A 71,490-nucleotide genomic window follows, 5' to 3' on the forward strand; every position below is an offset into this window, starting at 1 on the left:
TTTGCATGGTCAGGGCCTATGTGTGAGTAGTATGTGGAACAACTGTAGCTGTTTGATAAGAGAGGGGATCTGATTCCAACACAAAGAGAGGAGTGGGTCACACTGTGTTTGTGTGTGTGTTAATTTCAGAGAAACATGATGTGGACTGATCTAGCTTTGCCCAGCAGCATAGAAAATGCATCTAAAAGAGTCTGACCACAGTGGGTGCTGTAACCACTACCTTTTAGACTTAATAGTGTCGTATTTTAGATTGGATACCGAAGGGGGAAAAAGCACCACTGTTAATATACTAATCAACCCCCTCTGCCCCCAAAGGGAACCTAATTACAAACACAAGGCCCTGATGAGCCCTTTAAACTTCAACAGGAATCCTCAATGTTATGCAAATATGCCAAGTACGTACAGGCAGCAGGAACAGGGCACAGGACTCAGGGCTGCTCAAGGACGAGACACACCTGCTTTTTCTGGTCTAAACCAGCTGTGCAACCTGTAAACTAGGTGCTTTACAAGGCAGATTGCTCCAGCAAGTACAGGTGTCTCCGTGCCTGGATTGGTCTAAACGGAATGAGGCCAGCCACGTCACTCAGGCACCCTAAATAAAACCAACATGGTGGATTTGGTTTAATAATCCTGGTTAGGACAGACTTCGGTTGGTTTTTAAAAATTCTCTCTTCTTCTAAATACAGTAAGCCCTCACTCATTCACGCACTCACACTAAAGTCCAGGAGACGCACTGTGGATTTCTGAATTAGAGAAAACGTGATCAGGAATTCAGTGATCCAGCCGCACACGCTGTGGCTCATTAACTAGTCGGGGAAAGTGTCATTTCCTTTTTGTACCATGAGGCCTCATTGCAGCACTTGGGTATTCACCTTTACTGAGAAGTAAGGGGGAGGTTGCTGGGTTTTTTGTTTGTGTTTTGGTGGGCATGACTGGGTTTGTGGAATAGCTCGTTGAGAGTTAATGAAGCTCTGATTTAAGTACTTATGTGTTTACTTAGAACTTTAAGAATGTAATTATCTATTAATCAAAGGGTAGGTTATTCACAGGACAGATCCTACTCTGGGTGCTTAGATACGCACTAGACAGCTTACAGCTGTCCATATTTATCTTACATTGTCCACAGTGAGGAGAGTCTTGCAGCTGAGGCACCGGACTGGGACTGGTCTCTGGTCAGACTTGGGCTGTACCACACACTCCCTGTGTGAACACAGTGAAGGCCCTTAAGGTACGTCAACATTGCTCCCTGCCTGGGTCGACAGACTGTCGGTAGTGGGGCTCCTGCTAGCACGCTCAGAATAGCTGCAGGGATGTTACAGTACAGACTAGCCACCTGAGCTCAGACACAGGGGGTAGGCTGGGCTTGAGCTCAGCGGTCTAGCCCAAGCCTCTGCCAGTGCCTCAGTGTCCACACCACTCTTTTTAGTGCACTAGTGCGAGCCTTGCTAGCATGAGTCTGTCTGTGTGGGCTGGGAGGCTCATTCACAGCTGCCGTTAGACATTCCCTTTGGCCCAGACCCTCAGTGATATTTACACTCCTAACTTCCATTGGTTTCAACGGAAATTAGGAATCTAAATAGCGATGAAGATCTGGGCCTTCATCTCTCTGTACCCCAGTTCCCCACTGGTAAAACAGGGATGATCATACTTCCTTCTCCCCACCATTTGTCTGGTCTGTTTAGACGGTAAACTTTTCTGGGCAAGGACTGTTTCTCCTTGTCTAGCGTCTAACACAAAGGCTCTTTGATCACAGTGAGGGTTTCTCAGTGCTACTATAATAATAATAACAAGCCTTGCTGAAGCTGGATGCAAACATCTCCCTTATTTCTCTGACTCCCTTGCAGGCTGAAACAGAATGGCTTCGATTTAATAGAGGAACCACAGAACCCTGCTATCATATATCTCAGCTCTGGTGCACTTTGGTACACACTACAAGTGTGTCTGAAAGGGCAACGTTTGATTGTGGGTTGTTTGATTTGATTGTTGATTCTCTTGTGACAGTTCATGCACAAAGCACTCCACGTTAATTAGCTCTGACGGCTTTTGTTTCGCAGAGGGACTCAATCACTCTCTTTCTTTGTCAGTGGAATATCTGGCACAGTCACACATTTTTAAAACTTATTTTCCTTTTTTGTCTATCAAGTTCCTGTCTTTCCTAGGAGCGTGTGGACTTGCCGCAAACTAGCAAACATTGTTCTGTGTCTCTAGCTACCTGCCGGCGAATATGTTCTAGGTTAGCGTATCTCTAGTACAAGCTGAGCTCACCACCTAAAGCAGAGCAGGGAGCTGCAGTGTTTGCATTGCTTGATGAATAGAAGTTTCGTGCAGAAATAGGTCTGCCACTGTGAGGTGCTGAGCATGGGAGCTGAGGACGTTTAACACCGTGTAGAGCCCTTAAGGAGACCTCTACCTGTAGCAGGTGAAGCACAGAATGAGCTCAGGCCTTGGCAAGTGCATGAAAGGAGAAATGCATATTCAGCTACATGGTTTCAAAACAGCTTCTCATGTTCAGCCCTTTATATGGATACAATGTGAATATGTAATAAAGGAAAACCATAACGCTTTCAAAGGTCTGCCTCCAGCAGCCAGGATCCCCAGAACTTCACTGTCCTTCCCTACAGCTATAGCTAGTCTGGTATCAGATGCCTTTATACCAGTATAACTGCATTCATACTGGTGGGACTGTACCCCTTTTACCATAGGGCTCTAGTTAAAGCAGTACAACTTGTGTATGTAGACAAGGCCTTAGAGACTGAAGCTCCATCCCAGAGCCATTCTATCCTTCCTAGAAAAGATGTGGCCTGATCCCGAGGCCAGTAAAGTCAGAGGGAGACTTTTCATCAACTTCAGCAGGCTTTGGATCAGGCCCATGGTTCCTTTGAAAGGATTCCAGGTGAACAAATCTCAGACCAGCTTGGACTCAGAAATCAATTTAAGTCAGTTTCAGTTATTTAGCATAAGTGGCACTTTCAGGCTCTCAAGGGGGGCCATGTTTGGGATGCAAGCACCACATTTGTACTGGGTTTAGGCCTTGTGAAAACAGGGTGTTTACAAAAATAAATGTTGAGCCAAATCTGAGTGACAGTCTCCCTTGAGATGGTGTATGAAACACATTCACTCAAACCGTGTTTCACTGCAACCCAGTTCAATGGGGTTTTATTTTCAACCCAGAACTCCAGGGCTAGCTGAGGGTTCAACTTTGCCATCTTTACTCATGTCAGGTCGTACCTTATTCCATGAGCAGTACCAGTGGCAATGACAAGGAATACCCCTGGCACAGAAAACTTGCCCTGCCCCTAGGGCATAGTAAGCAAGGGGCAGAAGGAACTGTGATTCGAGTATTCTTATGCTCAACTATTTCCCAGCTGCTGCAAGGTCCAAAAGGGCCATGGCAGTTGGAGCACAGGTTAGGAAAGCCCCCAGGTGAGCCATAAGAACGGTCAGACCAATGGTCCATCCAGCCCAATATCCTGTATTCCGCCAAGGGCCAGTGCTTCAGAGGGAATGAACAGAACAGTCAATAATAGTGATCCATCCTCTGTAGTCCTCTCCCAGCTTCTGGCAACCAGAGGCTAGGGACACTTAGAGCATGGGGTTGTGTCCCTGACCATCCTGGCTAATAGCCATTGATGGACCTATCCTCCATGAACTTATCTAGTTCTTTTTTAGAATCCTGTTTTGGCCTTCACGACATCCTCTGGCAATGAGTTCCATGGGGTGACTGTGAAAAAGTACTTCCTTTTGTGTGTTTTAAACCTGCTGCCTATTCATTTCATTGGGTGACCTCTAGTTTGTGTGTTATGTGCAGGAGTAAATGACATTTCCTTATTCACTTTCTGCATCGCAGTCAAGATTTTATAGACCTCTATTATATTCCCTCTTAGTCATCTCTTCTCCAAGGTGAAAAGTCCATCTTTTTAATCTCTCTCACATGGAAGTTGTTCCATACCCCTAATAATTTTTGTTGCCCTTCTTTGTACCTTTTCTAATTCTAATATATCTTCTTTGAGAAGGGGTGACTAGATCTGCAGTGTGTCTGAACTAGCCCCAGGTCACTTCAAGATAGGCTCCCCTCTCCCTGTGCAGGGATGATCCAAGGGCATTCAATGGGATGACTTGCAGAGTAAGGTAGTACTCAGCCACAGTAAGGGAGGTATAGTGAAGCCCTCGTGATGTCAGTGAGATTACTCACAAGAGAAAGCTCTGAGCGCTGTGAGCGTCATTACGCAACATTCTTGTTCATGTCAAACAATCTGACCTTAACTGTTTGACATGAACAAGAATGTTGCCTAACGAAGCCCGGCAGTTGTGGAATGAGAGTGTAAACATAACAGCAATATGCAGGTGGTTTTGACATACCCAATTTGCTGAGTGAGCTGCGTGAGTTTATGAGTATTGTGCTTGCCTGTTGTTTCTATGCTCTGCATCAGTGCAAACAATTACAGCTGGGAAGTAACATGGTGCCAAACACCCAGAACAACTCCTCTACTGCTGGGGGCCTGGGGCGTGTCTACGTAGCTACACAAACTTATGAGCAATCATGGGGTGGGTTTCAGGGTGATGAAACAAAGGTTTGCTTTTCACTTCTCCCCCTTCTCTTCCCTGAACCAGGGGGCTTGGTTCAGACAAGTCACTGGTTTGACCTCCCAGCAATTCCCAGTCAGGATGTGAGTGACTAAATTACTGAGATGGGTCCAAACTGCAAAGCGTGATCCTACATCCAAACTTCCCCAAAGCTGAGGGTTTAGGCTGCTCTTTCACCACTTCTAGGGAGTCCTTGGCTCTTTTAGTCTGTCCAACTGGGTTTTACTTTGCCAGGCGCGCCTCGTCTTGCTTTGACAATCACAATAACATAGAGCAGCAAAGGTGAAAGAACATTTTTAAACATCCAGATCAATACCATTTTTGACTGCTTGTGGTTTGTAACTTTTTTCCATTCATTTGCTCAGTTGCATTTGTTCCTGGCCATTGCTGATCCCTAGTCTAACAGCAAGAGCAAAGTAGAAAGACGAAAAAAGAAAAGGTGTGAAAATCTGACATGAAATCTTAAGTCCTCTGCTTCAAAGCCCTTTTTTAATCAAGATGGTTTGAAATCTAGTTTACTGAAGATGTATCAAAATGCTGACCGTTTCAAATACAAATTTGCTGAATTGATAAAATCAGTTGTGTGAATACTGTACAAATAAGGGCAGCAGCTGGGGGCCCGGGTCAGATACTAAAGTGAGGAGAGCTGTATGAATGCGAAGAAGGATTCCTAACACATTCGCTGGCAACAGCTTTAACTCAGGAGAGACAGATGGTTTGAGGCCTGATCCAAAGCCTAAGGAAGTCAGTGGGAGTCTTTCCATTGGGTTCAGTGGGCTTTGGATCAGGCCCTCCGTGGGCTACGCTGCAGGTGTGGCATAGATAAGCTCCCTGGTTCAAAGTCCAAGAAGGCTGAATCAGCACTTCATCCTCCCAGGGTAGGAACATGGAGTGCCAGGAGGTGTGCTGTGTGGAAGGGCTCGTTTCGAAAAGCCTTTTAAATCCAAAGTCCTGTCAGCACGGACTTTAAAGATCTTTGGACTCTTATAAGAGTTAAGATTTTCCCAGGGTACATCTACACTGTGATAACCTCCCCTTCCCAGGGGGTCTCAGACAGAGCCCGGGCTCCAGCCTGAGCCCAAAGGTCTGCACTGCAATTTTATAGCCCCACAGCCCGAGCCCCCCCCCGCAGGCCCCAGTCAGCTGACCTGGGTCAGCCACAGCCATGCCGCAGGTCTTTTATTGCAGTGCAAACATACCCTGTGTCTTTGTTAAAGAAATTTCCCTTTCCATGGCACTGTTGTGCAATGCGCTTCCTACTAGTATCTCCTCCAGAGGCTGTGTTTCAGTGATGAAGATGTACGCTGTATAGTATACCCATCACTTAGACCTGGACTGAACACTCTTGAATATTGGGAAAGTTCAGAGTTGGATTGGCACTTTGCAACTGGCCCAAATCTCTATAATGGGCCAAACCAAAACCCAGGGCCCAAACACCCTGCATTTTGGAAAAGTTTGGATTTGAACTTCACAATACAAGCATATTGCTAGTATAAAAGTGAAACACTTTGGGATCCTAGGGGCAGTGTAAAGGTCAAGCAATTTTAGCTGAAATCAGATCAGTAGATTATTTCCAGAGGATGAATGCTCTTGTGGATTGGGATTTAGGAGATGTTGGTTCAATTCCCAGCTCTGCCACAGACTCCCTGTGTGACCTTGGTCAAGACACAAGCTCTGTGCCTCAGTTCCCCTTCTGTAAAACAAGGATAATAATCCTTCCTTTCTCCCACTCTTTTTCTGATTTGTCTATTTAGGCAGGAAACTCTTCAGTTTAGGGACCGTGCTTTTGTACAGCCCCTAGCACAATGGGGCAATGATCTTGGGTGTTACATTTAGGCACTGCTAGAATACTAGTTAATCACTCCAGCATTAGCAACCTGGAGAAATGGTCTGCAGCCTTCCAAAGACAATCACCAATTGAAACATTATGATTGGGCCTCATCCCTACTACAAAGCTGCCTGTGATAGGAGGCTGCTTATCTTTGCTGCCAATGTGATTGTATCCCAGGCTAAATAACCTTCCTGCCACCTGCAAAAGTAAAGACCTTGTAAGGGACTATTAAAGAGCAGCCTGCTATGCACACGCACGTGTTGGCTACTCTCCAACTTTCAGAATAAGGCAGTGAACTCCCGGAACTGGAAAGTTCAGTCCTATTTGCTTCTCAGACGACGTCTCCTCATATGTAGCAGCACCTGCCAGTGACTCTGAGGGGGGGAATGTAGAGACTGACCTCAGTCTGTGGGCTGGGCTCTTATGAAATGTGGCAGCTCACCCCAAATGCAGAGAGGGGGTTGCGGCACTGAGATTAGGGGCCTGCTACCACACAATTCATTCCATGTTACGGCATTGTCAGTTCAGTTACATGGGGCTGGATTCCCTTTGCCAATTAGTGTCTTTACTTAGTGGCCTAAGCGCACTCACAATTACACTTCGTTCAGTCTTTACAAAGGGACAAGAACTGGCTTTCATGGAGATGGAGCGTTCTAGCCCTCAGGAAAGTGAGGAGCTGGCAGAATGTACTAGATACATTGCACTACGCAAGCTGCCTTGTATTCCTGAGCCCCTAAGCAGACACTGCCGATCACTCTAATTTCCAGAGTATCCACAGGGATCCAGACTGTGACCATGACATCCATTTAATTACAGCTGAGGCCTGCTTGTGGAATCTGAAAAGAGAGTCTCTGTAGTTACTGTGGCACCTGGCCTCATCAGTCTAATTCATGCCTGTTGCTAGGAATGAGACTTTGGGCAACTCAGTTCCCCTCATTAGTAGGGGGAATAATACCCCCCCAACTAGTGCACAGAGATGGTATGCATACCACTTTGAGCTGAATGGAGCTGCAAAGCTGGAATTGGTTTTCAAACTTCCCCAAATCCAGTGTGCTAAAGTCAAGGCCAAGTGCAAAGTTTGGATCAGTCCATTCCCATTCTTCGGGGAACGTTTGGATCCAGAGTCATGGTTCGGGCTCTTATAGAAAGAGGGGCCAGTTGCACAGAGGTCAGGTGCAGTTTTGGTCTTGAATCATTTCTCTCTTTTGGTTACTATTTGTAAAGTGCTTAGAAAGGTCCCAAGCAGGCAGTGCTAGCCCACTGGGGGCCCTAAACAGGAATATTTTTGCCCTGCCTCCAACACACACTGAAAAAGCAAATATCTCCTCGCCCCTTCCCTTGAGCTGCTCAGGGCCCTAAGCAGTTGCTTAGTCTGTTTATGCCTAGCACTGGCTGTGATCCCCAACCAGAGCACTAGATCCAGCCCATCCCCTGGCATCTGGGGGACTTTGGCCCTGACTCTGAACTTTGTGACTAAGGCCCATCTCCTGTGATCATGCTGGCAATGCACTGCCCCTTGCATTCCTACACCCTTCTGCTAGATGGACTTCAGACTAGCATGCCTGACATGACACAGGTGTGGGGCGGGCAACACTTGGTTGAATGAGAAAGTAAAGTCCAGCCACGCTGACCTAGCACTGGAGGTGATGATGCCTGTGCTAGCTTGGCTCTTACGGGAGGAAGACGAGAGCTGACTGAAGTCTTAGGAAGGGCTGGCTCTCCTTTAGCTCACAGCTATTCCAAGCATTTAGCACCACTATCAGCCTCCCAGAGCCACGGGCAAATACTGAATATGAGCCTGTGTGTAGCCTTTCTGTGTCAACAGGTCTTTAGCAGAGGATTTACAGCGGCTGGGCTGCCAGGAGGTTGTCACCGTGCCAGTGAGGAGGATGTTGAGAGCCTTAGCTCTGCCTAGGGTGACCAGACAGCAAGTGTAAAAAATCGGGACAGGGGGTGTGGGGGTAATAGGAGACTATATAAGAAAAACATACAAAAAACAGGACTGTCCCTATAAAATCAGGACATCTGGTCACCCTAGCTCTGCCTAAGATCTTATTTGTACAGTAACTGTTTGAGTGGCAATGTGCTCAGGGAATCATTAATGTCAATCAGCAGCTGAGCCTGGACCAGACAGAGCCCCCACAGACATGAGATCGTCAATATGCCGGAGGAGGTTTTATGTAAAAACCACCATCATAACAGACACCCTTTAGGTAGCGTGCTTTAGGGCATCAGCCTGGGACCCAGGAAACGTGGTTCAAATCCTGACTCCTCCACTAGGTTGCTGGGCCACCTTGGGCAAGTCTTTTCCCTTCCCCAGGGGTCTGTTTTCCCAATAATGACACTGACCTCCTCCGTAGCATGCTTGAGATCTCTTGCTGAAAGTGCTTGCCAAGAGCTAAGTATTACTAACACCTAATTCATTTCAGCAAAGAGGTCAATGACTGGAGACTGAATTCCCTCTCAGAAAGGATTCTCCCTCCCCGCTCAGGTTGAAGTATATGGGGAGAATGATGTAAGGAAACTTGCCATACGACTGCCTGTGCTTTCTATTGGTGAGTAAAGAGAACATTTACATTGTTAATGACAGGTTTCAGAATAGCAGCCGTGTTAGTCTGTATTCGCAAAAAGAAAAGGAGGACTTGTGGCACCTTAGAGACTAACAAATTTATTTGAGCATGAGCTTTCGTGAGCTACAGCTCACTTCATCGGATGCATCCACTGAATGTATCCGATGAAGTGAGCTGTAGCTCACGAAAGCTCATGCTCAAATAAATTTGTTAGTCTCTAAGGTGCCACAAGTCCTCCTTTTCTTATTGTTAATATGGGCCATGTTCCACTGGGCGCCAACACTTGGAAAAAGGCATGTTACAGAAATGCCATGAAGTACTCACAATGATGTCTATCATGTACCAAATGCTTTTAACTGGTGTTCTTGAGTTTTCTTAGCTTGATTAAATCTCTCCCCCCTCCCCGACAGAACCCATTGCGTGGAATGGATTGCTCCACACTGGAATGGTTTGTGAAAGTGGAATGTGAGAGCAAAAAAATAAAAGGATCAAATTCTCTTCTCCATTACACTGGTTCAACCCTACCAGATAATGGCCCATTCACTGCCACTAGATGAAGACTCCATGGCAAATGTACCAACATTCTGATTTTTACAGACCGCATTTCTTAGGACTCAGCTCCTCTTGAGCCTAGCCTGTATGGTGGAGCCTAGTACAAGTCAGAGTCTAAGCACCATCCTGCTGTACTCAAACCAGGCCCACCAGCAGGTCTCCCGCAGCACCAGCACTTGCAAAAGTAGATTCAGTACTCACCCTCATCCTAAGTCTACGCAGCCGTGATTTCACAGCCTCATGTTTCCACTTCACGCTACAGGGGGCTAGTGGGAGGAGAGAAGTTCCAGTGGCATGGACCACGTAAGCCACGTGCCAACAGGAAGCCCCCAAACAGCAGCATTTCAGGAAACCCCTTGCAATTCAGTAACATCTAGCAACCAGCCCCTAATTACTGAATCCATGTGTGTGGCACACAAGGGTTCTCCACCCAAATAGCTGACCTAGAGCTGCCTGATTGGGATGAAGCATTAACGTATGTTGAGGGAAAGGGAAGTGCTCTCTCTCAGAGTAACTCATACCCCTAGCAGCTGCTTGACTTTTAAATACCAGGCCACAATAAGCACAAGTTGCTGAGTTACTCTGCTCCTGTGTGTGGACTGGTTTGTAAATGACCTTCACCTGTTATATACAGGTTGGGAGGGAGAGGGTCATAGTGAAAGAATAGAAAGGCCATGTGTGGAAAAAAAAAACAAACAAGTCACATAGCAAAGGCTCTTGGGTAGGTAATCTGGGGAATGCAGAGATGCCTGCTCCATTTAGTTCCCTGGTGGCATTGTATAGTCAATTACCTAAAGTTCATGCTCTATCACATTCTTGAAAAAAGAAAAGGAGTACTTGTGGCACCTTAGAGACTAACATTTATTTGAGCATAAGCTTTCGTGAGCTACAGCTCACTTCATCGGATGCATTCAGTAGCTCACGAAAGCTTATGCTCAAATAAATTTGTTAGTCTCTAAGGTGCCACAAGTCCTCCTTTTCTTTTTGCGGATATAGACTAACACGGCTGCTACTCTGAAACCTATCACATTCTTGGACATCCAACTGATCTTGTTGGATTAGAAGCAAAATGTTCTGCACCTTCACACTGCCACTCACAGAAGCATTACCTGAGGCTGGAAGCCCTGGCAAGCAATAGCAGGCTGGTAGGAGACAATATTCCAAGTAGGAATTCAGAGTGCCAATCATGCATAGCCAAATAGTGCCTGCCCTTAAATTACTGCTGTAATTAATGAGGTTGTGCCCTCTAATTCAGAATTAATTTTCAACAGTAAAAATGACTCTTAGCACTGTGTAAGGCAGCTGTAGGGCTGTTTGTTTGAGTCACACCACTCCATTTTGATCTGATTGGAAAAATGGCTCTAACTGAGTTAGAGACTGAGGCTAAGAAGGGTGGTTTAGGAAAGGGCCTGGAGTGACCTTCCCTCCTTGAAGTCAGATTTAGGGATGGGAGGGATGCATTTGACCAGGATAGATGCACCAAGTATCCCATTGCCCTATATTAATGTAAGCTACATCTGCACATCTAAGTGGGGCAATACCCTAGCTGCATTTCCTTCGGGGGTTGAAGGGATAAGGTAGAGGTTATGTAGTACCAAGCAAGGTCCAGTGGCTGTTGATTTTTAGGTAGGCTATGTAACCCAAAGAAAGCAAGCTCATGTTTAATAGGGCTGGTCTTCATTGCAGTTAACCCAGGCTCTGATCCAGCTCCCCTCCATGCACAAAAACCACTACCCCATATGGGGTAGTGTTTTCTACCCAAGCACATTGCTCACACTTGGGCTAGTGATTCCCCCCCGCCCAACCCCCTTCTGTGGGCATTGCTCCCTGTTGCCTTCCCATAACTCCGCCTGGTTGCTTACGTTCTCCCCCACTTCACAGGGAATAAGAGTGGCTCCATTTACTGCAGCACTAAGCAGAGGATAGTCCCCCCCACAAGTCCTAGTGCCTCACCTGAGCCTGGATACACTTCAGGGGACATGCTTGGGTAAGGCCTTGCCGAGTAGCTGCTCACAGCTGGACAAGACCATCCTGGGTGCTCACAATCAAGCGTGAATCACTCAAGCTAACTCTGCAGGGAAGACAGGACATACCCATACCTGACTGGTTTTGCTCTTAAATATGGAGTCAGTAATTTCAGCCACTTCCTTGAAATTCTTACGCTGAGAGACTCGTTTTCCAAGTGAGTTAATCCATCGCTCCCTTGCATACCTTTCACTGGGAATTCTGGCTACATCAGACATGGGTTAAACCATTTCTGGCTCCTTATCTGCCTAGAGCGTGGCTAGTTTTAATCTCAAGCTTTCGCTAGCACCCGTAGGCAGGGGGGCACTGCTGGCCTCTTATCACTTAACAGCTACCTTATCTATACAGGCACCGAGCTCCATGGAGATTTGCATTACGATACCAGTGCAGACAAGGCCTGTACATACTGGGAATTGTTTGAGATTGGGGCTTTAAAGGAAAAACAGTCAGTCAGTTAGGTAGTATCCCTTTCTTCTCCCCATCAAGAGGGTACATGAAAAGAAATACAGCCTGTTTGTGGATTAGCCAGTTATTCAAACACTTTCCTATTAGCACAAGCATTAGAAACTTAGGTTTACCTGGACTATGCCATCTCCTTAGACCACCCCCCCCTTCCCTCGAGTGCTACTAGGAGTTTCTCTACTTCTTCCAGCATTTTCCCTACTGCAGCTGCTGGTGGAGTGAGGCAGAGTTTACCGAAAAGAGGTAAAGCAAGTACAACACTAGTAGAGTCGGTTCTGGATGTTTTTTTTTTATTATTATTTCCTCAGACTTGTTATTTAAACAGGAGTGCCTGAAATAAAAACATTTGAGTCCCATCATCAGGGGAATGACTTGATAAAGACAGAGGTCAGGTGAGCATGACAGCTGCCCTTTGCTAAACAGTACGGATACCAGTTGTAATTGATACAGTTTTGACAGTCCATGAATGGTCAGAGTAAGTTACATAATACAACATGCCAGTTCACATGAGGAAGTAACTTAAGTGTACTTCTTGATTTCATCGTACAATACTAAGACAAAAGCGCCACCCATTCCTCTGAGTACATTGGACCATGCACCCTTGAAGAACGCCTTGGACCCTTCATCACGGGCAATCTTTCGCCAGCAGTCAATTGTACCAGAGTACATGATGTCAGCTGTGGAAAGTACAGAGATTGTTAATGAGAGGAGTCACATGGACTAGGATCTTGCCCAGGTCAGTAGTGGCTCAGCAAGGCTGTCTGCTTTGAATGAATTACATTTCTGAGCTTGTGCTCTAGTGTTATTAGGCATTTAATTGTTTATCTTTTACTACACTTGCACCAATAATGGCATCTCATGTCTATATTGAGATGTAACAGGCAAGAATTTGAGTTTTACTGTCTATAGCAACTGCACTAACATCTCAAGGGCTTGGGTTTAGCAGCTGCATAAAGGCAAGTCTTCACTGCAAGTCATCCCAGGAGATATGCTGCTCTACCATTGTCATGGCTTAAACCAGAAGCACCACCATCTGCTGGGAGTTCTTCCACAGATTGTTTATATGCAACAGAGTGTCGGGATGTATTCTAGACAAAGGGCTGCATGGTCTCATGGAGCAAGGAACTCAAGCTCTAATCCTGGTCCAGCCAGTGACTTACTGCACATGCTGGGAAAGATGGACTGTTCTGCCTATAAATGGATATCATATGTCTCACCAGAGCATTGAGAGGACTTTTACTCAGAGTGGTATAACTGCTAAAGCAATAGACAATCTGGCTAGTCAGGGCATCAAAGGAAACCAACATCCATTTACAAGATTCCACTTCTGAACCATGAAGTCTTGCCTGCCGAAACCCTTCTGATCCCACGGGCCTTGAAACAGAGATAGAGTTCTCTGCACCCATCTTGCATCTCTGGACAGAGAGGTTTTTTTGGGAATGCCCACCGACATTATGTTCTACATGGGAATTAGATACATACTTGCTTTACGCCCTGACTGCATCATCATACGACGGCGGACAGTATCAAATGGATAGGAGGTCAAACCAGCAACAGCAGTAACTGTCTGAGCAATCATCCAGCTGATAACGATGTGGGTGTTCTTTGGGTCAGGAAGCATTCCTATGGGAGGGAGGAGATCAGATTAACACCACCAAATCACTGTATATTATAATACCAAAGTAAATCATTTTTCTGCATTAGAGTCTAGAGTTTCTTCTAACAGCCTTAATGTTGTTTAGCTTCTTCTGCATTTTAAGAAGTTAGTTCAAAGGACCTACCCTTTGCAGTGTCATAGATGCCAAAATAGGCAGCTCTGTAGATAATGATACCCTGAACGGATACATTGAAGCCTTGGTACAGGCCCTTAAGACCATCAGACTTGAAGATCTTGACCAGGCAGTCACCAAGACCCTTGAATTCTCTGTCGGCTCCAGCTTTACCCACATCAGCTGCCAGACGGGTACGGGCAAAGTCAAGAGGGTAGACAAAACACAGAGATGTAGCACCAGCAGCACCACCAGATGCCAGGTTACCAGCAAAGTAACGCCAGAACTGGGTTCTTTGATCCACGCCACCCAGGAAGATCTGCTTGTATTTGTCTTTGAAAGCAAAGTTGAGGGCCTGAGTAGGGAAGTATCTGATCACATTAGCCAGGTTGCCGCGCCAGAAGGACAGGACACCCTGCTCTTTGGGGATACGGACAACACAGTCAATGATGCCCTTGTATTGCTGGTCTGCTGCAATCTGCTTGCTTGCATGCTGCACCTGTAAAACAGTAGAAGAAGATGGATTAATATCATTGTGCTGATAAAATTACAAGGCTGAAGATCTGGACTGATGAAGTTTCATGGTTGTCACTTGGTAGAAATGTTTGTTTTAATTTGCATTTGATAATTAGCATCTGATTCCGGGGTCTGGATAGACAGTCTTCCTCTACAGAGATTAAGTACGTTTGAAGAAAATCCATTTAGGCCAGAAATGTTGAAAGCTTGTTATGAAATAAAATAAGCTTGGTCCTATGAAGCTAGAGGAATTATAAATGAAATGACAGATTTGGTAGTGAAAACATGAATTACTAGTAAACAAGAATGAGGATAAGATTAAGTGTAGATCTCTTAAATTTGGTGACAAGACAAGCTAGAGTGAGTTATTGTTGAACTTTGCTCATTATAACTAGGCGTGGAAGGATTATATTTGTACCGGTAAATTTTGATTTCACTGCACACACAATTCATAATCACAATTTACAGATAAGGCAACATAAGAAAAATGCTACTTGAGACCTCACGGTTTGAGTTAAGGATATTATACTCAAGGATATTTTACCATTTTGTGTTCATGGTTATAAGGCTTTAGCTTTTTGAATCTCAGTGACTACACTCATTAAATTGTCTGACCTCCCATAATTTCCCTGCAACTGTGAAAAGCATGCAAGTTAAAAAAAATTATAAAAAAATAAAAATTAAGTTTGCCAGGCCTAATTATATCAGTGTCATGAAAGTCTTAGGCTGCTTCAGTGAGAAGTTTCACTGTCCTCTAAGCAGATGTCAGTGCAATAGACTCCTGGAATACAGAGAGAGGGTAAAGTGCTGAATTCCAAGGTGATCACCTGCCATTCATTTGACCCAGAAACAGGAAGTGCTGTTCTCTTAGGGTGGGGTAGTAATAAAGATCTTCCTGTCTCCATTTAGACTTGCTAGGATTTTCTAGAGCAACCCTCCTCCGTACACTTGTCACATCATTCTGATGACAGTTTGACAATAAGGCGGATTACCTACTGGGGGCAGCCAGAAAGAACATCTTTAGCGCAAAACTGCACGTGAATTTCTTTTCAAAAGCCAAATATGCTTTGCTACCCTGGATTTTTTCCATAGTGCCCAAAAGGCAGCAATTTACCGTGATCCACCCCAGATCAGAGTTGCATGTGCGGTCTACTTTGGAGAGCAACGCTTAGTTAGTAGCCTGCCTTTATCTTTTTGGAGGGGTTTTTTTTTGGGGGGGGGGGGGAAGAGAGAGAGGAGAGTGGGGTCGTTTGGCCTGGAAGGTCACCGGGCTTCTTCGCTTTCCTCAGGCTGCGTGTTGTGGCTGCTTGGCTCTGCGCGCTGGTTTTACCGCACGATGCTCGGAAGCGGAGAGTCGATGGAGGCTCACTCGGGGGGCCGAGACCCCACGGCTGGGCCCGGGGGCGCCGCTGGGCCCAGAGCACGAGGGCGACGCAGCCTCCAGCCCGGAGGGGAAGGAGCCGGGGCGGAGGCTGCTCCACTCCCCCCCCGCCCGGAGCCGGGCCCGGCACCGCTTTGCCTAAGCGGAACTAGCTGGCTCCGGCAGCCGGTCGAGGCAGGCGGGTGGTTTCCGGCTCTGCCCGGCTTCTCCGCGCCCGGGGAGCGCCCAGCCGGCGGCACAGGGCCAAGGAGACCGGCTCCTTGGGCCGGGCGGGGGGGCAGCGGAGCCTCGCCCCGGGCCCAGACCGCGCTGGCTGCGGCGGCCCAGCTCCCTCTCCCAAGCCGGGATGCCCGGGCCTGCCCTCTCCTTGCCGCGACCTTGGGAGGCGGCTCAGGGCCCCGGCATCTCCCCGGCTCGCGGATGCGCCACGCGGCCACGTCCCAGCTCCAGACAAAGCCGGGGCCGGTCCCCGGGATTTCCCCGAGCACTCGGGGCCCGCCCGCCCCAACCCCGGCCGGAGCCCATTCATCCCTCCCTCCCTCCATGCATGCATCCCTCCCCCCCCCCGCCGGCGGGCGGGCCCCCGGCGCATGCCAGGCCTGCCCCGCGCTCTGCACCGCCGCCCCCCGCCGCCGCCAAACCCACCTGCAGCAGCAGCTTCACTCTCTCGATGGGGGCGACGGCGGTCTTGGAGATGGCAGCGGCCACCCCCCCGGCCAGGAAATCCTTGGCGAAGGACAGGGCGGCGTCGGCCATGGCGGGGGCGGGAAGGTGAATAAATTAGAGCCGGGGAGCGAGAGGCGGCTGCTGGGGGGCCCGCGGGCTCTGAGGCCGAGCTGCGGCAATGGCCGGTTTATATACAACCCCCGCCCGGGCTCCAGCGAGCGGGGCGGGAGGCGCACGGAGCTACGCACGGGCAGCTTCCCACCCCGCTGATTGGCTTGGAGCTGGGGGGCTGGGCCGGGGAGGGGCCGGCTGGGAATGGGGGGCGGGGGGGGGGCCCTGGGTGTCGCCTCCCCCCACGTGGCACGGTGGGGACGGCCTGTGGGTCGGAGGGTTCTCCGGCGTCACGGGGCGTGGGGGGACTGGCAGGGCAAGGCCGGGCTCTGTGCCCTGGGGCAGGGTTTGGGGCCGGCAAGGGGCTGCTCTGGGTTTCCGGCCGTGACGCCGAGCGAGAGGCTGCTGCTAGGCAACCCCCGGGGAAATACGGAGGGGAGAGCGACCGCCTGCATCAGCCTGTGGCACCGTCGCCGTGGAAACAGGGTTGGGACGGGGAGCACCCCCACAGAACCTCAGGCCTGAGTCACTGATCACAGGCGCCTGGGGGGCGGAGAAGGTGGGTGGGCCCCGAGGTGCACATACTGTGAGGGATGCTTCCCAGAGTCATGGTCACTGGGGCTGGACCAGATCTATGGGATACTGGAGAGCAGAGCTCAAAGGTGGCTCACAAAAAAGCCTGGCATGGCCCCTGCCAGGTCGGTCATTGCCCAACAAAAAAATTTTCTCTCAGTTTGTTTAACTACTTTTATAGACCTTCCTCTGCAGCAGGCTACCTGATTCAATCCCACCTCAGAGTTCTCCAACTTTGGGGGGAGGGCAGAGGTATAACAGCCCATTTTAAACCTTAATCTAGTCCATGTGCCTTCCAGTGAAGGACTGTTCCCTGCATATTTTTTTTCAGTGTCTTTGTCCAGTCTATTTTGTGTTACATCAACTCAAGCCATCAAATGTGCTACATGAATTTAATCTCCAGGGTTAAGAATGCCTAGAAAATAGTAAAAAAACCAAACAAACCCACCTCATAAACAGGAAAGAATACAAAGATATGAATGAATAAGACTAGCAAATAATAAAATCAGTTCTTCCATTCAGAGCTGATCAGGAGAAACTTTTAAGGCTTCACTCCACTCATACTCATTAGGGGAATATATGAGGTGAGCTTTCATGCCTTTCATAAAACCATTTCTTGACAGAGAAAGTTTCGGAAAACTGATTTCGCCCAGTCACAGAGGCTCAGGTTAGAGTGCCAGTTTAACTATTCAGACAAGGGGTCCAAGGCCAAAAGCCTGTCAGTGACTATAAAATAAAATATCAACCTTAGGACTATCATTCAACTGAACAACTGATGGGATAAAGAACAAAGATAACTGTGCCTGTGGGGGTGTGACTGTAATATGCAGTTAGTGGAGGGAGCAGTCAGCATGGGGGAAGTGAGTGGTCATCAGCCTGGACGTTAATACAAGGATCGAAATCTCAGTTTTAAATGTTCCCTAATATCTTTGTTAGTGAAGGGCGCTAAGCCTGGACATCAATCCAAATTTCACCTCAGTTACATTCTGCCTAGCTGTTTCCTCTCCACTTTCATGATATTCTTCACTTCTTATATGCTATTGGAAACTCTTATACAGGTCTTGCATTTTATACAAGCAGTGCTTCATTTCAGTACTGCGTGAAATACTCCCGGCATAGTCTTTAGGGGTGTTGTATGGCTTAGGGTTTGTGGTCACACTTTATAAATGATTAACAAATATAACGATGTTACAATATAGATGGTTATAAGCACACCAGGAGAAGGTGTTAAAGATATTTATAAATAACTGATGGACTTGCTAGACTATCAATCAATCATTTATTAAAACAATTCTACATTTTGTTTATAAATGGAACATTAATATAAAGGACAAGCCTATTGGTGACCTATGTAAGAATATTAAGCATCTGGTTGCTCCTCCTGTCACCTACAAATGAGTAATAATCTGTAGCTGTCGCACAGTGTACAGCTTTGAGTTTTTCTGAAGTTAATATAATTGTTTATGAAAGTATTTCCCTTCAGGTCAGAGGAATCAGATCAAGATTATTCTAGGAAAATCAAATTGGTAGAAAGTGCTAAGGTAGCAGAACCTACCAAAACCAGTTAGGATGGAACAGTCCTATGGCCCAGTCAAGTCTGCCAAGCATGTCAACCAGCTTTTCATAAAAAAATATGAGATAGACTAATCTATCTTTCAAAAAGAAAAAGAGTACTTGTGGCACCTTAGAGACTAACAAATCTATTTGAGCATAAGCTTTTGTGAGCTACAGCTCACTTCATCCTTTTCTTTTTGCGAATACAGACTAGCACGGCTGCTACTCTGAAACTAATCTATCTTAGTTAACTTTGGGCAGCCTTTCTAGGCTCAGCTCTTAACACAGTCTGATGGTCTACTCTGCTTCTTCTGATCGACATCTCTTTATTAGAAACCACATGCATAAAAGTATCAATATTAAAAATATTACCATTCTAAGATGAGGGAATACAGTGTGCTGGATTCATCAGAGTATTGGGAAGCAAGAAAGGCCAAATTCCAGACCCAGCTCTTCCAGTGTCTTGGTGTACGGTCTTTGGTAAAGCCCTGAACCTTTCTGGATCAAATTCAGCTCTGGTATAATTGGAAGCAACTACAGCTGAAAGCACCAGCTTAGAGCAGGGCTGATCTCGGGCAAAGAAGACAGGGAGAGCCATTTGTTAAATGGGGTCATTAATACTCAGCTGTCACAGGGCTGCTGTAAGACTTTACTCATTGTTGTAAAAGTGTTCTATAAGGGCGCTTTCATACTGGCTCTCAAGGGCTTTATTCCTTACATCTAAGATTGAATTTAAACACCGTCTTCTACCCACTGCTTCTTTACATTTCCCCGCGTGAGCAAAGGTTTATTTCTCTGTCAGGGAGGATAGCTCAGTGCCACTGACTACCCTTTGCCTCACAGAGCCTGAGTGATATACACTGCTGCAATGAGGGCACCTGGAATCAGGGATGCTGTGCCAGATGCGATTGGGTGGCACAATGCCACATAGAGAAATTTTATACTTTTTCTGGAAGAATCAGGATCCCAGCACCCATTTCTTAGTGATCTGAGGGCTGGCCCCTGAAGGACACTTATCTAAGCTGTGAATAAACTAGTCCTCATGCTATAGCATTCCTTAGCGTTTTATATCTGTGAGGTCCCCTCCTCAGAAAAGCATGAAAATACATCGACTTATAGGTCACAGCAGTTAAAGAGGACCACCCCTATTTGTGTCTGTAAGGAGATGTTGAGGTTAAGTATTGCATCGTAGTGTTCTAAGCTCTGACCATAAAACTGTCATCTCTGAAAATTAATTTAATATAAAATACACCTTTAAAAATATTGACAAACATATAAGGGGGTTAACACTGAAATATCTAATGCGTTTGGTATGTGCATTTTTCACACAGTAGGAGATAGAGTTAGTCATAACAAAAATGACCACAGCATATCAACAGTCTTGTTTTCCCCCCAAAGCTGAAATAATTCAGGTACTTGCAGAAATAGGTCAGGGTGGGGAGAGACATCTCAGTTTGCATTTCGGACTGTTCGATGATCATTTCAGTGCTGTTTCACATATTACTGTTCTTTCTTTGCAAGAGTACCTCTGCAGCATGTTTTCATTTTTCTTTGCAACTGGGGACTCAGAAAATTATTCAGTTCTTAAATAAGTTTTACAAAAGCTGAAAACCAGAATTAGGAGGACAACAATGTGAATTATGTGGGGACAAATACTGCGTATCCAGAATGCCAAGTCTATATTGAGTCAGTAACAGACAGATTTCAGTAGAAATGTGTACTGTACACACTATATATTTTATTCTACTTTTAACCATATATCTATTCTGAAACTATGTGTTCAGTGCTCTCAAGTGTTACAAATGTACTTAAACTTCCCTAATATTTTTGAATGAATTATAATTCCTGATCATGGCTCATCACTTATTTTCTGCAAGTGGTTTTAGCATTAAAAAGCTATTCAGCACTGAAAACCCCCAAACTGAGTAGATTTCAAGTTCCAATATTGTTGTAGTTTCAAAATGTTTGTATCCTTCAGATAAGCTTGAATTGATTGTATCAATTCACTACATGAGTTACAAGGTTTAGTCATGTTTGACATGGGCGTTTCAATCCCAGGGAAGGCCATACAGTAAACGGAGGTGCTGCTACCTCGAGTGCAATGTGTCTTCCTTTTTGCTACGCTTTCTTCAGATTGTGGACTTGGCCGAGAATGACTGCAACATACATTTGTTCAATGGACTTTCCAATGTCAATTTTCAAGAGTTGGCTTCGGTGGCTCAAAATTTCCTCTTCGGAGGAACTTTAATTCTTGCAACTCTTGTGGTTGTAAACTCTGGTCCACTCCAGGAATTAGCTTGTAGCTTAAGGGAGATTCAATATAACCATTTCTGTAGAGACAGACCCGCTTGCAGAACTCAAAGGTGCTAAACATAACACCATAGTATGGGACAATCTGTGGGGAAAAAAAAGAAGATTGAAACCAGTTATTAATTTAGAGTCACTATCAATATTCTCTACTCAGTTACAAAGCTAGGATTTATAGGACTTCATTGTTGATTTGACCTCATCAGCAATGCGGATTTACACCAATTGAGAATCTGACCCTAAATGAGTTGTGCCATTCTACAGGTACCAGACTGAGTTAAGACTTGGTTTATTATAGGCACAACCCGATTTAGCAAATTATTGTGAGGAAGTGGGCTTGTGCTGAACTTAAACAACATAATGTTTAAAACAGTTAAGATTTGTTTTAACAGAACATTTGGGATGCATTTTGTATGTGGCAGAAATGCGTCCTTTCTTTTGTCCCAAGCAGAGTCAATGAAGCTATCCTGACTTACAGTAGCTGAAATTCTGGCTCTTTATGTTTAGCCATTTTCCCTGCTGTTTCTCTGTTATTTCCCAGGTGTGTTTGAATAAACTTCCACCAAAAGGCTCTGCCACTTCCTCGAACGCTTTTGATGAGGATGGTGTCATATGAAAGCCAGCAACTTGCAGATGGCCATTAACACCAAACCAATAAAGCTCAAACAGCTACATTGTAACCCGAGGAAGGGCAAACCTCTACCACTGCTGTCACAAAGTGTCTAATCAATACACTGTTCAGAAGGAGAGGAGAAGAGGGACATCATGTGTGTTACAGTTCCAACTACCAATTAGTTGGTCATGTGTCTCAGATTGCATTTAAATACAGACTGATCAGAATGGAGGAAATCTGCACCTTGAGCAGATTGGCTGTGAGTCCACACCAGAGTCCGAGCACGCTCTTGGTCTTCACAGTTTGCCTAAAACAGTCAACCATGCCAGTAAAACGGACATCAACCCCTCCATAATGGGGTAGGCAAAGACTCTGAGCCTGTTCAAACGAAAACCACAACAGGTGTTAATTATTTTTAATTGAGTTGATTTGTTTAATTCCTTCATTTCTATAGGTGTTCAACACTTAAATGCTGAAACAGGTGGCCTTCGTCTATTTACCATGCTTTAGTCAATTATATTTCAAAGACTTAACAATTCTGCCTGGGGTCTTATTGAAAGGTAACCAGTTGGGGTGGGAAGATATTTTAAATCTAAAGTATAGGAGAAGTCTACTACTAATTCTGTGTTGCACTGTACATGGTGTAACTTGAATAACATATCCAAGCCACCCCCAAACACAGTAAGATTTAAACTACCAAAATGCAAAGTCACATGAATACATGATATTATGTCATAATCTACCAGACCAGGGTGCACTTGGTTCACATGGAACAAAAGTGCAATGGGTCAATCTGAGTAGCAAAATCCTTTCACCATTAATTTCTCACTGTGTTAGAACAGTTAGGATGGCCTGATCTTCAATAATCTGATCCTCATCCATCTGTATGGACACAGATGTAAGTCCACTTTGCACGTGCAAATCAGGGATTTGTTCATATATATGGCAAGACAGACTCTTCCAGACAAGAGATTCAGGCATGTGATTGCACATGTAGGTCTGATCACTGAAGATCAGTAATTTTATATTACTGACAGTGATCTTATATTAGCGGGAGTTTAACTGTTCATTTACTGGTGAATATTGATATAATTATCTTACATTTCCCCAGTGATCTATAACAGCAAGTGGTGTAATATTCCTTCTTAGTTTGGCTGAAAAACCCACAGCTTCCTCAAGGTGATAAGCCTATAACAAATTTCTCTGTCAAACTGACACCTGTTGATGTTTGCTAGATGCGTCTGCTCTAGAATTTCAATAGTTTGGCAGCCCTGGTCTAGCTGGTAAAAAATGGAAACATACTGAAGACTAACATCATATTTTTATCCTTAATATGCCCCCCTCTTCCCACCAGATGGTGGTGGTGGTGGGGGGATTAAACTCTGGTTTCCTAGAACTCACGCGAGTGTTCTAACCATTAGGCTAAAAGTTATAAAGTGGGTGGGGGCAGCAGCAGCAGCTCCTCCTCCAGATGTTTTGTGTGGAGCGAGGCAGGTGCCTAACTCATTCCCACAGGAAATGCCTTAGGGGCAGGCAGCTGATTCCCATTTGTGGCTTGCTAACCAAGATAGGTGCCTAAATCTGGGATGCAGGGAGGCATCTGTCTCCATGAGAGGGACAGGGTTTAGCACCTCCCTCTCCTCGTCCTTGATATCTTCCTTGGCTAGTTTAGGTGGCTCCCTGCCTAGTGCACTGGATTTTGTGGGTCCCATTCTAAGGCTCCAGTCTCTCCCCATTCATTGCACAGGAGCGTGGGCACCTAACTTGGCTTTGGGGAATCACGGTGGTGATCCTATGATTTTCTGGGCACCTAAAAAATTAGGCACTGTGACACTCAGCATTGCAATGCCTAAACCCTTTTGTGGATCTGGGTCAAGATTCCTTAGGTCAAAGTGCAATCAATGCATGGTAAGTGGGTGGGATTTTTGAAAGCACCCAAGAGATTTAGGAGCACAAGCAATTCACACACTTTTGAAAATCCCACCCCGGTCACTAAAAACCCAGGATGGATTTGACACATGCTTCTGCTTTCCAAAGTGACAGGGATATTTTGAAACAGATCCAAAAGCCCAGGAAACTGTGGACAATTAAGTAGTGAAAAAGGGACAAGTAGCAAAAATACCTGAGGAAGATGACAATGCTGCTAAGCATATGCATCCTTTCCTTTCCAATGTGCAGGGGAGGACTTGCAAGAATTAAGTGCATTAGTTTAGCTTAATCACTTTAGCCATTTTGTACACTGCAAAGGCACATAACAAAGGGTGGCACTTTTGTGTACAATACAAATGTAGGGTACGCTGTACGGCAGATTTAAGTAAGATTTTGTCAGCAGTAAAACTTTACTCTGGAGAATGTTAAAAAAGAATGGTAGGTCTCAAAGAACCTGATTTCTAATTTGCCTACAGACTCTAATCTCTAAAGTGATTTATTGAGAGATTATTTATAGTAACATTCACCATTGTAAAAGCCATTATCAAGATTTTTATCTGTGACGTGAGGTCCATACCCCCCCACCTTTCTGGCTTACTAGAGCCATAAAAACAAGCCCTTAGACACAGTACTTGAGAACCAAAAGACTCTCAAAGGAAGTGTCAGCCTGAAAACAATGGCACAATTTAAATCAAAATTATTTTATCCAGTAGTTCAAGTTAAAATTTTAGGTTTTGAAAAAGGAAAGAAAGCTTTACAAAGCTAGAAAATATTATTAAAAAACATGTAAACATTTAATTTAACACTATTTTTAAGGAATCTGTGAACTCAGGGGTTGTAGTCTATGACTGGAGAATTGCAAATATATTACCTGTTTTTAAGAAAGGAAAAGAAAGTGATCTGGGCAACTACTGGCCCATTAGTTTGACCTCACTGTATGCAAGGTCTTAAAACATATTTTGAAAGAGAAAGTAATTAAGGACAGAGGTAAAGGTAAAGAGTTCCTCAGTGACCCGTCTTAGGACCAATCTTATTTAAGTTTTTCATTAGTATCCTCGCCATAAAAAGTGGGGGTATGCTAATAAAATCTGCAAATGACAGAAAGCTGGGAGGTATTGCCGACATACAGAAGGACTGGAATATCATACAAGAAGATTTGGAGGACATTGAAAACTGGAGTAATAGAAATGGGATGAAATTTAATAGTTCAAAGTGCAAGGTCATGCATTTAGGGACTAACAAGAATTTTTGCTATAAGCTGGGGACATATCAGTTAGAAGTAACAGGAGGAGAAGACAGACTTGGGTGTATTAGTTGATCACAGGATGACGCTGAGCCATCAGTGTGATGCGGCCATAAAAAAGGCTAATTCAATCCTAGGATGCATTAGGCAAGGTATTTCCAGGAGAGATAGGGAAGTGTTACTACAATTATACAAGGCACTGGCGAGACCTCATCTGGAATATTGTGTGCAATTCTGTCTCCCATGTTTAAGAAAAGATTAATTCAAACTGGAACAGGTGCAGAGAAGGGCTATGAGGATAATAACGAATGGAGAAACTCTTACCTTACAAGAGGAGACTTAAGGAGCTTGGCTTGTTTAGCCTAATGCAATGAAGGATGAGGGGAAATATGATCACTCCTCTCCCTCCCTCCATCAGAGGGATAAACAACAGGGAGAAAAAGTTATTTAAGTTAAAGGCCAATGGTGGCACAAGAACAAATGGATATAAACTGGCCAACAATAAGGTTAGGTTTGAAATTAGACAAAAGTTTCTAACCATCAGAGGGGTGAAATTCTGGAACAGCCTTCCAAAGGGAGCAGTGGGGGCAAAAAAACCTAACCTGGTTCAAACCTGAGCATGATAAGTTTATGGAGGTGATGGTATGGTGATATTGGCAACAATGGCATATGACCCATCCACAACTGCTATTAGCAAATATCTCCAATGGAGAAGGGACACTATATGGGGAGGGCTCAGTTACTATACAGAATTCTTTCCCAGATGTCTGGCTGGTAGGTCTCACCCAGATGCTTAGAGTCTAACTGATTGGCATATCTGGGGTTGAGAAGGAATTTTCTCCCAGATCAGGTTGGCAGAGACCTTGGGGGTTCCTCTCCAGCATGGGGCATGGGTCACTTGCTGGTTTGAACTAGTGTAAATGGTGGATTCTCTGTAACTTGAAGTCTTTAAATTAAGGTTTGAGGGTTTCAGTAACTCAGCCAGAGGTTATGGGTCTATTATAGGAGTGGGTGGATGAGGTTCTGTGAACTGCGATGTGAAGGAGGTCAGACTAGATGACTATGATAGTCCTTCTGGCCTTAAAGCAGGGGTGGGCAAACTTTTTGGCCCGAGGGCCACATCTGGGTATGGAAATTGTATGGCAGACCATGAATGCTCATGAAATTGGGGACTGGGGTGCAGGAGGGGGTGAGGGCTCTGGAGGGGGAGGGCAGGGACAGTGTGTGGAGCCCCCTGGCTGCCCCTACGTGTAGGAGCTGGAGGTGAGACGTCGCTGTCTCCAGGAGCCGCGCGGAGCCATGGCAAGCCCCCGACCCTGCTCCCTGTCGGAAGCTCGAGGGCCAGACTAAAACGTTTGAAGGGCCGATCTGGCCTACCCCTGCCTTAAAGTCTATGAACCTAAATTAAAACTTTGGTTTGGTTATCAGTTGATGCTGGAGGATTCACACATCCCTACAACACTAATCCCTACAACTGCACTAGAGCAGGACAGCTAAAAGTGAAACTAACAGAACAGCTCAGACTAGTTTCATTATCCAAGCTCTGCAGAAACCTAACCTGGTTTATATAATGGGGAGGAGTGGTTAATTGCTTATTAAAAAGAACACACCTACTGAGTATAGTTTTTATGGGTAGCATAACACACACACACACACAGAGTTTTGCAGGCACACATAACGGCATACGATTTTGCACCAGCAATTTAGGACACGTAGATTTCCAAGTATCTGATCTGCTGGTGTTATTAGATATTTAAGTGACCTACACTGCAGCTATGATTTTTTGTACCCACAAACTACAGGCAATAAAATGGAGGCCATCTTGAAAATCTGGTCCTAAGTTCAGACTCTTCTTCCTTTCCTATGGGATAAAATTTATCTTAGTATGAAATTGTCTTGGAGGTACTTTTACCTTCTAGGTGTGTGGTACAAATGACCCAGGGAGGGTGAAAGAGGAGTTAACAATAGATTCTTGTAGTACTGTAATGGGGATTTAGGATTTTGATCACTAAATATAGTAAATCTCTTTTATTGATACAAATTCTATACACATTCAAAAGATCACAGCTAAAAAACAACTCAGCAGTGAAGGAAAGCAATTTATGATAAAGCTCAACAGTTCATTTCACTTAATCCAGAATCTAAAATAAGAACGGTGAAGTCTTTTAAGGCTGGGTTAATAGGGACACTTGCAGCAGCAAAGTGTAATCATAGCTGAAAGGAAATGGACGGCCAAATCCTGCAGTCCCCACTCAGGAAATACTCCCACCAAAGTCAATGGAAATTTTCATTGAATGAGGATGAAAGGATTTGGGCCTCAAAGAATATTTTGCTACCCATAGATGGCAAACAATTTCAAAATGCAAATAAAGAACCAGTTTTAAGAACGTGTGAGCAATTTTACACAGCACGGACCAAATTACAACCTACAACATTGCGGCCAGATTAACCGTGGATCAGAACATACAGTAAGGCCCACACAGGCCATTCAGACATGTGGAAAGGTAATCCGCTGTGAGGTACCAGCAGCCAATTGTCTCCAGAGCAATAAATGAGAACAGCTGCCTGCACTCTAGGAATACTTTGTCCTCTTCTCGGTAAGAGGAGAGAAAACCCCCCTGATCTGAGGTCCAACCCTGCCTCTCTTGCTGAAATCAATGGGGCAGCTCCAGTGAGCAAAGCAAGCAGAATTTGGCCTCTGGCACAGCATTAAATAGGTTAGGATCAGGGCTTTTGTATTCTGTGGCTTCTGCCTTTGCCGTGGAATACATCCCTTGCTGCTGAGCCTAAGCTTTCACAAAAAAAAAAAAAAAGTTTGCTTTTGCTTCTTTGCTCATGATGATGAAGATACCCTTGAAATGAGGACGGAGAGTCAGCGCAATCCTCATTTTGGTTTTGGAGTGCCTTATATTGATTTAGCTCAAAGTGGTAAGAAATTGACACAAGCTAAAGCATTGTCTGCATGCAAATTTGCACTGGTTTATTTAAACTGGTGCAAACCCCTGTGCAGACAGTCTTGGGCCCAAGTCCTGTAAATATGCATGGTTAACTTCACGTATGGGGACTTGTTTCATTGATTTCAGTTGGGCTACTCTCTGCATGCAAAATTAAGTATTTGCATAGGTCTTGACAGGACTGGGGCATTATTTTGGTTTAAGAGGGGCAGGGGCCTATTGCCGTTTAGTTTATGGTGATTAGCAACAGATTGGAGCTAAACTGAAAGGGAAAGTTTAAACCAATAGCCGGGAGTGTCCACACAGCCTTTTGCACAGTTATCAGTTTAAAATTACACATTAAGTTATAGCAGTGAAACTCTGTATATAGATAAACCCATGATTGATACAAGGCTCTCTTAATTGATTTAACAGTGTCCACACACACGGGGACAACACTGATTTCATTACTTCGGTTTCCAAACAGTCCCTCTCTTAACCTTCTCTCTTGGTTAAATTCCAGCACAGGGAAATACATTCCATTCAGTCTGCCTCCTGCAGTTTCAATCAGATACAACAAGTTTCACTTCCTTTCCCCAAAAAACATTGAGCAGTGCTGCTGAATGACAACAACCAACTGCCTCAGAACACCTCAGAGGTGGCTGCGTTTCACTGGTGGGTGAGGCCTATCGATGCCTCACCTTCCACAGAGAGATGTTTATTTAGCTTAATTTGCTAAGCAGTTTGAGATCCTTATTTATTACTCCTAGCTTCCTACCTCCTTGGAGAAAAGAGGAGACAGAAGAGCGAAGTAGTAGTAGTTATTGCCAACCAGATCAGGACTATTAAATCTGTTCAGTTCCAGGGGAGGCATCACAGGGCTGAGGAAGGGTCAGCTATGACCAGTCCTACTGCTAATTATTTGTACTGCCTTTTCACGTAAGGAAAAACCCCCTCACATCAACAACAAAACCTACTCTACTACAAAATTTTAACACCACAGTTTTATGACAACAACCATATGGATAGTCCGTCTCCAGGCGTCTCTCCCCTGCTTTGGGGCCTCTAAGTGGTTGGGCCAGAGAAAAGCCAACTCGAGCTTTGGCAGAAGGAAAGTCTCACATTTCACTGAGGCAAGAATTGCGCCCCAACTGGCCAGTGCTACTCCAGGGACTGTAGTTCCTAAAGCTCCCGTATCTTGCTCTTTAATAACCTCAGTGACTGAGCTGTATTAAGTACGTTAATTGCCAAATAAATAAAATGTTGACATGGCCAGTAGCTGGAAGTGATTGTAAAGAAAAAGCCCATAGAAAATAAATGGACTCTGATGCGATCCATCTGGCAACACTCCCCTCCTAGTCAGGCTAGTCATGAGTTCAGGTCCCACTCCAGGACTTGGGCTCATGCCTAATGCTAACACTACAGTACCGTGAGGAGAGAGGGAGTTTGGGATGGTGATAGGAATCACAAGTTAGAAAATGCAAATTAGTTGATTAGTCCCATTGCTTTGCAAACATACAAGTCTAGGGAAGAAGAGAAATGCTGCATGGAGGTATTGTCTTTCTCATGAAATAAGAGGACAAATATGTTCCCGACGCACTGAAATCATCTGATCTACACTCAGGGTGAGTTTGGCCTTTTAAGCACAGATCCTTTCTGCCTGTCTGGAAGTGACAGGGGATGATGGAAGATCTCAGGGCACTTTTGAATCTCTCTCTTCATCTATGCAGAAGCAGAAACCACACTTTGATGTCAATTAAAAATATGTAAACAGATTAAACTATGCAGATGCGGGTGGATTAGACAAATAGTGTTGGGGTTGAATTAACAGGACAAATAGAGACATGGTCCCTTCAACAATAAAACCCAGAGTATTTAAACAATGGATGCCCATTATACAAAGTATCTATGATTTTTAAAAAACAGTATTGCTCCTTATTATCTACACTGTGTAATATACCACTCTACTCATTCAAATAGCTTCATCTTTAAAAGGTTCCAAGGCACCAGCATGTAAGGAGTTAAACAAACAGCTTTTGTACAAAAGGTCCTAAAGCATGTATGCTTTTTAGATGTCATGTGAACCACATGACCCGGGTGTTTTTTTGTTTTTTTAAATAAATTGGCTCATGACTCGAATAACTTTCATATTCCCAGCTGGCAGGAAAACCAAATCTTGTAAATCGCAGGGATGCTATAATACAAGTACACTCAGAGACTGGCCTTAAAGCACCGGGAAACATCCCACTGCCTAAGCTCTCTCTGTACAACAGTTACTCACACTTAGGCAGTGTTGGAATGTAACGATCTGACAAACCCTCATTTCAATGGCTCACGTGGAGAATTCTTTTTATAATAAAAGACTATTGGATCCCATTTCCTTGTCCAGGCTTTGCTTATAACCCACCTCTAACAGTTGTGTTAGGCTGACATTTACCACACAAGGCCCTAACTATGGAGCTATTTTAACCAAAAAACAATTATATACAAGCTCTTTATTGACTTCAGATTGACTGTGTGCTCCAGGGGCTCCAAACTGGATTTAATGAATGGTCAGGCAATCCTATAATGCAGTATGTCCCTTACTAAAGGTTTCAGAATCTACTACTGCAAATTCGTAGTAGTTAATCACTTTTTATTAATAAAATAAATTACATTTGCATAGCACCTTTTATCCCAAAGGATCCCAAAACACATTACAAACTGATACGGGGTGCTGGAACAATTTTTATAGTCGGGGCATTGAGGGCCATTGAGCCAAACTGTAAACCCTGTATATGATGGAAACCACTTCAAACCAGGGGGTGCTGTCACACCCCCATCACCCCTAGTTCCAGCACCTATGAATGGATATATAAACTACACCCAATATTAATGCAATTCCCCACTGAAAAGCAGCCACTTCCAGGGTGAGGTGTGACAACAGCCCAGAGCAATCCTGCACAACTGTTTAGGACAGGAAGTGAAGAACATCATATCCATTTGTTTTTGATTGCTCCAAAAAGGACAGTTACAGTCCACTGAATGCATAACCTGGTGTTAAAATGGTATGGAAGCATCTTCTCATGATGCACTCCAGCAGATACATTCCTGTGAGAGGTTTCTTCATAACACATGGAATGGTGTGCAATCAATGCCAAATATATATAGACACTGAATCCTGCAATAGCTGTAAGGAGCTGAACTCTGTTCGGCTTAGTCTACACTACAGAAGGTTTGCTGGTCTAGCTATATTGGCGAACCCTGCTAGTGTAGATGCAGCTTATGTTGGCTAAAAGTGCTTTTGCTACTGTAGCTCCTTCTACACTAGGACTTTTGCTGGTATAGAAATGTCATGCCCCCACCCCCAAAATAAATAAAAAATGCACCCCAAACCAACATTGCTATATTGGCAAAAGCTTCTAGTGCAACCCTCGCCCTGGACTCTGTTGCTCCTTTAGCAACGGACTGTCAGGGAGTTTCAGGCCAAGGATGGATAGTTTCAGGGACAATGAAAACACCAGTGCCACATTAAGGTTGAATGAGGCCAGCTAACCAATTGGCAAGTACAGCTGCAGTTTGTGCATGCAAATAAGGTTCTGTGGTTATAAAAATGTACGCAGACTGAAAGGTCTGCCAGTTTCAGGGCCATTTGTGAAAGTTCTGCCCTAAGAATCTATCATACTAACACAAACAATTCAGAATTAAGGCTGTGAAGGCTGACACACTTGTGTCTTCATATTGTAAGAGTCTTAGAACCAAGCTTAATGCTACAGGTCACCTGTGCAAAGCGGTGTGCCAGCCTGGAATTTCAGCCTGGACCCCAAACTTGCTTGTTTCTGTAAACCTACCTACTGGAGCTCAGTCCCTGAGCTTTACTTCAAGACGGAGTCTAGCTTAAAAATATCTTTGTTGGACCAGCCCATTGACTTTGTTGGCCACATGTGTGATCCATGTTTAGGTCTCTGGGTCCATAGAGGCCAGAAATACTACCGACTCAGCGTGCTCAACTCCCATGGGCTGGAGGAAGGGAAGACCTGATGTAGGAGTCTCTGGATATCCAGAAAGATGGGGTGGCCTGATTTGAAACCTTGGGAGGGAGGGGAATAAAGTGAGATTCTTCTCTACCCAAGTCACTTTTGTTATGGTGCAAAAAACAAACAAAAAAACCCCAACAAAACCCTTTTGATACAACTTTAGTCCCATTGTGTATAGCACGGGTTCAGTACTCTTCTAATTATAATCCCATATATGGCACATAACAGCTATAGTGATATCCAAGGCTCAGAGCATCCTCTCCTGTGGAAACACCTGCAGAGGAAGAGGGCCAGTGCAGTGTACAAAGATCTGATGGAAATCACCCAAACCATGGGAATAGGGTGGAGAAAGTGGAACCATGCTACCAGTGCCTCCCTTGTCCCTGGGATCCCCCGTAAAGAAAGGTTTCCCCTACTACAGACTGGCTCAAGGTAACAGCAGAGAGAGAGAGAGAGAGAGAATCTTGAATTCACTTTAATAAAGGTGCAAGGTCCATTGATACAGTATTACATATTCATCTGGGAAACTGGATGTTGGTTTAAACAACTCCTCAATATTTTTCATGCTACTGATGGAAGATGAGAGTATTTATAACTGGCAGTTTTTATTTGGATTGAATTACCTTAGAAATATTAAGAGAGTCCTAAGAAAGCAATTAAATAAACCTCAACACCCCTTCTCCTCCCCTACATTTCCTTTTAATATTTGCAAACAAACACTGCATCCTGCTAGTGCATGACAGCCTAATAAAGACATTAATTAGAAATTGACTAAAAATAAAAATGAAACTGATTAGACTATTTTCATTGTTCAAACTGAACAAAATGCAAAAAGTGAGTGAAAAAGTAAGAAATAATGTGGAGGTTTAATATCTATGGTGTTATATGTAACATACAAATTTATTTAACATATACAATTTTTAACGTAAAGTGACCCCTATAATACCAATGGAACACAAATCAGCTATGCAAAATTTCATTAAATTTTAATGTGAAAATTTTAGTGAGGCTTTCAGAACGTACTTGGATTCAAACAAAGATTTCACAGTACATTGTAAAAATGTCAACTCAACACCCCCTAAGTTTTTCTTCTAAACTTTGAATAAAAGTTATCCAGCTATTTCCTTTTTCAATCATTAGGTTTGTATCCTGCCTTTGAATACCTTGTGCACTATGATGGGCTAAGATAAAGGCCATCTCATACTGGAGGGAAGGATCTAGTCTTAGGTTCTCTTTCACCTAAGCAATAATTTACTTATTTCTTCTAAAAGTTGGTAACACAGAAAGTGTTACTGAGAAATTTCCCTCTGACTAACCCCATCCTCTAGATTCACAATATAAGCCATAGGTTCCATGCCAAAACATGCATACTGTACCTCTCAATTCTCTAACATGCCAAACAGGAGCAAAATGAAAAAAGGAAGACAAAGGGATAAAATTAGGATAATCACGATAGAGAGAGAGGGCTCACACATTCAAAATGACTGATTAGAATTTGTTTTTAATTAAAAAAATCAAAAAGCATTCGACTATATTTTGCGTCAAATATAGCAACTTTTTTTTTTTAAAAAAAGCTAACCATGTTAACTATAACCCTGTGGGTGAAGAGGGGAAGGGGAGAGCCGTGGTTACAGGAACAAGTTTGACAGACTAAATCACCACCAAAATATAAAACAATGGAGAGTCTGAGCCTGTTCCATTGAAGTCAGTGACAAAACTCCTGCTGACCTCAGTGGGGCAGGATCTGGTTGTAGATATGTAACACTGGAAAGGTTGGATGAAGGTGACTATGATAAATGTTAGTAGTACTTAGTCCTTAAATAGTGGTATGTATCTTCAAAGAACTGTCCATACAACTCCTAACTGAGGAATTAAGTGTTATTCAGACATGGAAATAGATGGAGTTCAAGTGATTTGCCCAAGGCTGTCTAACAAGTCAGTTACAGAGCTGGGATTAGAACTCAAGTGTTCCAAGGAGGTGAGAGTAGGACTGGGTTCTAGGATCAATGCTGCAGTTCCAGACCACTGCTATATTAGTGGGGTCTAGGTTTTCTTCCTGATGGTTGTCCAGTTCCCTCTCTCACAGGGGGATCTGACAGAGCCTTGAGACTCCCCAATTTCCCCTGCCCAACACCAATATTGAGCCACTGGATCTCCTTGGGCAGGAAGATTGGTGATGCTCCTTTGGCAGCCTGCTAGTTTTATTTCTGAAGTCCATCAGAGGGACTCCTTGTGGCCACAAGTCTGCCCCAGAGCTCTCAGCTCCTCCTCATCCAGCAAGCAAGAGTCCAGGTCTGTGAAATGAACCAGAGTTTCCCCATGTGCCACTGCAGAGCGCTCATGCTAGCCTACTGGGGTAGCTAAACATTTCAGTACATCACATGTTTTTATTTCCCAGTGATTAGGCTCACCAGATGGAAACAGATCAGAAGAGACAGTTGGGACAGATTCATGGTTACAAAAGGTATTAGCTTCTTTCTTTTTTTCCTCCTATTGTTTTCCCCACCGTACCTCTGGGATGTTCCATTTCCCCACTCCTTCCCAGGTCCCACGTTGTCACTGCCCTTCTGGTGCTGACATCATCATGGCTACTCTGCACTCCCTCATGCACTGACTCCCCTCTGTACTGGGGACAGAGCATTCCTCCTTCAGAGCACTTTCAGGGTCCAGTCTACGTCCTATTGAAGGCAATGGGAGCCTTTCCATTTGCTTCAGCGAGAGGAGATTCAGGCCCTCAGCAGGCGAGATCAGTGTGGAACTGATCCCCCACAAGACTGAGCAACATGCTTATGCTAACTTTTAGAAACAACTTTGTAGATCGATTCAACCCAGCTTTAGCCAGCCCCCAGGGTCAGCCAGGCTATGATTTTCAATGGCTTTTTACTTGGCAGTTTGAGCAAGTTCAACCACTCCTACTTAAAAATAACAAATCAGGATTGATTGAATTTATATGTATCCTCCTGCCTTCCCCACAGCTTGTTAGTAAAGCATTATGGGGAGTTGGGGGGGTCTTTAACCTCAAAAAATCACGTTAAGACTGTAAGGCACTTGACAAGTATATAAATTGCAGAAAAGGTGAAAACAAATCACTGTAGAACAGAGAAAATATTTATATTTTTGTTCAATTTCTTCTTTCTGGTCTTTTTTTTTTAAAGACATTTATTTGCTGGAAGTGTAGGACAGTTCTTTACAGAGATAGGGCAATAAACCCAGAGTTTCTTATTCTATACAGGTTTCAGAGTAGCAGCCGTGTTAGTCTGTATTCACAAAAAGAAAAGGAGGACTTGTGGCACCTTAGAGACTAACCAATTTATTTGAGCATGAGCTTTCGTGAGCTCCAGCTCACTTCATTCTATACAGAAGTACCCAACAGAGAGCAGCTGGCACTTATCTATATAAAAAAAAGAAAAGGTGAAACAGCACACCCTAGTGGCTGAAAAGAAATGATGTTTTTGCTTCCCCAACTGTACTGCTCCAGAGGAGCAAACTATAAATGGATCTTTTTAACATAAGACTGGAAGCCTGTGAATTTTCCTTCTCACTAGCTATGAAAACTTAGTGCACAAATTAGTGGTGCACTAAAATGTAGGTAGTTAAGGCTAACGAGAAAAGCATGAGACTATGACCTGGTCCCTGCCTAATTCTCTATAGACTGTGCTAGCTATGAACTTACGTGGAATTTGTGTAGGAACTCCAACACAGGGAACAATACAAGCAACTCAAGTGGTGAAACAAGTGAACCGTTTCATATGAGTATAAGGGGGGGGGAGGCAAAGCTCTGGATTCAGGACAGAATGGTAGGCGGGCGGAGGGGGAAAATCAGATTTCACACTATTTTGGGGAACTGTGTTACAACTGTCCTAAAAATAATAAGGGAATTTAAATCCCAGTTTGAACTGAGGGGGAACTAGTTTTCCTTATTACACTATCGGGCAGAAGCATGCGTTTAGTAGATCTGAGGAGAGAACTAAAAGGAAGGGATATTCCCACTACTCATCGTCCTAGTCCCAAAGTTTGTGCTCAGGTAGGGCATCAGACACAGAGTGCATCTACACTACAAAAAAACTGCACCACAGCAAGTCTCAGAGTGCAGGTTAACTGACTTGGCTTATGGGGCTTGGGCTATGGGGCTAAAAATAGGGTCTCAAGATGGGCTCCAGCCCGACCAGGAATGTCTACAGTGCTATTTTTAGCCCCATAGCATGAGCCCGATTCAGCTGACATGGGCTCCGAGCCTCAGCACCATGGGTCTTTTTTGCAATGTACAAGTACCCTTAGAGAGCCTTAGAAATGAAGTCCCATGTTTACTTGTTGAATAGAGAAGCAGTGAACACTTCCACTTCAATAGGCCTGAACCCTGACTCAAAGGGGCCTCCCCAAGTAGTCTCCATCCCTTTTGTTTGACTTCCAAGCTGAGATTGTCAACAAGTCTGCCAATTATGATGGCAGCATTTATGATGTGGATACCTGCACACCAAGAGCAGGATATCAGCTCATTTGACTTAGGTCAAGCAGCCACCAAATGATGACAACTCTTTGGTACTCTGATGATGGTGATGAAATTTTAATGAAAATAAGGTAACATCAAGAAATATTGTTGATCGCATGATACCACTTAAACTAGTCTTAACAAAACCTAAGCCAAAAAAGTCTCAGCCATTACTGCCAGGAATAATTCAACCTCTCTAAGGATTCACTCTTGGTAAAAAGGAATCACAATCAACTGGCTAATGCCTGGCCCCAAACTCTTGAAACTAACACTGACAATATGACTACCACCAAAATGGTAACAATAACGATGCTCCGTACCTGCATTTTCCTCTTTACGGTCTCAAAGGGGAAGGAGAGTGTCTGGGCTACCCCAGCTGCTAGGCAGCCATTTATGAAGTTCTGAAGAGGAGAGAAGCGAAAGCTGGGCTCTTGCCATATTTTATTCAGATTGATGTAAACAAAGAATGAGCCAGCAGAAAATGGGATAGCACCTATAAAGCAAACCAGACAGAAAAGATTCACGTGAGCACAAAGTATAATGCTTCCTCCTAGCCTTGTCTAAATGCCAGGGACTGTAAGCCAGTTTAAACTCTGCTTTGCTCACTTGGATCAGACTTAAATATCTAAAAACCTTTACTTGTTAGATATTCGTTTATCAAGGGGATGTCTTGCTTATTTAAATCTCAGGTTTCAGGGTCCAAATAGGTCATTAGGCATTTACGTTTACAAAAGGGCTTGTATATCGTGTTGGTGCCTTACTGTTTTGGTCTCACGAAAGGTCAATCTTTTGTTCCATTCCTCACACAACTGGGCTGCCCTACAGCCCAAGTTGATGAGTCATGTTCTTCTCTCTTGCCTGGCATACGATTTCTGTTTTCTGCTGTCACCAATTTTAAGTTTTGCTTGTAAGCTGTTAGTGCTCATTTTTTTTGTCCGAATCAATTTATGCAAAGATTTACGGTATGTTAAAATGTGGTATTCTGCAAGCTACAGAGTAGAGAGTCAATAAACATTTTACAAAATAAATAAAAATGCCACACCTGCATCAAGTAAAGAGGAACGCCACTGCTTTGATTCACCTTTCAGGAGGACTGTATTACAGCCACAGTGCACTCTGGGTATACATAATTTTTCTTAAGTTAAGTGAAGGAGAAATAGGCTGCCTCTAAATGCAACCAGGTAATCCAGAAAAGCTAGGCAAGTGTATTTTCTCAAATTCTTTTAGCCACACCCATTAAAGATAAAACTGGCAGCACTTGCTCATCATTTAGAGACAACTCTGCTACCGCAGAAATAACAAAATTGTGAAACAAGTTGTGACCGACAGTGCTTTGTACATCTAGATGTCCTCTACAGAGAGTCATTTTACTGCTTGCACATTTAAAATGAACTGGGAAAACTTGCAGGGGCATCATATTGATGTTTCAATACATAACGTACAGTAAAGCTAAAACACCCCACTCTTTCCCATTATTAGCTTACCTAATACAGTCAGCGAAACACCGCGATAAAGTGCAAGGAATCCTTCTTGATGATAAATTGTGTAAAAAGCATGAAGAATCCCTTTATAAGATGGCTCCAACCGGTTCTGCACTATGAGTCGTGTTTTTACCACATCGGTAGGGTAAGTCACTACGGTTGCAACCGTGCCAGCCAGGCTTCCGGCCATGATGGCACTCCACTGGGAAATGTGGCCCAAGTCATCCATAAAGAGCATGACGAACCTAGAAGAGACAGATAAAAGAGGAACTATTAATTATTACTCAATAAAAATCAGGCATAAAAATAAAGATAGCTCTTGTTGTAATTGTTCTTCTGCCCATCAGCTTATTTGAGAATACGTAGAATTTCAAGGATGCATTTCATCCCAGGATCTCCAAGCACATTACAAATCCTGAGCAAGCCTCAAAACCTCCATGAAGCAGGTAATAGTAATTGTAAACAGGGGGTAAACATGGGCACAGAGGTCAGAATGACTTGCCCTTTGGTCACAAAGCAATTCAGTGACTGACTCCCAGTCCCTGGATAGAACCACTAACCAATACTCTCTCCATTTTCTTGGATATGAAGCACCAGCTCAAGAAAAACTATGAAAACTGTTAAGGGATGCCACACTGTAGTAGTTCAAAGGACCACCGGTTTGCTTTTCAAAAGAATTTTGGTTTAAACACAGATGAGTAAATGAGAGCCCTAATGAGAAGCAGCACCTCACTCCTCCCTATTCTCTGCCTGTGGCACATAATACTCTAGTCTCCTGTGGGCTGTAATACTGTGGTTTCATTTTGGTGGCTGGGTTTAGTGTGCGGGTGCTGGGTGGTGTTTAGTGGCCTGTGATATCCTGGAGGTCAGACTAGATAATCTGGTGATCCCTTCTGGCCTTAAATCCTAGGACTCTGCATTTACATCTACCAAGACCAGAGGTGGGCAAACTCCGACCCGCGGGACCATCCTGCCTGGCCCCTGAGTTCCCAGCCGGGGAGGCTAGCCCCTGGCCCCTCACCCGCAGCCTTTGTGTGCCACGCCGCCAGCGCTCTGGCCTGCCGCTCCTGCTGGGCAGTGCAGGCTTCTCCGGCAGGGCTGTGAGCTCCTGCTGCTCTGAACAGCATGGTAAGGGGGTGGGGGGGATGTAGATAAAGGGCAGGGGGTCCTGGGGGGCAGTCGGGGGTCAGGGGGTGGTTGGATGGGGCAGAGATTCTGGGGGGGGGCCAGTCAGGGGATGGGGAACAGGGGGCGTTAGATAGGTGTGGGAATCCCAGGGGTGCTGTGGTCCCGGGGGGGGGGTAGTTAGGAGCGGGGGTGTGGATAAGGGTCAGAGCAGTCAGGGGACAGGGAGCAGGGGCGGTTGGATGGGGGGGAGGTCCCGGGAAGGGGCGGTTAGGGGACGAGGAGCGTTGGATGGGTCAGGGGTTCTGAGGGGGGCAGTCAGGGGGCAGGAAGTGGGAGGGGGTGGATAGGGAGCGGGGGCCAGGCTGGTTGGAGAGGCACAGCCTTCCCTACCTGGCCCTCCATACAGTTTCGCAACACCGCTGTGGCCCTCGGGCCAAAAGGTTTGCCCACCCCGACCCCTAAGACGAAAGTTACCATAACTCAAAACACTACTGCACAGACTTAATATGCTAAAGGAGTCGACTCACTGTTTCAGTTATCAACAGGAGATCTGCGATGTGACTACTGCTCTCTACCAGTGTTTCCAATATACTGGATACTCCAGTAGAAGTTATAGAAAAAATATGCAGAAATCTTCATTACAATCCTGAGAGCAGCAAAACATTCCTTGTTTCATTGTCTCGGGGTTAGAAGGGCTTCTCTTGCTCGGGTAGAAGACTCATGCTCAGGCACTACGTTGCGCCAAGAATTAAGTCTAGGTTTGAGTTTGCTATTAAAACATCAACATTGGCATGTTTTGTATTTTTCCCAACTCACTGATAGTGTCCTCGAGTCTTCAAGAGTAGTCTGTGATTCTGGCATTTGTGATTCAGAGGACAGACTAAGGACTTACTCCAGTGCACACAGTCAAGTCAAATTAGAAATGAGCATGATGGATATCATGCAAGCAGCAGGAAGTGAGCAAAGGAGAAGTCAGAGGGGAGTCAGAGCCCAGGGAGCAGCTCAGAAGGGCAGGGAGGTAGGGGTGTGCGTGTAATTAATTCCACCCTTACCCATCAAGCCACCAGTCCCTGGCTCGAAACAGTCAATAACTTTCTAGCCAGAACATGTCCTTTTTGGAGGTTTGCATTATCATTAACTAAATATTATTAGTGTTGATCTCTGTCTGCTGTTTCGTGTCTGTGTATGGTATTCCCCTCCTAGGAATCTCACAGATAAACCACAAGCAGCTCAATGCGTTAAAGAGTGGGAGTGCATGAGTATTTGTACTTGTTTTTGCCTAGCAGCTCCTCTCCACTTGTAGTAACTGACAGGGATCTGCCGGGCAAATGAGAAGAGAAAGAAAACTGTCCACCCTCTCCTCTGAGCAGCTTGCTGACCCAGCAAATAGTGGGTACATTGTTTCAAGTTTAAAGTAACAGTCAGTCCATCTAAGCTTCACAGAATTGTTACAAAGCAGGAGGCCCACATAAAGCTGCTTGAGTCCAAATCTTGGTGCTCCACTAACCCAACTTCATCATGAACTGCACACTGAGAGCAATGATGATTCACTCACTGCCAGGTAAAGGACAAGCCCATTACAAACAGTGGATGGCATCAGCGTGAGGCTCCTGTGGCGCGCCTGATTGGACAGCAGGAAGGTGAGCCCACTCCTTTTCCTTCCCCTCCCATTCAGTCTGGGAAGCCAATGAACTGGAATAACCCCATCCTCCCAACCATACTGAAGTATCCAGCACACATCCTGCACCCAGCTGACCTCAATAAACCAACTGGCAAAAACAAACAAAAAAAAAACAACCCAACAACCTTCAGGCAAACCGGCCCACTGCTTCAGAGTCCACTGGAGGCTTTGCAACAAACAACTGACTGCAAACTGCCTGACAGAAAAGGAAATCCAAATAAATCATGCATTTCTGCTAAGTAATGTTGACAGAACTACTTCCTATTGACAAAACACTCCTCCCTCTCTCTCTCTCTGCAGCATTATTTCCTCTAGTGGCTGTTTCTTTTAAAAAAAGGGAGTTTTAACATGTAATGTGGTACAGTAGTTTTAAAGAACCTGTGCATAAAGACTAGAGATCACCATTAGGATAGCATTACAGCGATAAAAAATGAAGGCTCTCAGTTATGAGTTTGGTAAAATTAAAATTAATGTTCTTATTCATATTTGTACATAGGCTCATTTAAAATAGATTTGTGAAAAACTAAAAATAAATACAACTAACAGTACTTAAGGAACAGATGCTAACTGCAACCTACTCTGACCTTAATTAAAAAAAAATCGCAGTAAATCACATACTGAATGGAACATTTACAGGATTGTCAAACTGTGATAAATTTGAAAGATATATGACTTTGTACATGTTTGTATGAGACCACTTAAAGCTACTGCAATAATTGAAACATAATAATTGAAAGAACAGAATTATCAGGAGAAAGAGGAACTTTGAACTTCCTTAAAGGGACACAGTCAATTTGAACTCTGGCCAATTAAAAACAAAAGTTAAAAACAGCAGCCCTATGGTTCGGTTGAGTTTTACAGTCACAATTTCCCCTTTTTAAAAAATGTATAAATCACCAACAGGGGAAACTGACTACCTCATTAAGGCCTAGAGAGGGAGTATAGAGGGAACAGGGAAACTGACAACACACCAAGCACTGTCCAACCAAGTAAACTGAAAAAAAAAATAAAAATAAAATAAAGTGGAGTAACGTCTTTTTTCCTAATCTCTTTCAATTACAGGAAATTTAGGTGTTACTGAGTACACTTAGACAAGAGAGATGACATATTTTCAAGCAGAAGTGGGAGATTTAATATGATGAGTCTCTGATGTTAACCTAAAACCAGAAAATCTCCTTTCCCAAGGAGATCTGGCAGGTCAGCACATGCTAAATTGTAGGAAAATGCAAGGAAACAGGTTTCACATTAAAGTCAAACTGGAAACATTCTACTTGCTGACTTGGGAGAGATGAGGTGTCTTTTGACAAATAGTCATGATCAAACTCATCCTAAAGGGCAGGCCAGTCTGGATGGGTGCATTTCCAGATGATTTAAATCTGGATCTCAGCTCGGTCAGCCGAGTAATAAACATGGCATGAGGCTCCAGTCCTCAGACTCCGGAATGGGACGTAATAGGGCAACTTCTGCTGCCTGTACCCTGGGAGCTGGGAAACCCCTTTGCAGGAGGGCAGCAGATCCTGGCAGCACCCGTAACCCCCCACCCCGCTAGGGCAGCCTGACACTGCCCATCCCAATTGCCCCGAGCCGCCTTTGCAGGAGCAGGCGGGCCGAGCCTGGCAGCGCCCGGCGCTTACCTGCGGTAGGAGGCGAGCTGCAGGGCGCTGTAGGGGAAGAGGCGCAGGCAGGCGGTGAGGTTCCCCTTCCACAGGGCCCCGATGCCCTCGGCCTGGCAGACGCTGCGGCCCGCCTGCCAGAGCCCCCGCCAGGGCGGGGAGGTGCCCACCTGGGCCAGCACGGTGAGCAGCTCCAGCGGGGCGGTCAGGCTGAGGCTCAGCGCCCCGGCCAGCCCGGCGCAGCCCAGCCGCTGGCAGCCGGTCACCCGGCCGTCCCGCTTCCAGGTGGCCATGCCCCCGGGCTGCCCCTACCGCCTCCCCGGCTGCATGGCGCCCGGGCCGGGCAGCTGCGGGCTCCCTCCGCCTCCTGCAGGGACTGGGAGCCGGCGCGGCCCGCGGCGACCAGGGCTCTGTGCGCGCCCCGGGAGGCGGCGCCGCCGGGCTGCAGCCGGGCTTGGAGGGCGGCGCCCCGCTGCCGGGCGGGGCTTCCACTTGCCCTTGATTGGTACCGAGGGGCGCCAAGGCTCCTGCCCGCCCCGCGCAGGGAGTCCCAGCCCGCCGTGGGCAGGAACCACCTTCCCCATGGGGCTGGAGCTGCGGCCGGAAGGCCCCTGGCGGGCCCGGGTAACGCAGAAGACAGGAAGAGACAAGCCCATGGAGACTCCGAGTTTGAGGGCAGGCCTTAAAGTCTAGGGGAGAGTTAGCTGGCGTCTGAACTCACCCAACCATCTGCTCAAATCCAGCCTTTTATTGTCTCCATTGTTCATGGGACTCTGTGCGGGGCCTGTATTTTGTGATGTATCCAGCCTGTCAGATACCGCCTCCCTCGGATACGGATCTCGTTTGCAGCCAGGGGAGGAGGCGATGCTGGCCAGGCCGGATGGAGGGGGAGGATGCAGTGGTACCCGGACTGATGAAGGAAGAGGGTAGTTGTAGCGAAGTTATTCTTAGCTCTGCCCCGTTGCCTTTACTTTTAGCAGAAACATCCCTCCTTCCGCTCCGCGTTCTCTGTAGGGCACAGCCAGGGGGCATCCACTTCTGTGACCTTTGCTATATATATACAATTTCTTCTCAGCCTAGTTGAGATGTCCCCTCTCCTGCTCTGGTTTTGGCTCTGGGGTTTGTCTTATCTTGCAGCATCCGATGAAGTGAGCTGTAGCTCATGAAAGCTTATGCTCAAATAAATTGGTTAGTCTCTAAGGTGCCACAAGTACTCCTTTTCTTTTTGTGAATACAGACTAACACGGCTGTTACTCTGAAACCTGCAGCTTTAAGAGGTTTGCCTCTATCTGATCAATAGATCACTACTTTGGATGTCTCCTATGCCTTAGCATAGTGATTTCCTGCTGTTGCTTCATGCTGTCTCTTTAGGCTTATTTCTTGTCATTGCGTTTATTTTGCATGGGATAGCAGGGAGTATAGAAGCAGGCATGGCCATTGCTATGACTGTGATAGGAAGCACAGATGAAACTGGGTTTCCATCACTATTTAATCCCTGGATTAGTCCTTTTTAAAACAAAACGTCCTTTTCCTTTATCTGATGTGTCAGGGACACAGGAGTTTGTTATATAAATCAGATTATTCTGAATCTAGAAAATCTGCCACTGTATAACAATCATTTGTAAAAGCTGTGGACAATTGTATTTAGGGACAGATTCAGGCTAACTGAGGTCTGGATTGCTCCAGACAACACGGCCCCAGATTTACCCATGTACTTTGGGAAGTGGGGTTGGAACACTGGGCTGGATCTGCCTATCCACTCACTCTGTCCATAGTCTGCTATTGCTTATATTTAATGTTATGTAATGTTAATGTATTTGCATTTATATAACACTTTACAAAGATTTGTTAATTAAGCCTCACAATGTCTCCAAGTTGTTATTAAATTGGTTTATTCACTTACATAGCTGTGTTTAGCACTCATCTCCATGGCATCTGGACATCTTACCTTATTCAAACATAGCTCTACAATTAAACAATACCTTCTACATACAGTAGGCAAATGCACAGTGGCTACACTGTTAGCCCAAATGATCTCTCTTCAAAGACCTTTTAAAAGGTTCAATTAGCCTGCATAAGAAAAGGCACCTTACAGAGCATGCTGAAGCCTGCCAATCACTGACTGTGGGTCAACTGTGGGAAAATGCAAGCTCGACATGTGAGGGTCTCCTTAGACGACATGTGAGGGTCTCCTCAGAAAGAAACTTAGGTGCTGGGCCTAGAGACTATTATCTGGAAATTGACAGAAAAAGAATACAGGAGTAGAAGCTATTTCTTGAATAATTGGGTTCCAATAATGTTTTTTATATATCATAACCAGAACCCTGGATGTTACTCAGAAGGCAATGGCTACGCCATGCAGAGTTCTGAGCACAGATGTAAATTCCTTGCAAATGCGTAAGAATCAGACAGCAACATTCTGTAAGAATCTGAACTTCCAAGAGGCATTTCTGTAATATAGTCACATGTTGGATCTGGTTCAAATATGTCCTTTCCTGGGTTTTGCCTTGTTAACTTGTCCACCAAGAAACATAAACTTCAGCGTAAGATTTTTCCTGAAAATAGGGGGCTTTCCTGAAAACCTAGGTATTTTCTATGAAAAAACAAAAAAAACCCCAATGAACCAACCAAAAAAACCCCCCAACCATTCTGTCCCCCATCCGAAGTTCCTTCTGCCAGGGAGAGAACTGAAACCCTTTTGTCTTGAGGCCTTCTGGCTGCAAGGGAGAGTTGGCAGAAAACCTCTGCCTTTTTATGCAGCTTTCTAGCACCTGCCAACCTGTTACATGTGATCTGCAATCATTCAGCCAAAGGTATGAATAACTGTGTCAAAGACCACATCAGAGAGGAAGGTAGTTGGAAAGGGGAATATGGAGAGGGCAGATGCAGCCCCATCCATCCATACAAATGTAATCCTAACCCAACTAGCATTAATTCGGTCTTGTCTAGATTGTCTGAAAGCATATAGCTAAAACTCAATAAAACTCATTCTCTGGGTAATTAGAGGAATTATGAAATCTGGATCTGATGTGAGGAAAATGTAGAGTGGAGTATCATTAGAATGAGGACATACACACTGATATAGAGAAATGCTGATCAGAGCTTTGCGTGGCCCCAGGTGTGACAACAGTGGGTGAGCAGTTATTCATACAACCCAGTGGAATCTCTCACCAAGAAAGAAAAGGAGCTACTGCAAATCAGCTCAGTCTACCCCTGTAGGGAAGATATGGTTAAAGAGAATGTGTCTGGTCTTTTTTCTCTTATATGCATATAAAGGGACTGTAGAAATAAAAGTAATATTTTTAAAATGACCATACGTGGATATCACCAACAATATCTGAGGTTATTCAACCTGAGCGAATTTTAAAAATTTAATTTAATTTTAATCATTCTGCATTTCAGTTTGAACAATAAAGCGACACTGATCCATTTCATGTTCAGTTCATATCCATTTTGACATTCTGTCTCTCAGAGGCTAGCATAGTACTGTAATTGTTCGCAAAAAGAAAAGGAGGACTTGTGGCACCTTAGAGAGAAACAAATTTATTTGAGCATAAGCTTTTGTGAGCTACAGCTCACTTCATCGGATGCATGCAGTGGAAAATACAGTGGGGAGATTTATATACACAGAGAACATGAAACAATGGGTGTTACCATACACACTGTAACAAGAGGTTTCAGAAGGTGTCACAAGTACTCCTTTTCTTTTCACTGTAAGGAGAGTGATCACTTAAGGTGAGCTATTACCAGCAGCAGAGCGGGGGGGGGGGGGACATGACCTTTTGTAGTGATAATCAAAGTGGGCCATTTCCACCAGTTGACAAGAAGGTCTGAGGAACAGTGGGGGGTGAGGGTGGGAATAAACATGGGGAAATAGTTTTACTTTGTTTACTTTAATGACCCATCCACTCCCAGTCTCTATTCAAGCCTAAGTTAACTGTATCCATTTTGCAAATTAATTCTAATTCAGCAGTCTCTCCTTGGAGTCTGTTTTTGAAGTTTTTTTGTTGAATAATTGCCCTCTTTAGGTCTGTAATCGAGTGACCAAAGAGATTGAAGTGTTCTCCGACTGGTTTTTGAATGTTATAATTCTTGACGTCTGATTTGTGTCCATTTATTTTTTTACTTAGAGACTGTCCAGTTTGACCAATGTACATATGCATCTCTTTGGTCACTCGATTACAGATCTAAAAGTGGATCTATGAATTCTTCAACAAAAAAACTTCAGAAACAGACTCCAATGAGAGATTGCTGAATTGGAATTAATTTGCAAACTGGATACAATTAATTTAGGCTTAAATAGAGACTGGGAGTGGATAGGTCATTACACAAAGTAAAACTATTTCCCCATGTTTATTCCCCTCCCTCAGACTTCTTGTCAACTGCTGGAAATGGCCCACCTTGATTATCACTACAAAAGGTCCCCCCCACCCTCCTGCTGGTAATAGCTCACCTTAAGTGATCACTCTCCTTATACTGTGTATGGTAACACCCATTGTTTCATGTTCTCTGGGTATATAAATCTCCCCACTGTATTTTCCACTGAATGCATCCGATGAAGTGAGCTGTAGCTCATGAAAGCTTATGCTCAAATAAATTTGTTAGTCTCTAAGGTGCCACAAGTCCTCCTTTTCTTTTTGCGGATACAGATTAACACGGCTGCTACTCTGAAACCTGAATTAAAATCAGTGGATTTACTCCTGGGTTATAGTAGCTAAAGACAGAATCAGGCCCTAAATCTGGAGTCTGTGATGTTGTGATTTAATTAGATGACAGTGAAATCAGGCGCAATTGTTGAAAACAAAAATACTTTCTATTTACATGCTGCCTTCCACAGGAGACCTACATGTGAAGTTTCACAAGATGCCTGTAAGTGGGTAGAAGCAGGGCCGACAGGAAGCCCAAATCCCTGTCCAGGTGAAGGATAAAACAGCTCTAAACTTACAGCAGCCCTAAACTTTTCAGTGGGCTGTGATCCCCTAGGAGCCATTCATTAGCTGAGGATAGGTGGTGTGCGTCATGCTTCCTACTCCTGAATCAGAGGCTGTGAAGTGGGAGGCAGCCAGCTCAGGGTGCTCAGATGGCTCCTGAATATTCCCACTCCCTTGGCATCTTGGCTCACTATTATTATTCCTACTAAGATATAGAAGAGTTTTATGACTTTCCTATGCTCACACAAGGAATGTATCACTGGCAAGAAACAGAACCCCAGTCTCCCAATGCCTTCTTCTGTGCCTTATTTACCAAACCACCTTTCCTCAGTAAGCACTATTAACAGAGCCTGCTGGCACTGTCATTTGCAAAACAGACTTTTAAAAAAACAGGAATCTTCTTAGACAAGTGTCTCTAATAACAACTAATGCTAGAATTTACATTACCGATACGAATTCTCAGTTTAGTTCAGGAATTATGTTGTTATCGAGAAGAAGAAGAATGATTGTAGCATTCTGGAGTTTAAGTGCAAATAATCATTTTCTCTGTGTTAGATTAGATTTGTAAAGGCTAATCTTTCTACAGACACTTCCTTTCTATTTTTAATACAGAGCTGGATCGAGAGAGAAAGATTTTCCCATAGCAAAACTCACCTACCTGTATACCAAAATAATTCTGAGGTGATCTTGTTGTAGATTCAACTCGAACCCTTTGTGGTACAGTCTGCATCGAAAGCCCCCCCAAGTGGATATTTTAATCACTAAAATTCAGTATCTGATTCCTACACTGTGTATTTTTAATTGCACTAATAGTTTGCCTGAAAATCTGTCAGTGCATCTAACCAGAGGGTGGCAGTATTTATTTCAACATTCAATTGCTTCTGGAAATAAAACTATTTGTTATAGGTGTCCTGCTTCCCACTCATAATCACTAAAAAGCAAAATCAACATCTCTTTAATAAGGAAGTTTAAGCCAGTCCAGAAGTCAGTAGAATGTAAAGTGCTAGAGTAAAACTTACAGTAAGGATCACCTCAGGGTTTCCAATGCCATTATTTATAGGCCATCATTAACTAGGCTATTGATTTTTGCTGAGTGGCCAGGTAGTACAAGTTTCACTGTGCTTTCAAAATTAAACAAAATTGTCATTAAATACAGAAGAAAGGCATTCTGACATCAAAAACCAGGAGGGTGGAGCTTGGGTGCTTTGTGTAGTGTGGGATAGGAGGATAATCCCACAATTCAGAATGATCATTTTTAACTTAATATGATAGTAATTCTTAGCATATATACAGTGCATTACAACTTCAGAGCACGTAGATCCGTGTCCCAGAACCACAGCCTCTCAAAATTGAAGCCTTTCTCACCCACAGCCTTGTCCTTCCTCCAAGCTCCTACTATAGATTTCAGCCAGGGGCGAAAGTAATTTAAAGGATTTACTGGTATGCTGGAGTCCTGAGGGGGGACGTGGCCTCAACCGGAAGAGGCGGGGCTTTAAAATCAAGATTTAAAGGGTCCAGGGCTCCCCGCACCAGCTCAAGCCCCGGGCCCTTTAAATCACCACCGGGGAAGCCGGTCTGGTCTGGCACGGCGTACTGGCTATTGCCGGTACTTTGTACTGGCCCGTACCGGCTTACTTTCACCTCTGACTTCAGCCCAGATTTTTAAAGGCATTTAGGCATCTAAAGATGCAGATAGGAACCTTAAGCGATTTTCAAAAGCGCCCAGGGGCTGAACTCACTGAAATCAATAGGACTTATGTGCTCAGCTGCTTTAGAAAATTATACTAGTCGCCTATCTACATCTTTAGGCACCTAAATGCTTTTGAAAATCTGGTCCCTCTGCTTCTTCATCTTTCTCTGCTGCCTTTCCCCTAACCTTCTACAGAAAGCTTAGGCCTTGTGTACATGCACAAGTTGCACCTCTTTAACTTACATTAATTTTAAACCAATTTAGTTAAACTGGTGCAAATCCCTATGTAGACACTCTTATTTTCATTTAACTGTGGTTTATTGGGTTTTAACCTGTTCCTAATTGATTTAAGCTAAACTAAAAGACAACTGTACCTAAACTGAAGTAGGTGTGTCTACATGGGCTTCTGCACTAGTTTAACTAAACTGATTTAAAATCACACCTTAAACTGGTGTGATTTTCTCATGTAGAATCTCATCTTTTACAGTGGTCAATTTTTAGGAGCATAGAAATTGTCAAACTGCATCAGCTCTGAGGTCCTTTTAGTCTAGTGTCCTGTCTCTAACAGTGCCCAATATTATACACTTAAGAGGAAAGTGTAAGAACCCTGAAATAGGCAGATATAATATGATCCGACCCCCATATTAGGTCTCATCCTGATCTCTAGTAGTCAGATATTGGCTTAAATCAGAGGTAGTCAATTATTTTTGATCAAGGTCCAAATTTCTTGATCAAGGTCCAGACTCCAGAGAAAATAATAAAATAATAATAAGTAAATAAAAAGATGTTGGGGTCCATTCAAAAGTATAGGGCGGTCAAGTTTTGGCCCATGGGCCACCTATTGACTACCCATAGATTAAACCCGGAAGTTAAATATCCCTTTCAAAATTATTGGCAATAATGATTATACGGGGATAACAAGAATATCGAGTTATATGTCCAATCCCTTTCTGAATCCTACTAAGTTCTCGACCTCAACAATTTCCTGTGGCCGTGAATTTTGCACTCTTATTACGCATTGTGTGAAAAAGTATTTTCTTTTATCAGTGTTGAAGTTGCCACTTTTAAATTTAATTGATTGGCCCCTTGTTCTCATGAGACTGCTGCCAGAGTAACTCCCTCTGCCATTCCAGTAGGTTCATGTCTACCTTTGCCAGAGTAGCTGTGTCTTACAATTATGATAGTTCATTCACCATCACCAGAATAACTTTGCCATCCTGCTCCTGCAATATGATGGCCTTGGGAGGAATTGCATCCTGTAACTGCAAGGAGACTGCAGTTCCCAGTAGCCTACTTAGTGGAACATGTGGCTTAAAATTGATGTAGTTTTCATGAAATTACATGTATAACAGCCTGTTCTGGTGTTTGACGGGGGCTCTGCATGAACGTAGTCAGCCCTGTCAAGCTCTGGTAGAGGTGATCTTTAATAAGACTTTTTTTTTGGCATGGATTTCTTTGTGCTAAACAAGTCTGAACTTTTATGTCAAGCACCACTCTAGAAAAATATATGCTCAGCCACAGTATGCTCCTATAATAGTGGACCCCTTTGATCTGGAGTCCAGAAAAGTATTAGTGGCAAAGAGTTCAGTTGTGTTAAATGCAAAATAATGGGGATTTAAACCTCTATTTACTATTGGCTGATTAATTATTACAGAATCATTGCTGTAGAAGTGAGAGGAAAAGTAAAATTGTTACACCCTACATGAAACCCACAGAGTCTGAAAGGCTAATATTAGCATCATTTTCTTATCTCTTACTCACACTGTAGTCTCTGGGTTTGTAAGAAATATTTTTGCAAAGTGGCAAAAACCATTTTCTTTCTCCATTGGTCAAAACATCAGAACTTCTTGGATTGTTGCACTGTGTTCAGGGAAGCAGCAGGTTCTGAACCAATTAATTTAAATGGAAAAAAACCATACATCTGCAACGTATTATCAAGTTCCCAGTCTTCCAGTGTTTTTGGAATACTATAAAATATGAAGGAAAAATTCTGAACATGAAGCTTGGAAATTCTGGCCTTGAAATTTAACCTGTTTTAACATCAAAATGGAAATAATTCTTTTATTTTCACTTTTCACTGCATAATTCATATCCCTAAAAAATCTTGCATGTAATAGTGAAACCTGTGACTACAGAGAAGAGAAATATCATCTCCCATTAGGTATGGGAGGAAAACAAGAATGTTTGCAACTATTAACTATCTGTATCATATATTTTAGTGATTGGGTTTTGAAGAGCAGAAGAAATATAGTGAAAACAGTCTTCAGCATCCATTAAAAGGCTCTACTAAACTTACTTGCCTCATAGACTTTTAAAGGATAAACAAAACTGTACTGGAAAATCTGGGGAATACTTTAAACTGTTCATTTAAGAGAAGGAGGCATCTATTGGAGGTGCAGGTTTCACTGTATAGTACTTTCTGTACGAGTATGTACAGGTACCGTGTTTTACCTGAGTATATCTGTAATTTGCATTCACTAGTGCCTAAAAATGAGTGCTCTGAAGAAAGCATATATTAATTCTCGCATATACATTGTTTAGACTAAACCACTGTATTCTTAGGATGGGATGTGGTTAAATGTCTTTGTCACAAGGAAAAAGGTTATTGATTTCACATTGAAACCCTGTAACTGAGCATTCACAATGCCTAGTTATCCTAACAGGGTGATTAGCAGAGAAGAAGAAAAGAACATATATATATATTTTGTCCTTTATAAGAAACATACTTGATATTCATAGAGTGAAGAACAAATGAAGTAAGATCACCTGAGCAGGAATGGGACAGGAACACAGGAGGTGGTGGGTAGGGTTTAGCTGCAATATACATTGCAGGAGAAAAGCAACCAACTAATGGGTGGATGTGATTGGACCTGAAAAATCAATTATTTCCTTCTATTTTTACAGTAGGGTAAGCCTCTGAACAATTTAACAAGGATAAGAACAATTATACTGCTCCTTTCCACTTCTACAGCACCTTCTGGTTGAAGAGCTCAACACATTTGAAAAAACGCAAAGGAAATTAGCCTCCCACTGCCTGGGCGAGGTAGGAAACATGAATGATCTTTTAGAGAGAAGGAAATCAAGGCACACAGCTCCAACTTTTACCCTAACTTGCATCCCTCTGGGACACACAAACCAGGCCAGAATTTGACCCCTGGGCAATAAAGGGCCAGAGCCACTGACATCACTGGAGAGATGAATCGGGCCTTCCCTTCCTTGCCCAAGGTCCCACCCGGGCCTTGGGCCCAGACCCACATTCGGAGGCCAGACAGGCCATGAGCTGCTCTCGTCTGACCCCGGGTGGAACACAGGCCGGAGAGTTCCGCCCGGGGCACGGCCCCGTGGCTTAACCTCGCTACCGGGGCTGTGCAGAGCCCGAGCCCGAGCCCGAGCCCGGGGGGTCTCCATGGCTCCCGCTGCTTCTGACCACCCTGGCCCCTTAGTTCCCTGGTGGCAGCCCGCGGCTCCTCCCGGGTAGCGGCGGGATGCGGGGGCCGGAGCGGGCCGCGCCCCGGCTCGGTGGCTGGCTCCGCCCCGGGGGGGGCGGGGGGGAAGAAAGGGGAGGCGAACCCGGAAGTGCATGTGGCCGACGGGGGCTGGCGGAGCGGCGGCCTGAGGGGTAAGAGCGACCGCCGCGCGGGGGCACCGGGCCGCCGCTTCCCGCCCGACCCCAGCGCGGCGCGGTTGGGCCCGGTGGGGCGGGGCCGCCAACTGTGGCAAGCGCTGGGCTGGGGAGCGGGGAGCTGCCGGGGGCCAGGGCCAGGTGCTGTCAGCAGACGAGGGGGTGGTTGGGGGGCGCACCCCTCAGCCGGCAAGGGAGAAAAGGGGGGTAACTCGGGGAGGGTTAAGGACAGGCGCTGCTGAGTCAAAGGGGCGCTTTGGGCTGTCTGGAGCGGGACACGTTTCCCACCCAGGTGAGGGGAAGTGGGTGGGGAGCCCGCCCGTGGACAGGCCCCTGGCTGCAGACACCGTTTTCTACTCCATGCCGTGCGGGCATGCTCGGTGAGATCCGCAGCATGGCAAGCCACCCATCGCGACTAAACCCTTCCAGGGCTGCTAGCACCAGTTCATCCAAAACAAAGCTAGCAGTGGTGGGAAATGGGCCAGCAATGACCCTTGTTTAGACAAGATTTCAGGTAAAAACTCCAAGGAATACAGGGCTGGATCCTGCTCCCACTGACTCAGTGAGAATCCTGCCCATGACTTCAGGTGGAGTAATAATAGACCCATAAATGGCTGGAAAATGATCCCCTTTGCTACAGGACTTCCAGTGGTAGTTTGACTCTAGCAAATAATCTCCCTTCCCTGCCCTTTGACCACTAGCTCAGTGTCTGCTCTGGTGATGATCTCTGAAACTGAAAGACGAGGGTAGCTGTAGTGGTGAAAGCAGAGGTACTCCCTATATCCTCAAAAAGAAAAGGAGGACTTGTGGCACCTTAGAGACTAACCAATGTATTTGAGCATAAGCTTTCGTGAGCTACAGCTCACTTCGTCGGATGCTATTCTTATGGGTAACTTTTTATTCTTGTTTGCCCTAGCATCTTTTTTTTTTTTTTTTTAAGTGAATTTTAGTGCTTGTGAAATGTCCTGGCATGATAGCGCTGGCTGTTTCACCAATCTGCCTCAACCCTGACCAGGAGGGACCACCTATGGGAGAAGAAGGGACTTAAGTATCCATGACCCATTCTGTCTCTGACTCTCTGCTGAGCCTGCCTATAGGGTGCTGTTTATGGTATTTGTTGTGGACACTTGTCTTATAGCTGCTAACTGTGACAATTGAATTCATTTCACATATTACCAATGGTCAGGAGTCTGACTTCTATTCCCTGGTAACCCGAGCTGGATTTGAACAGGTGTCCTGTTGGATCAAGGCATTGTCATTATCCTGTGACAATTCCAGTTAATGGATAAAAAATATTAATTGTGATTAAAAAATTAATTGCATGATTAATCACACAGTTAAACAATAATAGAATATCATTTAAAAATATTTGTGGATGTTTTCTACATTTTCAAATATATTGATTTCAATTACAACACAGAATACAAAGTGTACAGTGCTCACTTTATATTTGATTACAAGTATTTGCACTGTAAAAAAACAAAAGAAATAGTATTTTTCAGTCCACCAAATACAACTACTGTACTGCAATCTCTTTATCATAAAAGTTGAACTTACAAATGTAGAATTATGCACAAAAAAACTGCATTCAAAAATAAAACAATGTAAAACTTTAGAGCCTGCAGGTCCACTCAGTCTGATGAAGGGTTATGTTCAATAACGATGCAAAGTAGTGCGGACTGACACATGTTCATTTTCATTATCTGAGTCAAATGCCACCAGCAGAAGGTTGATTTTCTTTTTTGGTGGTTCAGGTTCTGTAGTTTCTGCACCGGAGTGTTGTTCTTTTAAGGCTTTTGAAAGCATGCTCCACACTTCGTCCCTCTCAGATTTTGGAAAGCACTTCAGATTCTTAAACTTTGGGTCCAGTGCTGTAGCTATCTTTAGAAATCTCACACTGGTACCTTGTTTGCGTTCTGTCAAATCTGCAGTGAAAGTGTTCTTAAAATGCCATGTAAATTGCCTGTTCTCACTTTCTGGTGACATTGTAAATAAGAAGAGGGCAGCATTATCTCCTGTAAATGTAAACAAACTTGTTTGTCTTAGCGATTGGCTGAACAAGAAGTAGGACTGAGTGGACTTGTAGGCTCTGAAGTTTTATATTGTTTTGTTTTTGAGTGCAGTTATGTAACAACAAAAAATCTACATTTGTAAGTTGCACTTTCATGACAAAGACAAATTGCACTACAGTACTTGTATGAGGTGAATTGAAAAATACTATTTCTTATCATTTTTACAGGGCAAATATTTGTAATAAATAATATACGCTGATTTCAATTACAACACGGAATATAACATATATGAAAATGTAGAAAAACATCAAAATATTTAATAAATGTCAATTGGTATTCTATCGTTTAACAGTGCAATTAGAACTGCGATTAATCAAGATTAATTTTTTGAGTTAATCTTGTGAGTTAACTACGATTAATTGAGAGCCCTAATTTTTTCCCTACCCCAAAATGTCCAGCATTGAGTGCCTTTAGTGGAATACTCATCAGTCACGTGGATAGAAATAATTTTAACCATAGGTACAATTTACAATTATCTAACTTTTCTTAGAGCAACTTGTATGGACAGTCCCTGTCTCTTGAAACTCTGTCACCATCGAGACCTCTTTTCTAAAACGATTCATCAAATGAATGCTCCTGGCAACTCCAATGCCCTAGATGAACTCCTTATGCTGTTGGAGGAGGGAATTATTTTGACGTGTGCCATGACTGCCACTTACTAAATGTAGTTTTCTTTTAGTACCCATCTCCATAGTATCTAAACCATATCTAAAAACATGACTTACTATTAAAAACAACCCCATCACCTGGGAGTCCATATGCACCAGCAACAACCTGGAACACTTTAGGTATATACTAAAAAAACACATTGAAAGTTGGGGTCATAATCTTTGAGACCCTATTTTTGCCACTACTTGTGGTCGACTGGCTTTCCCCATTCCTCTTCAAGGATTACACTTTTTAGCAGCTTTCTCAATGGAGTGCTCCAGAATAGGTATTGCTTTTTCCCCAGTCATCTCTCACAAGGGGGCAGAAGGCTCTTTCCTGAATGGACATATCACAGTGACCTTGCCTCACAACAATCTGAAATTCAAACATCTCAATCTCTCAGAATACAGAGATAAATCAAACTAAAACCAAGGAGACAGCACATGTAACACATCTAGCCCTGTACAAGGCAAGAATTAAGCTCTCTAGGTACAGTTTGTGCTGCTACAGTGAAATATGTAATAGCTTACATGTCTAGGCTGTGCATCCTTCCTCTCTTTGTTGCAAGGGCAGCCTGTGGGTGAGGCAGCTTCTCCCCTCTCTCAAGAGCTGCCTTCTTCCTCTTGTCCTTTAAGATCCATGAAGATACTTAGGTGTTTAAGTATCAGGTATAGGCACCTAAGTCCCTGCTTTGGCTCCATTGTGACCCACAAAATTTCTGCCAAACCCTGTAGGCGCCTAAACTCACTCAGCACTGAAATTGTCAAGGTAAAAGTTTCCAAGGCACCAAGTTTCTGCCTCTGGGCATCCGCTCTGCTGCCTCCCTCTAAGCAGCCAGACTCCTGTCTTCTGCCTAAACCCCACAGTGATTCACAAACCAGGGGAAGATAGGTGACCAAATGCTTAAATCACATGCAGGGCCTGGTCCAGTAGGTGTACTCAGAGGCCTCCTACTAAACCAGATCCCAATCAGTGTCTCTTCAGTGGAGGTGGTGCTACTGCTACCCACCTTATAACTTTGAGCCTAGTAGTTAGAGCACTCACTGAGGATATGGGAGACTGAGGATCAATTCCCTCCTAATTACCAGAGAGGGAGAAAGAACTTGAACAGGGTCTCCCACCTCTCAGAAGAATGCTTGATCCACTGGGCTGTGAGATTTTCTGATGTGGGGGCTCTCCTGTTGAAGCTATTCCAGTGTGGTTAAATAATGAAAGCATGGCTAGGCCAGGGGAAATGTATCTTGCGTCTCCCACCTCCCAGATGGATGCCCTAACCACCAGACTGCAAGTTCATTTTCACTCTGCCCAATGACTGTTTAAGCCAAACAAGCATCAGAATATCCCATAGCTCAGTCGTTAGACCGCTCAGAGGTGGGAGCCAGATATATAAAAACCTCATTTTGTGTAGTGTCAGAAAGGGCATACATAATACCACCAGGTCTTGCTTAGCACTTTTCATCAAAGCACCTCACAAAGCTGAGTAAGTATCATTATCCCCATTCCCCACCCATGGATGAAGCACCTTACCCAGGGCCACCCTGCAGCAAAATTAGGAGTAGAACCCAGGTCATCTGAGGCTCAGTCTAGTGTTCTAGCCTCTGGGCCACACTATCTTCCTGCAGTAGTGTTTTATAGTTGGTATTGGTGCGGGTTAGGACCCTGATGGAAGAGCCAGGTTTGTTTGTCCATTGTTATATTTGGATGATTATCCAAAAACTATATAGTTTTTCTATACTACCTAAAAGAAATAGTATTAGACCTGATTTACAGAGGTACTGAGGACTCAACTCCCAGTAAAATAGGCCAATTAGGCCTATTCTAAACTTAAAAAGTTTTGCTTGTATAGCTATATCAGTATACCCTTCTAGTGAAAATGAAGCTAATACCATCAAAAAAGTTCTTTTGATAGTATGGCTTACAGCAGTGGTTCCCAATCTTGTTCTGCCGCTTGTGCAGGGAAAGCCCCTGGCAGGCCGGGCCGGTTTGTTTACCTGCCGCGTCCGCAGGTTCGGCTGTTCGCAGCGCCCAGTGGCCGCGGTTTGCTGCTCCAGGCCAATGGGAGCTGCTGGAAGCGGCGGCCAGTAAGTCCCTCGGCCCACGCCGCTTCCAGCAGCTCCCATTGGCCTGGAGCAGCAAACCACGGCCACTGGGAGCCGCGAACAGCCGAACCTGCGGACGCGGCAGGTAAACAAACCGGCCCGGCCCGCCAGGGGCTTTCCCTGCACAAGCGGCGGAACAAGTTTGGGAATCACTGGCTTATAGCAATTCAGTGAACGAAATAAGGTGTACTTGCAAAAGCACTTTTATGCTGGTATAGAAATGTCATGGAACGCTTCTAATTGACATTGCTATGCTGTCAGAAGATTCTAGTGTAGACATGGCCTTACTTTTCTGAGGTTTTATTGACCAGAATGTTGCAATTTGTGGGAAAATGGCACATGGTTATGCACTGGACTGTTCTGGATTATATGGCCTGCTGCACCCCACACCTTAGTCTTGTGGAAAATTACATTCTGTGCCAAGGCAAGATGTAGCAAAACGACAGAAAATAGTTTTTTTTAGAAAATAGTAGTTTATCTCAAAGAACACTGGACCAATATAGCTGTGAACACATCAACAGTGTTTGCTTTTTGCAGTAGTTTTGGTTTACGCAATAAATACCTTGGCTCTCTAACAAGAATGGGATTCAGCCTTACCTGTATAATGTACCAAAACTATACACATTTTTAATTTCAGAGATGAATTCCAATACAGTCAGCTTTGCCTGACAAAGCTTTGCTCGGTTCTGATCTAGCACAATTCCTCAATAACAGCAGTGCAGCGCTCCAGCCTCTGTTCTAGATACTGCTCCATGAGAATACTGATCTTTTTACCTGCAAGATCGGGCCCTCATGCTAACTTCTCTAAGAGAGCACGCAAGACCTGCTTCTTGTTGGTACTCTGATTCACTAGGCCGTTTCTTGCACTGAAGTCTACATCATCTTGAAAGTATACACACTCTGGAGGCAAAGAAGCATTCCAGGAATAATGGCTGCATGGAAGTGCTCTGCTACAATTCTCTTTGGGGTTTTTGAATATTGTTTAAACTGTACAGTCTCTTGAGTTTCTTGAGCCCCTCTTTGTGTATATCTTTCTCTTGGTTTGAGCTGTATCTCTGATAAGATAATAGCTGAGAATTTTTTTTCCAACTGCAGCAAGACCTATGGACCTGATTATATGATCAGGTGCTGGCATTTGTTGTAAGGGATAGAGACACAGGTGGTGGTTTTGCCTACTTTCCTGTTTTCTTTTCCCCTTCCTTGCAATGTGGGTTGTGGAATCTCAGAAGTGAGACAGTTGGCTAAGATTTCCCTGAAAGCTTCTAGCCACTTAAATACTTGATGAAAACCTGAGAAGATTGACGTATCTGTGTTGTGTGTAAAGACTGCACATAAGCTTGGTATTTTAGAAGAAATCATACAAAATATAAGTAAGTCAGAGTTTGTTAAATTCCAGTACAGAGCAGGAAGACAGTTTTGGGAGCCTTGGGGAAGGAACACTTCCTACTGTGTAGAAAAATGGAGGCCCTGGACAATTTTTACAGGGTCTTGCTATTCATCGCTTGGCGGCACCTTCTCGTAGCTCATCTAGGGAATTATTTCTCCACATCCTGTCCAGCAGTCACGCAGTCCATTGCTTTAGTCACTCGCTCTGCAGCTGCTCTCCCACTACTCTGGAGCTGTTTTTCAAGGTTGGGTGACAAATTATATATGTGTTGTTCATTATGATGCTATGGAATCCTCCTTCTAAGGGATCCTGAGTTTATCTTGTTTTTATAGTTTTAAAAATAATGCTAACCAAGTACTGGAAACTTTCAATTTGCATGTTGACAACCATTCCAAATTGGCAAATTTTAGATTGCTGTAACAGTTTGATATTTCCAGCTGCAGTAGAGTTCCATTTCTGGAGAATAACTCCATACAGTTCTTCTGTTAGAAGGAATTTTAAAAGTGAAAGTTGGATATCCCATTTAAAGATCCTTCATTGCTATTGGATCCCTGAATAGGTCTGTATCTAGGCTTAATTTAATTTTCTCATTGAATCTGGTGAATATCCAAAAATCATTCGCTGAATACCACTGTCATAACATGTGTGATTTCTTCATATTTGCTAAATTTATGGACATGTCTTAAAACATCGTTCCTCAGAGTCCAATCCAGCCTTTCCTGTTTGTATTAACCTCATTCTGAGATCCAGGGTTAATTTTTTATCAATAGTGGCCCCAGTCTTGAGCCCACCTTTATTAATGATTTCTACACCAATCTCTTCACTCCAGGCAGTGTTTTGTTGTTAAACGGTGCTTTTGCATTGCTTCAAGCCTAATCTTCCCAACTGGCTAAGATTGTGTGGTTTATCTGGTAAATTTGGTTGGGTTAAGATCTAGAGCTTGACTAACAGCATTTCTTTCTTGGCATAGATAGATTCTAGCAATATTACATTTCCTTTGAAGTTTGGAATATTCTGTAAAAATCCATCTGCATATAAATGTCCGGTCTCCAGAACACTCTCATGAATTCAATTAGGACAACATATTTTGTGCTGTTCATATTGATTTCTGGATTCATCCACATGGATGATTTTATATATTAATACAAGCTAAATTGCAAGCATTTAGACAATATGAGACCGATTTCCCTTGTGTGAATAGATTGTATTACTTTAATGGTAGAGGTTTTAGACGTTTCTTCTCAGTCCTTCACCAGCCACACATTTCAGTGGTATTATTCCTTAGCCAGTATAAGGTTTGTATGTTAGTACAAAGCATTGTGAAATATGTCATTGGGGAAACAATATCTTTTCTTCACTTCCTGCTTCAGGATGTTTATATATAGTTGTAAAGATATAATTAGCATTTCCAGTTTTATTTTTAAGATAAATTATAGATTAAAAAAAAGTTTGTCTGATTTAGCGGTTGGTTCAACCAGCAGTAAATTAACCTATTTTTTCCCCTTTGTGAGAAGAGAAGATTCAGTTAGATAAGGAAAGAACTGAAGACAAACTAGTCTGTACAAACTTGTCAGAACCCCGGCCTTGATGGCATCTTGGTGGAATTCCAGAAGGTTACAAGAACAGTTAATAACCAGTTTATTATACCTTTATGAATCAGCAGTGAAGGATAATTTATTAGCACAGAGTGTAAGAACTCATCTTATCTCACTGATTCTGATGCTTAAAAAGGACCCTGAATGATGGATGAACGATCACCTGACTTCCCTAATAAAGATTGCAAAATCCTAGCCGAGGTGCTTGCTGACATATTTCAGTCAAATCTGGTAAAACTTGTCCATCAGAAACAAGGCCATTTAAGAACAGGCTATCCAGCAATTGTGCCAGATTGCTCTTAGATTTGATTAATTTATTCCTGGTCATAATACATAGAGCAAATTATTATTTAGCAATTTATCTAACCTAGTTCAAGTAATGACTGCATTTTTATTTTAATTGGAAAAGAATATTGCTGTTAGGAATGTATTTAAGTTCATTTTTGTTTGGTTACTATTTTTAACTCCTTCCTGTGCTGTTTGTACACTGATGTGGGAGAATGTATTCCAGGGGTTTTGCCTTGACTTACTGATCTCTCTTGAGGCTCTGACAGGCATGTTGCAGTAGAATGTTGACTCTTGTTTTTATATTAGTTTGATGATAGAAAAGCTGGAGTTAGAATCTTTTGATCATACATCTTACTAGGTATGTTTATTCACACAATTTATTTGCGTTATAATTTAAATTATAGACTAGTGTAAATTTACAGTATAATTTTTCTTAATAATTTCCTCTGAATGTTAAATGAAATTATATCCAAAGATAGTCACTTAAATTTTGCAGTAGAGGATATTTTTACCCTTTTTACTCCATGTCTTCTAGCTTAACATGGTTTTAATTATTTTTCTAAAGGGTATTGGACACAATGACAATCACTGTAGTGTATGATAACTCTGAAGCTATGGAGCTCTGTGCTTCTCAGCATCTGTATCTTAAACCAGTAGCAAAACTGACTATCAATGTGGTGTTTCCAGAACACACAGAATCTACTCGATCTTTCTCTAAGTGGGAAGTGATGGACAAGCTGAAGAACATGATTTGTCCAGACCAATTTACTACTGTTAGGGTTTCAAAGAGCACTAAGGATTTCATTCGATTTGAGGGAGAGGCAGAAACTAAAAGGTTGATCCTCACACTTAAGGAAAAACTGCATGGAAAGGTAATAAAACTGAATGGTTTCAAAGATGACTTGCAAGTGATGGCCACCGAGGCACACACTGACTTTCCAACTCCACAAGAGTGGGCATCTTACCTGAATAAAAGAGAGATTACGAATGAAGACCTTACTGAGCAAACCGCTGATATTCCTGATTGCATCTATTTTGAAGGTTTGCCATGCAAATGGTTTGCACTAAAGGGCTCAAATAATGAAAAGCCAAGTGAAGATGTTTTAAGAGTGGTGTTCGAAAGCTTTGGAAAGATCAAGAACATAGATATCCCTATGCTTGACCCTTATAGAGAAGAAATGGTGGGAGGAAATTTAAATAACTTCCTTTTTGGAGGTCTACAGACATTTGAAGCTTTTATCCAGTACCAAGAGTATACGGCTTTTGTGAAAGCTATGGAGTCACTTAGGGGAATGAAGCTGATGTTTAAAGGGGATGATGGAAAAGCTCTGGCATGTAACATGAAGGTAAGCATCACTGGCTATATCTTTTGATACTGCCAATGCTATATTTGCCCAAATACAGTACCATAAAGACTTCCATAGTAGTCAAATATCAGAAACGGTACAGCAGAAAAGTGTAAAATTCCCTGGCCCAACCAAGACTTATCTGCTGAGACTGCCATGAAGGTCATTACTGCTATTTGAAATCTAAAAAAAAAAAAAAAGACAAATTGGGAACTTTTTGCTAGCCAGTGTAAACATTTAAATGATGGATACTTGAGGTGGGAATTTAGACCTGGAGCGCTGCTGTTTGGGAGAGGGAATAGATGGATGGCTCTCACAGCTATTCATGCTCATAGTCCCCCACCTAGCAAATAAAGCTCTGACTTTTTTGCTGGTCCATTCTCACTGAGTTAAGGTTCACAGATGAGCCAGCCACAAGGATGTCTCTTCAGAAGCAGCATTCACTCTGGTTTGTTTGCATAAAGATTTTGGTTTGTATGGATTTGCTGCTTGGTTGAGTATTGTTGACCTCTCAATCCAGATTTTAGTGAAGATTTTCACCCTTTAGTATGACTGTGACCTGGAAAAAGTATTTGCTTGTTGATTTCCTGAAACCTTTTTCTCCACTGGTAAAATAAAAGTGAAAAGTTACCAAGTTTATGAATCAATTAGATGAGCACTGGAGCTGAAAGGAATGCAGTCAAGACTTGGAGGAGTTGTTCTGAAGACATTGGTTTCTGCATTGGTAAACCCCAAGCAGAGTCAGCAATAGCCTTCCTTTCTGCCTTTTTACAAAAAATGTTCACAGTCACTTTGAACCTGTACTAGCAGGATGTATCCTTGCTTCTCTTGGCACTGTGCTTTGATTAAGGTGGATATAGTGAATAATGTTGGAGGATGGATTTGTTTGTGGCATACCCTGTGTCACGCTGTGAAAGGAAATTGGAGAGCTGCATGCTCACAAAAGCTCATAGCTGCTTAGCAGCGTTCATCTAAAAGTCAGATTTAGTCATTGAGATAAGCCTGGTTCCAAGAATTTTGCTCAGCACAAGCATTTAAATTATCTCTGATTCTTGAATATGTAGCAGTCATTACACAGTGGTTTAGAAATCATGCTCCAAATGACTTGGTTTCCCAGCTTGGATAAAATGCTGTTTGCGTGGATGTTTTCTTTTAATGTCACCACAGCATCACATTGAGTTAAACAGTTCTCAACAGACAGTCTCCCCTTCTGTACCAACCAGCCCACCGTAATCCACTGATGGTTTAAAGTCAGGCAAATGCTTGACCAAGAAGATGTGGCTCACACAGTGCACTTAAAATAAGTCAGCCTGTCAGACAGAGGGAATGCAACAGCCAGGAATTCTCCACTGAAAATGCCCAGCCTCCAATCCCCAAAATTGAACATTTACAGGCTGTCAAAGGTGTATTGTCACAGTTTTTGAGCCTCTAATGGCACAAGGTAAGGAGACATTTGTGAGTAATGCTTATGGTAACATTTGAGAACAGGACATAGCTATTCGTGTGAATTCTGCAGGTCATATTCCAGTCTCCTCAGCTAGAAAGTGGCAGAAAGAAACACTCATGTTTCAAATATAATTGTGCAGAAATAGATTAGAGACTTTCTAAGTTGTATAGGCTGTTTGTGTTTTATTTGTGTAAATAAGGTGACCCAGTAGATTGACAGGTTTGTGGTCTTTTTTAGGGCTGTTGATTAATCGCAGTTAACTCATGTGATTAACTCAAAAAAATTAATCACGATTAATCACCGTTTTAATCGCACTGTTAAACAATAGAATACCAATTGAAATTTATTAAATATTTTGATGTTTTCTACATTTTCATATTGTATTCTATGTTGTAATTGAAATTAAAGTGTATATTATTTTTGATTACAAATATTTGCACTGTAAAAATGATAAAAAGAAATAGTATTTTTCAGTTCACCTCATACAAGTAGTGCAGTGCAATCTCTTTGTCGTGAAAGTGCAACTTACAAGTGTTGACTTTTTTTTGTTACATAACCACTCTAAAACAAAACAATGTAAAACTTTAGCGCCAACAAGTCCATTCGGTCCTACTTCTTGTTCAGCCAATCGCTAAAACAAGCAAGTTTGTTTTCATTTACAGAAGATAGTGCTGCCCTCTTCTTATTTACAGTGTCACCAGAAAATGAGGACAGGCATTTGCATGGCATTTCAGTAGCCGGCCTTGCAAGGTATTTACATGCCAGATATGCTAAAGATTCGTATGCCCCTCCATGCGTTGGCCTCCGTTCCAGAAGACATGCTTCCATGCTGATGACGCTCGTTCAAAAAAAATGTGTCAATTAAATTTGTGACTGAACTCCTTGGGGGAGAAATGTAAGTCCCCCTGCTGTTTTACCCGCATTCTGCCATATATTTCATGTTACAGCAGTCTCGGATGATGACCCAGCACATGTTGTTCATTTTAAGAACGCTCTCACTGCAGATTTGATAAAATGTAAAGAAGGTACCAATGTGAGATTTCTAAAGATAGCTACAGCACTTGATGCAAGGTTTAAGAATCTTCAGTGCCTTCCAAAATCTGAGAGGGATGAGGAGTGGAGCATGCTTTCAGAAGTCTTAAAAGAGCAACACTCCGATGCGGAAACTACAGAACCCGAACCACCAAAAAAGAAAATCAACCTTCTGTTGGTGGCATCTGACTCAGATGATGAAAATGAACATGCGTTGGTCGCATTGCTTTTTTCAGTATCATAGAATATCAGGGTTGGAAGGGACCTCAGGAAGTCATCTAGTCCAACCCCCTGCTCAAAGCAGGACCAATCCCCGATTTTTGCCCCGATCCCTAAATGGCCCCCTCAAGGATTGAACTCACAACCCTGGGTTTAGCAGGCCAATGCTCAAACCACTGAGCTTTGGATTGTTATTGAGCAGAACCAGCAGTGCAAGTAGGCTGGTATGCTCCTGTACGCCATACTGGCAAGCTATTTATAGCCAGTACAGCATACCCCAAAAAACACAGCAGCAGGAGAGAGCTGGGGGCTCTGCTCCTTTCCCCGCTGGGAGGGGCAGCAGCGGGGAAAGGAGCATAACGCCAGCAGCTCCTCCAGTGGCTCTACTGCTGACCCCCAGTGTCACACTGCCCCTCCCCCCCAGCCCTGTCTCTGGCGCAGCAGCAGGAGGAGGACAGAGCCCCCACCCCAGCCTTCACTCCAGGTACCATGGGATGGATGTGGGGAGGGGACGGGGAGAGCATGGGGGCCCTGGGCTGGGAGGAGTCACAGAGGGAGGTAACATGCTCCCCTTAGCTGGTGCGCCGGCCCCCCCCCCCCGTACTGGTAAGACATGGATTTTACTTGCACCACTGAGAAGAACCCATCAGCATGGACGCATGTCCCCTGGAATGGTGGTTGAAGCATGAAGAGACATATGAATCTTTAGCGAATCTGAAATGTAAATATCTTGTGACACCGGCTACAACAGTGCCATGAGAATGCCTGGTCTCACTTTCAGGTGATGATGTAAACAAGAAGCGGGCAGCATTATCTCCTGCAAATGTAAACAAACTTGTTTGTCTGAGCGATTGACTGAACAAGAAGTAGGACTCAGTGGACTTGCAGGCTCTAAAATTTTACTTTGTTTTACTTTTGAATGCAGTTTTTTTTTAATACATAATTCTACATTTGTAAGTTCAAATTCATGATAAAGAGATTGCACTACAGTACTTGTATTAGGTGAACTGAAAAATACTATTTTTTTTGTTTTTTTACAGTGCAAATACTTGTAATCAAATATAAAGTGAGCACTGTACACTTTGTATTCTGTGTTATAACTGAAATCAGTATATTTGAAAAGGCAGAAAACACCCAAAAATATTTAAATAAATGGTATTCTGTTATTGTTTAACAGTGCGATTAATCGCATGATTAATCACAATTAATATTTTTAATTGCACGATTAATCACAATTTTTTAAATTGCTTGACAGCCCTAGTCTCTTCATCATTCATGAACAATCCTGCCTTCTAATTCTGTTTCTTCTGGAACAGGTGACTTTTGATACAACCAAACATTTCAGCAAAGGAGCCATCAAAAAGAGAAGGCTGGAAAGACAAAAGCTGCAAGAGCTAGAGCAAGAAAGAAAAAGGGAAAAAAAGAAAGAGGAAGAGGAGGCTGCAAGGTGAGAAACTTGTTTTGAAGGAGTGTTCTACTTTCTTTACATTTACTCCACATCTTGCTCCCAACAGAATCTCAAGAGAGGAACACCCAATACAATAGCCCCAAACCTAGATAATGTTAAGGGTTAGATAATGTTAAAATGAAAGCTGAATATTGTCTAATTCATATGGTGTGACAAAAAAAAAAAAAGCATAGTATCTTCAATTATGTAGGTGTCACATAAACGGAACTAGATTAAGAGAAAAAAGAACAGGAGGACTTGTGGCACCTTAGAGACTAACAAATTTATTTGAGCACAAACTTTCGTGAGCTACAGCTCACTTCATCGAATTAAGAGAGGAGTAGTAGACCTACACAGTGTATAGAAAAAGGGGATTGTGATTGGAGAAGTGGTCTTGAGCTGTCTAGACATCTGCCAGACCCTCTCAATTAAAAACACTATGTGCCCTTGTTGCTCCCTCTCCTGTATCTCTCCTCTTACAGATCCAGGATTTGTTTTTCTTTCAGTCACTCTAGTAATCTATCAAACTCTGTTTAAAAGTTTGTTTTAAACTGTGTGAAGACCTAAGGCAGGGATCGGCAACTTTTGGCTCACTGCCTGCCAGGGTAAGCCCCCTGGCGGGCCGGTGTGTTTACTTGCCGTGTCCGCAGGTTCAGCCGGTCGTGGCTCCCACTGGCCATGGTTTGCTGCTCCAGACCAATGGGGGCTGCGGGAAGCGGCATGGGATGTGCTGGCCATGGCCTGGAGCAGTGAACTGTGGCCAGTGGGAGCCGCGATCGGCCGAACCTGCGGACGTGACAGGTAAACAGCCCCCCCACCAACAGGCTTACCCTGGCAGGCCATGGGCCAAAGGTTGCTGATCCCTGGCCTAAGGAGTCCTTTCTGCAGTGGAAATGTAGATCGGTAAATAGCTGAGACAAGATCAGCCCAGGAAGGTGGCAAATCATCCTCCTGGCCATGTTTCCAGTGGCTGAACATATGGTTACAGAAATGTATTGACTGCTCAAAGATTAAAGGTAAATCTTAGATCAGTTGTATTACTCAAAGCGGTCCTCACCAGATCACTAACAATGTGCCCTGTAGTGGAAAGGGCAGCAAAACAGCATATTTTAACAGTTTTAACAGCGAGGGTAGCCTACGGTCAGTTTGGATATGTGCTTAATCATAGAATCCTAGATAGGTAGGGCTGGAAGGGACCTGAGGAAACCCAGGGAGCCGGTTGGCATCTTGTTTGTAGTATTTCATGATTGCTGTAACACCACAAAGTAGTGGTGTCATGCACCCTAGCTGTGTCCTGAAGTAAAATTAATATACAGTATAGAACATAGGAAGGATTCCACATGCCTCAGCCTTGGCTGGAGAGTCCCAGTGTGTAAGCGATCCCTCCTCATTGCTATTATCTTGAAGGCAGTGTTGTCAGATGTATCTGAACTATCACACTGTATTAAGTTCCTACTTCTATAGGGAGTGTTTAGCATCTACCCTATCTGCCACTGGAAATTATTCCATGAATATATCCATTGATGTAGAAACGAGAGTCGAAATGCTAAATCTAGCAACTCTGATGCAATATCTCTAAATCTATCACCAAATTTAATACCCATATTACTTGAATTTTTCTTCAAAATATTTAGTTTTTATACATTGACTTCTAGGACAGTTTTGTGTGCATAAGGAATGCAGGATTAGGTCCAAAAGTTTGTGAACCTTAGTTATTGGTGTTAACTGAAGATGAAGGAGAAGGGGGCAAATCATTCTCTAGCTGTGACCTGGAAGAGACTATAATATGAACAACCTCTGTGTTCTTTAGCGAGAGGTAGATTATTATTAGAAGAGTCTTAAGAGTACAAGAGAAACTCAAACTGTCCTAAATCTTTGCATCTATTGGATGTATGTTGGTTGTATGCCATTAACTTTAAAACGTGCTACCCTAGGCACAAGGATTTCTTGATTGTAACAGCAAATGGATTCCTAGCATTGAGTCACTTGCTGTTAGCACACTAAAATCCTACTTTTCACCCTCCAGGGGTTAACATGTAAAATGAGTGTCATCTAAATTGTCCCATATTAATAATTACCTAGAAAAAGACGTGATGATGAAAAAAATGCTCGAGAAAGAAAAAGGAAGGCTAAGCTCAAGAGGAGAGAACACAGGCAGATAGATCGGGATGAGAAACGCCCAAGAAAGCAGCAGAAGGTAACAGCTGAAGAAGAGCAGTGGCCAGAGAATATGCCTGAATGGGAAGAGAGGAAATATCTACTAGCTCAGAGAAGAGTGGAGTCTATAAGGCTGCTTACCGTGCTGTTAAGCCGAGTAAAAGTAAGAATATTTTTAAAAAATATTCTGTTTTAAAGGATGTTTAGTAGAGCTTGAAAAATTTACCAGAAAGCTGATGGCCAGAGGCTGATGAGAAGGATGACTTGGAGTTGGGGAAATGCTAGCAAGGCCTAATAGCAAACCCCTAGTGATAATCTAGCCCTTCTTCACATATGAATATAAGGGAAAAGGTGTTGGGATTCAGTCCCTGCTTGAGGCTTCATCTTTTGGATCAGTCTCTGTCCAGTAGGTGTCTGGTAAATTGAATCAGTTCCCAGGTTCTCATTGTCATGTTGAAAAGAAGAAAGGCTACTTCTATTATAATCCTGCCCCAGCATCCTGTGAGATAGTCTCTGCTATTTTTGGGCCCTCTTGTCCCATAAATAGCTCCAGTTATTGCCCTGCTGCTCAGAGCTTCCCCAACAGCAGAGTAAAATTGACATGCATCCTGTCAGTTTCACTGCTGCCCAGGGAATACAGCATATCCAAAGTAAGGCTAACACACCTTTTGTCAGTTTCACTCTGCTGATGCTTTGGGATAATCAGAGCAAGAGAGGCAGTACTGGAGGTGTTTGTCTACCTGCTCACTGTATTGATTTGTATTTGAAGGATTATCTTCTTAGCTACATGGACTAGAAACTTTTTAAAATGAAAGCTTAAATACTGCAGTAATTATTAATGTAGGCTACATCACTTGCCAGGGAAAGCTTACTACTGGCCACTGACAAGTGGATTTTTTTCAACCCCTGATGTTTAATATTTCTTACAGTACTTAGGAACCCCCATCAACAAGCACCTGCTAGAGGCCACACCAGCCAATCTGTGTGAGTTAGTGCTCTTTAAAACTAACTGGCAGCAGAACATTTTAAATTCTTTAGAAGGTGCGGGTGTCTTAAACAAACCTTTTTTAAAGGGTGAGGAACTAGCCAGAAAAGATTTGGAGAGAGATGTAGGGCCTTTTAATCCCTTGGTTACATTTGCAGCTGTTACAAAATAGTGTAATTTAAAGCAGTTTATCTAATAATTCTTAGATAAGATATTCAATTTACAAAAGTGCAGCACTTTACTTTAGCGGAATTAGCAAAGTTAGTGCCATGCTATAGTCAAAGTGGGTGAATAAAATGATTTTTGTAGTGGATGCAAATCAGGTAAAAGCAGCAAGGTTAGCTCAATATAGCCAATGACTTTTATTGAAAGGGCAAATATTCTAGCTAATTAATCCTGTGACATAGTGAGTACCCTCAACTTTCACAGAAAAGCTGCAGAACCTTATATAATCATGGCCTGCATTAGATACAGTAGGTCAGATTCTGCCGTTATACCTGGACAGCTGCCCTGACTTGAGCAAAATTGCACTGCCTGTAAGTTAGTTCACAATTTAGCTTGGTATAGTTTCGCTACAAATTTTGTCTGTTACATTCATATTGTAATTTTTCTCTTTGATTTTATTTAAAGGATTTTGCACAGTTGACCGGCCAAAAAGTGGAGCCCTTGCTGCACCCTGAAGATATAAGAAAGGATTGCTTTCCTGAGACAGAGTTACAAAATGCAGACAGAGCAGAGCAGAGAGAATCCCATTATCTTCTACACAAAAAACTGAAGGATAAGAAAAAATTTAGGAGTCAGTTCTTCCAAACGGTTAACACCTCTTTTAGTGAGGAAGAGGTGCGAACTAATCTGCCTGCATCACCTTGTCATCTTGTAAGAACGATCTTAAATGATCCAACTGCAACAGCAAGCACTGGTAAATTAACTGGCAGGGATGATTACAGCTCCTCTGACGGTGGGTCTTTACAGATTACAGTTACTCAAGACTGCAAGGTTATAGAATCTCTTGAGAGAGAGGACTTTCCCCCTTTGAAGACATTACACTCTGGAAAAGTGTCTGGTACAGGGTACTGCAAAAAGCAAAAGATTTATGAAACTGATGAGTTTATACATTATTTATTAAACTATTATCAAACTCCAAGCTACGCACGTGTCTGCCTAGAGCCAAAAAGCACCGTTAGCAAGTCTTGGTGGCAGAGGATAGTGTCTGATAATGGGAATGGCTTTCAGATCAACTTGAAGAACAAATACGGGCAACGCTTTACAGAAGTGAGTTTTGTACAAAACCTTGACAAGGGAAATTGTAGCGGGGATGATAATTATAGATGGGAGATCACAATTCGGAAATCTGAGCCTACAGAGAGTGTGTCAAAAAACAAGGCCTATGCTGGAGGGTTTACAAAAAAGTTCCAAGTACAGTGGAATGATTCACTTGACATTGCTAACTTACCATATGCTGAATTTAAAAATTCTTCTTTTGGAAGCATTAATACTAGTCATGATAAAGAATCCAATCAAGACAATAAAAGAAGAGTAGTTGCCCCACCATATAAACACTCAGGCTCTGCATACAAATTAAAGGATTTAATGGAAGAGATCAGTAGTGATTCTGAGTATTTCAGTGAGGCAAAGAGAACAGAAAGAAGATATAAAGATGTTTACAGTGATGGCAATAAAGCATGCTCCCTCCCAAGAGAGATGGAGAGAAAATTCCTTGTCTGTGTTAAAAATGTAGGTCAAAGTTATTCAGAAAATGAATCCAGCAAATGTAGCTTCTGTTCAAATTCTACCCATGGTGGCTTGACAAAGCAGTGTAGACATAAGCTTAAAAAATCATTCAAGAGGTGCAGTAGTAAATTGAGACACGAAGGGCGAAAAAGTGAGTGGAAATCCAATGAAGAGGTGATAAATACCCACAAAAAGAAGAAAAAGAGAAAAAAGCTCTCCCCTAACATTTTACCTGATGAACATGGCTTCTCTGAAATGGATAGTTGGAGACGGTTGGAATCTCTAAAAAAGATACAGAGAAAATGTAGCAAAATGTTTCACCATAAGATGAAATTCAAAACACTTCATGTGATGGCAGCAGCATCATCAAAAGATGCCATTCATACTGATGCCATTCATACTGATGCCTCTCTGCTGCAGAGATCTCGCCAAAGGGCAGGTGAGGTGGGGGAAGTGAAATAGAACCAAGATGACACTCCTCAATTTGACAGGTTTAAGGATTCTGTGCAAAATTATGGTTACTGACACAATCACTCTGGCAGTCAAGCTCACCTAACTGTTGAAAGTAGTTTAGAAGGAGGAGATGCTGATTCCTCTGACACCTAAAGGACTTGACAGTCTGTTAGTTCAGCAGCACTCTTTGGGGTGGGAGCCTGGACCACAGCACCATGCCTGGGCCCTGCAGGGTGCCTACTTGCATTTGAGTGGCTGTGAGAGTATGCTGTAGTTACACCCCTGTGCAGGGCTCCTGTCTTTATGCACCTAAG

The 71,490-nt window shown here is 43.5% G+C and overlaps 3 protein-coding genes across 7 annotated transcripts in view; 1 reads left to right on the top strand and 2 right to left on the bottom strand.

Moving 5' to 3' along the window:
- Positions 1-12,293: 12,293 nt before the first annotated feature.
- On the bottom strand, positions 12,294-16,527 carry SLC25A5 (solute carrier family 25 member 5). The gene is made up of 4 exons (XM_084638772.1): positions 16,336-16,527; positions 13,806-14,292; positions 13,507-13,647; positions 12,294-12,701 (listed from the first exon to the last, which is right to left on the bottom strand). Exons 1-4 carry the CDS (start codon positions 16,444-16,446, stop codon positions 12,544-12,546), a joined length of 897 nt encoding a protein of 298 aa, XP_084494898.1. The 5' UTR covers positions 16,447-16,527; the 3' UTR covers positions 12,294-12,543.
- A 1,773-nt stretch (positions 16,528-18,300) lies between these two features.
- SLC25A43 (solute carrier family 25 member 43) lies at positions 18,301-42,710 on the bottom strand. The gene is made up of 5 exons (XM_084640292.1): positions 42,049-42,710; positions 37,609-37,850; positions 36,445-36,617; positions 21,758-21,892; positions 18,301-20,989 (listed from the first exon to the last, which is right to left on the bottom strand). The coding sequence occupies exons 1-5, from the start codon at positions 42,318-42,320 to the stop codon at positions 20,786-20,788; spliced, it is 1,026 nt and encodes a 341-aa protein (XP_084496418.1). The 5' UTR covers positions 42,321-42,710; the 3' UTR covers positions 18,301-20,785.
- A 9,503-nt stretch (positions 42,711-52,213) lies between these two features.
- LOC311526761 (A-kinase anchor protein 17B-like) overlaps positions 52,214-71,490 on the top strand; it is a 21,539-nt gene continuing 2,262 nt past the window's right edge. Inside the window, exons 1-6 of one of the 5 annotated variants that reach the window (XM_084640134.1) lie at positions 52,214-52,267; positions 53,211-53,380; positions 60,925-61,705; positions 65,720-65,850; positions 67,933-68,170; positions 69,623-71,162. In XM_084640134.1, coding sequence (XP_084496260.1) covers positions 53,325-53,380; positions 60,925-61,705; positions 65,720-65,850; positions 67,933-68,170; positions 69,623-71,162 — 2,746 coding nt within the window. In that variant the 5' untranslated portion in view covers positions 52,214-52,267; positions 53,211-53,324. Of the gene's footprint in view, positions 52,268-53,210; positions 53,381-57,750; positions 58,721-60,924; positions 61,706-65,719; positions 65,851-67,932; positions 68,171-69,622 lie in introns of those variants that run through there. The other 4 variants (XM_084640135.1, XM_084640136.1, XR_014713124.1 and 1 more) reach the window with 4 other exon arrangements.

The sequence above is a fragment of the Lepidochelys olivacea genome (assembly GCF_965140295.1).
Source record: "Lepidochelys olivacea isolate rLepOli2 genome assembly, chromosome: 9".
Lineage (NCBI taxonomy): Eukaryota > Metazoa > Chordata > Testudines > Cheloniidae > Lepidochelys > Lepidochelys olivacea.

Coding starts and splice junctions, on each gene's coding strand:
- SLC25A5 (XM_084638772.1), bottom strand. CDS start 16,446: ATGGCCGACGCCGCCCTGTCCTTCGCCAAGGATTTCCTGGCCGGGGGG. Junction 14,293..16,335: donor GAGTGAAGCTGCTGCTGCAG/GTGGGTTTGGCG, acceptor ACTGTTTTACAG/GTGCAGCATGCAAGCAAGCA. Junction 12,702..13,506: donor GCAGTCAGGGCGTAAAGCAA/GTATGTATCTAA, acceptor TACTTTCCACAG/CTGACATCATGTACTCTGGT.
- SLC25A43 (XM_084640292.1), bottom strand. CDS start 42,320: ATGGCCACCTGGAAGCGGGACGGCCGGGTGACCGGCTGCCAGCGGCTG. Junction 37,851..42,048: donor CAGCTCGCCTCCTACCGCAG/GTAAGCGCCGGG, acceptor TGTCTCTTCTAG/GTTCGTCATGCTCTTTATGG. Junction 20,990..21,757: donor TCACAGCCAATCTGCTCAAG/GTGCAGATTTCC, acceptor TTTTCCCCACAG/ATTGTCCCATACTATGGTGT.